Source organism: Eubalaena glacialis, chromosome 9, assembly GCF_028564815.1.
Source record: "Eubalaena glacialis isolate mEubGla1 chromosome 9, mEubGla1.1.hap2.+ XY, whole genome shotgun sequence".
In the NCBI taxonomy this organism is placed as follows: domain Eukaryota; kingdom Metazoa; phylum Chordata; class Mammalia; order Artiodactyla; family Balaenidae; genus Eubalaena; species Eubalaena glacialis.
This window is the reverse complement of record NC_083724.1, coordinates 73231292-73303380: the sequence shown is the minus strand read 5'-3', so window position 1 is coordinate 73303380 and position 72089 is coordinate 73231292. Positions and strand designations below refer to the sequence as shown.

At 36.9% G+C, this 72089-nt stretch overlaps 1 pseudogene; it reads left to right on the top strand.

Annotated features, from left to right (window-relative positions):
- Nucleotides 1–47176: 47176 nt before the first annotated feature.
- Nucleotides 47177–47482, top strand: LOC133097224 (ribosomal protein eL42-like; annotated as a pseudogene).
- Nucleotides 47483–72089: the final 24607 nt, after the last annotated feature.

Sequence of the window (72089 nt, the reverse complement as noted above, 5' to 3'; positions counted from 1 at the left end):
ACATTGTTCAGTGGGAATTAACATTACCAAATTTTTACTTTCTAAATATCACTCTTTGGAAAGTAGATGAGGAGTAGGCAAGACTAGTGTCAAGAAGTTCAGTTAATAAGCTCTTACAAGAACCCATATAATAGGAGAGGGTGGTCTGGACCAAGGCAGGAGCAATGAGGTGAGAGACAAGGATCTGGATTCTCAAGATACTAATTTGCAGAATCAATGAAATTTGGTAATTGACTAGAAGTGGAGAGATCGAGGTGATGCTCAGAGTCAGTGTGAACAGCTCGCGAGATGGTGTTGCTTTTCACTAATCTAGGAGTAAGGGATCAAAAAGAGAATTGTAAGTAAAGAAGTCAGAGGAATGTCAAACTTGACACCAAGAGGCGTTAATCCTTAGTGATAGTTATGTAAAATGAACTGAATAGTCCTGTGCGAGTTTCTCCCTTTACAGTCACATATTCATTAAACACATTCAATAAAGGTTTATTGAATGAATGATTGAATTCCAGAATGGATGTGAGGGAATAAACAAATGAATAAGTACATGAGTAAATGAAGTAGTAAATGGATGAGAGAAAATTCATGGAGGGAGGAAGGCAATGGGCATGAAAAGATTTTTTTCCTCATCAGCAGGGTGGTAAATCTTACACTCAAAATGGAGTCAGTCTTGCAATTTCAGGAAGTCTAATACTCAAGATGCTCAGTGCAGAGCAAAGATAAAATCCACAAGAGAAACAGTACTGAGGCCTGATGAAGCTCCATCTAAGAATGCAAACAGAGGTTTGCATACTTTATAGGTATTCATTTTTCCCAAGGAGATGAACAGTTATAAATAATGGTATCCTTGTTAATGCTTTCAAAGAAGCCCAGTTTAGACTTCAGATTCTGTCATAATGAGTGTTGACTTCTATCTTACTACATCCTTGGATGTGTACATGCTTATTTAATGATCATTTTAGTATGATTTGTAAAAGACAAATAAGGTAGCAAAATGGTTTCATTTCACCCCTGGAATCAGAACTCTCTGGGAGTTTTAAGATCAAAACTGTGAAAACAAACAGCAAGATCTAATAAAAATTAATTATTGACTTGCTGCATTTTAGCACCTCTCTGGCCACACATATATGCACACACATATAAGTGAGAGTGGAGAAGGGGCGCCAGCTAGTGTATGCTAACTTACCAGATCATCACCTAAATGAGCTCTTCCACCCTTACACGGTGCTTTCAATGCAACTCAGACGAACTCATCTCTCACTCAATTGTAAGCATATTTAATAATTCAGAATGGAGACAGCTCTAGTACTAAAGGATAGGATGCTTTAGCTGATAGCAATATCAATATGTAAGGTAAGAACTCCTTAACCTGTCAGAATAGTGCATAATCTTAGGAGCTCATGACAGAACGTGTGGCTATGAGTCAAAGCAGAACAAACCTGATTATCCTTAGGCTTAAATTATCCTGTTAATTTCTATATAAGATGGAATTTTTATTAATATGGCTAAAATTCCATTCTTGGTTGTTTAAAACTCCCAGAAATAAAAATTTTAGTTCTTAAATTATTAACTATTAGAGAAAACATTCAAAACAGAAGACCCTAGAAAGGATTTACCCTTATTTCATCATGATACATTGTTTAACCTTTACAGAACTTTTCCTCTTCATTTTAAAATCTTCTTATCTTGGGGAACTATTGGAATTGTTAAATGCTTTAGCACATGTAAACATTTAACAAACATGATACTGACCCATATAAAGTGTGCAATAAAGGCTAACATAACTGATTTTTAATCAGGCTGAACTCTATGGAAAACAAGCCAGGAACACTTTTTCCCCCAACTAGTTCCTTCAAACATGCTGGAGTAGATCTCTTTTCTGGTCCTAGACCACACCTTGAGTGATTCCTTCAGCTTTCTGGTCACTTTCATTTACGAGAAAAAAAAATCACACTTTGGCAACTGAGAATTCACTTTCAGATATTACATAGCCTAGTCTAGTCTAAACCAAAACTGCAATTTCATACCCAATTCAGTCTCTCCTCACATCACCCAGGCTTAGAAACCTCTACGGGAAGACAGGCTTTTACGCTTCCTTGTTCTTGGACTTCTTCTTTCCTACTTCTTTTATTTGCCCCTCCTTTTCCTCTGGGGTGCTATTTGGTCCTCTTCCTCCTGCACTATATTAGGACTCAGGAAGGGGTATGGGGGTGGGAAACAAGCATAAAGTGCTGTTGTAATCTGACCATTTGTTCCCTCAATGTGGCAGATGCCCAAGCACCTGCTTTCTTGCAGAACATATTCCCAGCTCTTTCATAGGCCCTGCAGTGACCTTCCTACCATCCAATTTCCTCAAGCAAGCAAAACAATAACCACCTGACCTCTTGCAACACCCCACTGTTCATCTCCTGCTTCCAGCAGATACTCTAGAGCTTCAGACTGCCGGAGATTCCTTGCCCAAGCAGGCTGTCCTCACGGGCACAGTTCCATCAAACTATCTTGAGTCCAGATACCTTTTAAGGTATGAAACTCATGTCTTCTTGTCAAACCAAAACCTGAAGATTCCATCTGCTTCTCACTGCCCTCCTCCCATAACCTGCTGTCACAGACCACTCCACTCACTCTCCCAACTTGAGAATTCTCCAGGCAGGAGCCAAGAAGCAGTCTCTTTAGTCATGTACACTCTCAAACTCTCAGAATGCATGTCAAGCACTTCTAAGAACTGCCTTCCTCACTCTACTCCTGTCTTAGATAAAGCAAGTAGATTAGTCTCTGTAGCTCGGCAAACACCCAGCTAGGGTGTGAGATGCCATTTTCCCAGCTTGCAACCTCCTCCAAAAACCGTAAGAGATTTTCTTGGAGCCTCCTTCACTTGATTTGAAGGTAAAGGAGAAGAGAAAAACAAAAATACTTCACCCCTAAAGCTATTACTCCCGACTCTTACAAATTTTTTCTTCATTTTCTCTGTTTTGACTATATAGGTTGAACAGTGAGTGAGAGAAGAATTTAAATGATCTTCTTAAATCCTAGAGGTGGTTTCTCATCCATAGCATTATTAACACTCTGGATAAGATCTTTTTTTTTTGTTTGAGGAGGCAGAGCTGTACAGTGTAGGATGTTTAACAGTGCCCCTGCTCCCTACTCACTAGATGCCAGAAGCTTCCCTTCCTCTTGAGGTATGACAATCAAATATGTCTCTAAACATTGCCAAATAGTCTTTGGGGGCAAAATCACCCCAGCTGAGATACATTGTCCTAGAGGTAAGGTAACCAGTTGCAGCTGGGTGTTCTCTTTAGCATGTGGAGATATTTTTGTTTGCTTTGGGGTTTGACCTGAAACTTTGAGACAACAGAAAAAATTCATATAGTTATACTAGTTCCCCACCCCCTACCTCCATTAATTTAGTGAACATTCACTCTTTATTCACTAAATAAATCTTCATGTTCTGCTAGGTACCAGACGGTGTCACAGGCATTAAACGAGACAAGACTCTACATCTGGGACCTTACAGGTTGGTGATACTAGAAGCACCACAGAACATTCAGCAGATGGACAATATGATCGAAGTGGTGACCAAAGGAGACTACCTGGGCATCATTGTGTATGATGAAAACAGAGGGAAATTTGAAGCCTGGAAAGCCAGTTAGGAGGCAGTTGCCATAATAAAACAAACAAACAAAAGAATTTTAAAGGGAGTAATAATCTGGGTATGACCGCGTAATAAAGAGCAAAGAATAAAACAGAATGAAGTTGAAAAAAACATTGATGGAATTTTGTAAGTGGTTGGATAGATGGAAGTAAGAGAAGAAAGAGATAAATATCTTCTTTGGTTTCTTTCATGGGGATTATCACAGATTTCCTTGCAGATATGGGATTGTTGGGATAAAAAAAGCAAAAAAATGTTAGGCAGATGATTGTGGGGAAAAACAAGAGTTTTCATTGGGTTTTTGGATATTCATATGTGGTAATTTTGATTTGAGGTTGGATTATTCAAGGCTATTCTGTATACAGAAATTCAAGGTGAGGATCTCCCTAGAAGAGATACACTGGTCTTCACCTCATTTTTCTCTGAAAACCTTAAGATAAACATAAGTGAACTGGTTGATCTTTCAACGATGTTTTGAGAAAAATAGCTCATTACCAACTCAGATTCACAAACTAGCATCCAGACCATCCAACAATAAAACCCAATCTTTAAACCACCTCTGATGACTTTACCTAAGCAGAGTCAGCCTATCCTTCACAGATAGGAGACATAACTCTTCATAGGCCCGTAAGATGACAGATATTTTAGAAACAAAGACTAATTAGAAATGTAAGAAGTTTTTCTTTTAAATAATATGGCAAATGGACAGCACTTGTTAAAACAACAAGGTTCCAAATATAGTGTAAAAATGTAACTCAAGTAGCCATAGGATTGCTTAGCTAAAAAATATTTAAAAATTAAAAATTTAATGGAAATAGAATTCAACCTATTTCTTCTTCCTGCCATTTCTCCATTTGTTCAATTGCATTTTCTCAAATTTTAGATCAGGAAGGTTAAATTGAAGAAACTTTTGCTCTTTGGAAATGAACCTATTACCTCATTATCCCCTCACCTTTCTGCCAGTCATTCTACAGCTCCCATGATGGTTCCTTCATTTTTTCTCTCTCTCTTGCTTCTGTAGAGAAGTCTAAGAACATTTTTAGGAGTTCTATAGTCTTGGGTTCAAATCTCAAATACACCTTTATAAAGTTATTCTACAAACTCAGGCAAGTCCTTCTCTAAGATTTCATTTCTTTAAAGTCAAGAGAACATTTTCCTTACATGGTTTTATGTTAATTAAATGAATTAAAGATATATATCACAAGTATAGAATTCATTGTAGTTGTTTTTTCCCCTCCCCTTCCCCTTCTGCTAAGTGATTTAGTAACAGGAGATATGAAAGGCATGATATGCCTATTTTGTATTTGCTATTATATATGTTAAAACAATAGTAAAAAATATATTTTTGGGTACTACAATCTGGACAATGTCAAACCTATAAAGCAAAAAATACATAAATACATATAGAAAAGAAATGCAAGAATACATATAATTATTAACAGTGATTATTTTGGATGATAAAAAAATAGATATTTATCCTTTTCACTGTTCTGTTTCCCTGTCTTTGTATAATTAATATTTAATTTCCTAATGAAAAACATAAACTTCATGGAAAAAGAAAAGGAACTTTCTATAGTAAAAGAAATTCCAGTGTTCTCATTAATGAAAACAAAGTTTACTGCATTAACTAGTAACTCAGAGAAATACTCCTCACACTAAATAAGATAATGTTCTTTCATAATCCTCTACACTATGAGTGGACCAAGCCCCAGTGGTATCGATGGAATATACACCCTCAGTCTCTGTCTATGGCACTGACTTTGGGCTTCTTTTTAAAAAATGAAAATATTTTCCAAATCATAATAATAGCATTAATCTAATCAGATTTTAGTAAATCAATTATCCTTATACAGATGAATACCAAATAGTATGATCATTACTGTGGCTTAGACATGTCTTTTTTTCTAGCACAAGTACAGAACAAATCTCAATAGTCAGGAATATATATTCACAATGCTCCAGCTCAGTTTTGTCTTTATCCTGACTTCTGAAGAGTTACTCAAAGAGTCTAAGTACTGCAGCAATGGAAGTCTAATCCACATACCACCTTACAGTTTTAATTCAGAATCACATGGACCCTACTTAAACTATTGCCTCTCTCCCCTGCTACCCCAGCAGTGACCTTCAAAGGGAAAATGAAGACTTCAAGAACTTTCTTACTATATTGCAATCAGTCATTTGCTCATCTATTTTCTTATCAGAATGCATTCTTCTTTAAGACAAGGGAGGTGTTTCAGACAAGGGAGATGTTTCAAACTCATCCATCAGCAGACAGGCTGCCTGAAGTCGTACTAAGCCCACAGACACCCCAAAACACACCACCTGATGCGGCCCTGCCCATCAGAGGGAAAAGATCTAGCTCCACCTACCAGAACACAGGAACCAGTCCCTCCCACCAGGAAGCCTACACAAGCCACTGGACCAACTTCACCCACTGGGGGCAGATACCAGAAGCAAGAGGAACTATGACCCTGCAGCCTGCGGAAAGGAGACCTCAAATACAGTAAGTTACACAAAATGAGAAGACAGAGAAATATTGGGTGGGCCAAAAGGTTCTTTCAGTTTTTTCCATAAGATGGCTCTAGTAGCACTTAGTTGTCGTTAACTTCATTTGAAACAATTTTGTTAGATTGTATGTGACAGCTGTCGTATCAGCGTGCATTTAAAAAAAGACATCAAAATTGGTGAATTTTTGTGTAGCTATTTTAATATTGAATATGAAAAATAGCAACATTTTCAGCATATTATGCTTTATTATTTCAAGAAAGGTAAAAACTCAACTGAAATGCACAAAAAGATTTGTGCAGCGTATGGAGAAGGTGCTGTGACTGATTGAACGTGTCAAAAGTGGTTTGCAAAGTTTTCTGCTGGAGATTTCTCGCTGGATGATGCTCCATGGTTGGGAAGACCAGTTGAAGTTGATAGCAATCAAATCGAAACAATAATTGAGAACAATCAACTTTATAACACACGGGAGATAGCCGGCATACTCAAAATATCCAACCAGGCATTGAATATCATTTCCACCAGCCTGGTTGTGTGAATTGCTTCGATGTTTGGGTTCCACATAAATTAAGGGAAAAAAACCCACTTGACCATATTTCTACATGAGATTCTCTACTAAAACATAATGAAAATGTCCCGTTTTTAAAACAAATTGTGATGGACAAAGAAAAGTGGATACTGTACAACAATGTGGAATGGAAGAGATCCTGGGGCAAGAGAAATGAACTACCACCAACCACACCAAAGGCCTGTCTTCATCCAAAGAAGGTGATGTTGTGTATATGGTGGGATTGGAAGGGAGTCCTCTGTTATGAGCTCCTTCCAGAAAACCAAATGATTAATTCCAACAAGTTGTCCTCCCAGTTAGACCAAATGAAAGTGGCACTTGACGAAAAGTGCCCAGAATTAGCATAATCTTCCATCAGGATACTGCAAGACCTCATGTTTCTTTGATGACCAGGCAAAAGCTGTTACAGCTTGGATGAGAAGTTCTGATTCGTCTGCCATATTCACCAGACATTGCACTTTCGGATTTCCATTTATTTTGGTCTTTACAAAATTCTCTTAATGGAAGAAATTTCAATTCCATGGAAGAATGTAAAAGGCACTTGGAACAGTTCTTTGCTCAAAAAGATAAAAAGTTTTGGGAAGATGGAATTATGAAGTTGCCTGAAAAATGGTAGAAGACAGTGGAACAAAAGAGTGAATATGTTGTTCAGTAAAGTTCTTGGTGAAGATGAAAAATGTGTCTCTATTTTTACTTAAAAAACCAAAGGTGCTTTTTGGCCCACCTAATATATTGCAGTTGAAGTAGCAAGGTAAAAACCCACAGGACCAAATAAATGAAGAGGAATTATGCAATCTATCTGAAAAATAATTCAGAGTAATGATAGTAAAGATGATCCAAAATCTCAGAAATAGAATGGAGAAAATACAAGAAACCTTTAACAAGAACCTAGAAGAACAAAAGAAGAGGGACTTCCCTGGTGGTCCAGTGGTTAAGACTTCGCCTTCCAATGCAGGGGGTCCGGGTTTGATCCCTGGTCAGGGAGCTAAGATCCCACATGCCTTGTGGCCAAAAAACCAAAACATAAAACAGAAGCAGTATTGTCACAAATTCAATAAAGACTTTAAAAATGGTCCACATCAAAAAAAATAATAAAGAACAAATAAACAGTGATGAACAACACAATAACTGAAATTAAAAATGCACTAGAAAGAATCAATAGCAGAATAACTGAGGCAGAAGAATGGATACGTGAGCTGGAAGATAAAATGGTGGAAATAACTGCCAGGGAGCAGAATAAAGAAAAAAGAATGAAAAGAATTGAGGACAGTCTCAGAGACATCTGGACAACATTAAATGCACCAACATTCGAATTATAGGGGTCCCAGAAGAAGAAGAGAAAGAGAAAGGGTCTGAAAATATTTGAAGTGATTATAGTCGAAAACTTCCCTAACATGGGAAAGGAAATAGTCAAGTCCAGGAAGCACAGAGAGTCCCATACAGGATAAACCCAGGGGAAATATGCCGAGGCACATATTAATCAAACTATCAAAAATTAAACAGAAAAATATTAAAAGCAGCAAGGGAAAAGCAACACATAACATAAAAGGGAATCCCCATAATGTTATCAGCTGATCTTTCAGCAGAAACTCTACAGGCCAGAAGGGAGGGGCAGGATATACTTAAAGTGATGAAAGGGAAAAACCTACAACCAAGATTACTCTACCCAGCAAGGATCTCATTCAGATTTGATGGAGAAATCAAAAGCTTTACAGTCAAGCAAAAGCTAAGAAAATTTGGCACCACCAGACCAGCTTTGCAAAAAATGCTAAAGGAACTTCTCTAGGCAGGAACCACAAGAGAAGAAAAAGACCTACAAAAACAAACCCAAAACAATTAAGAAAATGGTTATAGGAACATACATGTTGATAATTACCTTAAATGTAAATGGATTAAATGCTCCAACCAAAAGAGACAGACTGGATGAATGGATACAAAAACAAGACCTGTATATACGTTGTCTACAAGAGATCCACTTCAGACCTAGGGACACATACAGACTGAAAGTGAGGGGAGGGAAAAAGATATTACATGTGAATGGAAATCAAAAGAAAGCTGGAGTAGCAATACTCATATTAGACAAAATAGATTTTAAAATAAAAACTGTCACAAGAGACAAGAAAGGACACTACATAAAGCAGCAGAATACACTTTCTTCTCAAGAGCACACAGAACATTCTCCAGGATAGATCACATCTTGGGTCACAAATCAAGCCTCAGTAAATTTAAGAAAACTGAAATCATACCAAGCATCTTTTCTGACCACAACACTATGAGATTAGAAATCAATTACAGGAAAAAAACTGTAAAAAAAACACAAACACATGGAGGCTAAACAATATGCTACTAAATAACAAAGAGATCACTGAAGAAATCAAAGAGGAAATAAAAAGTACCTAGAAACAAATGACAACAAAAACATGACGACCCGAAACCTATGGGATGCAGCAAAAGCAGTTCTAATAGGGAAGTTTATAGCAATACAATCCTACCTCAAGAAAAAAGAAAAATCTCAAATAAACAACCTAAACTTACACCTAAAGCAACCAGAGAAAGAAGAACAAACAAAATCCAAAATTTGCAGAAGGAGAGAATTCATAAAGATCAGCACAGAAATAAATGAAATAGAAATGAAAAAAAAATAACAAAGATCAATAAAACTAAAAGCTGGTTCTTTGAGAAGATAAACAAAATTGACAAACCTTTAGCCAGACTCATCAAGAAAAAAAGGGAGAGGAATCAATAAAATTAGAAATGAAAAAGGGGAAATTACAACTGACACTGAAGAAATACAAAGGATCATAAGAGACTACTAAAATCAACTCTATGCCAATAAAATGGACAACCTGGAAGAAATGGACAAATTCTTAGAGAGGTACAACCTTCCAAGACTGAACCAGGAAGAAATAGAAAATATGAACAGACCAATCACAAGTACTGAAATTAAAACTGTGATTAAAAATCTTCCAACAAACAAAAGTCCAGGACCGGGTGGCTTCACAGGTGAATTTTATCAAACATTTAGAGAAGAGCTAACACCTATCATCCTCAAACTCCTCCAAAAAGTTGCAGAGGGAGGAATACTCGCAAACTCATTCTACGAGGCCACCATCACCCTAATACCAAAACCAAACAAAGATATCACAAAAAAAGAAAATTACAGGTCAATATCACTGATGAACATGGATGCAAAAATCGTCAACAAAATACTGGCAAACAGAATCCAGGAACACATTATAAGGATCATTCACCATGATCAAGTGGGATTTATCCCAGGGATGCAAGGATTCTTCAATATACACAAATCAACAATGTGATACACCATATTAACTGAAGAATAAAAACCATATGATCATATCAATAGATGCGGAAAAAGCTTTTGACAAAATTCAACACTGATTTATGATAAAAACTCTCCAGAAAGTGGGCATGGGGGAAACTACCTCAACATAATAAAGGCCATATATGAGAAACCCACAGCAAACATTATTCTCAGTGGTGAAAAACTGAAAGCATTTCCTCTAAAATCAGGAACAAGGCAAGGGTGCCCACTATCACCACTATTATTCAACATAGTTTTGGAAGTCCTAGCCACGGCAATCAGAGAAGAAAAAGAAATAAAAGGAATCCAAATTGGAAAAGAAGAAGTAAAACTGTCACTGTTTGCAGATGACATGATACTATACATAGAAAATCCTAAAGATTCCACCAGAAAACTACTAGAGCTCATCAATGAATTTAGTAAAGTCGTAGGATACAAAATTAATACACAGAAATCTCTTGCATTCCTGTACACTAACAGTGAAAGATCAGAAAGGGAAATTAAGAAAACACTCCTATTTACCATTGCAACAAAAAGAATAAAATATCTAGGAATAAACCTACCTAAGGAGACAAAAGACCTGTATGCAGAAAACTATAAGACCCTGATGAAAGAAATTAAAGATGATACAAACAGATGGAGAGATATACCATGTTCTTGGACTGGAAGAATCAACACTGTGAAAATGACTCTACTACCCAAAGCAATCTACAGATTCAATGCAATCCCTATCAAACTACCACTGGCATTTTTCACAGAACTAGAACAAAAAATTTCACAATTTGTATGGAAACACAAAAGACCCCGAATAGCCAAAGCAATCTTGAGAAAGAAAAATGGAGCTGGAGGAATCAGGCTCCCTGACCTCAGACTATACTACAAAGCTACAGTAATCAAGACAGTATGGTACTGGCACAAAAACAGAAATATAGATCAATGGAACAGGATAGAAAGCCCAGAGATAAACCCACGCACATATGGTCACCTAATCTTTGATAAAGCAGGCAAGAATATACAATGGAGAAAAGACAGCCACTTCAATAAGTGGTGCTGGGAAAACTGGACAACTACATGCAAAAGAATGAAATTAGAACACTCCCTAACACCATACACAAAAATAAACTCAAAATGGATTAAAGACCTAAAGGTAAGGCCAGATGCTATAAAACTCTTAGAGGAAAACATAGTAAGAACACTCTATGACATAAATCACAGCAAGATCCTTTTTGACCCACCTCCTAGAGAAATGGAAATAAAAACAAAAATAAACAAATGGGACCTAATGAAACTTAAAAGCTTTTGCACAGCAAAGGAAACCATAGACAAGACGAAAAGACAACCCTCAGAATGGGAGAAAATATTTGCAAATGAAGCAACTGACAAAAGATTAATCTCCAAAACTTGCAAGCAGCTCATGCAGCTCAATATTAAAAGAACAAACAACCCAATCCAAAAATGGGCAGAAGACCTAAATAGACATTTCTCCAAAGAAGATATACAGATTGCCAACAGACACATGAAAGAATGCTCAACATCATTAATCATTAGAGAAATGCAAATCAAAACTACAATGAGATATCATCTCACACCAGTCAGAATGGCTATCATCAAAAAATCTACAAACAATAAATGCTGGAGAGGGTGTGGAGAAAAGGGAACCCTCCTGCACTGTTGGTGGGAATGTAAATTGATCCAGCCACTGTGGAGAACAGTATGGACGTTCCTTTAAAAACTAAAAACAGAACTACCATACAACCCAGCAATCCCACTACTGGGCATATACCCTTAGAAAACCATAATTCAAAAAGAGTCATGTACCAAAATGTTCACTGCAGCTCTATTTACAATAGCCAGGACATGGAAGCTACCTAAGTGTCCATCAACAGATGAATGGATAAAGAAGATGTGGCACATATATACAATGGAATATTACTCAGCCATAAAAAGGAACGAAACTGAGTTATTTGTAGTGAGGTGGATGGACCTAGAGTCTGTCATACAGAGTGAAGTAAGTCAGAAAGAGAAAAGCAAATACTGTATGCTAACACATATATATGGAATCTAAAAAAAAAAAAAAAAAGAAAAAAAAGAAAAAAAAATGGTCATGAAGAACCTAGGGGCAAGACGGGAATAAAGATGCAGACCTACTAGAGAATGGACTTGAGGATATGGGGAGGGGGAAGGGTAAGCTGGGACAAAGTGAGAGAGTGGCATGGACATATATACACTACCAAACGTAAAATAGATAGCTAGTGGGAAGCAGCCACATAGCACAGGGAGATCAGCTCGGTGCTTTGTGACCACCTAGAGGGGTGGGATAGGGAGGGTGGGAGGGAGGCAGATGCAAGAGGGAAGAGATATGGGGACATATGTATATGTATAACTGATTCAGTTTGTTATAAAGTAGAAACTAACACACCATTGTAAAGCAGTTATACTCCATTAAGATGTTAAAAAAAAAAAAAAAAGCACCAACAAACCAACCAACCAAAAAAACAGAAGTGAAAAAAAAAAAAAACAACCTTAGGGAAGCAAGGATTGTTTACCCCTTTTAGAGAAAGACTTTTTAAATTAAAAAAAAAACCCAAAAAATGAAATGTAAAAAATTTATATGAGGGGCTTCCCTGGTGGTGCAGTGGTTGGGAATCTGCCTGCCAATGCAGGGGACGCGGGTTCGAGCCCTGGTCCGGGAAGATCCCACATGCCGCGGAGCAACTAAGCCCATGCGCCACAACTACTGAGCCTGTGCTCTGGACCCTGCGTGCCACAACTGCTGAAGCCCGCACGCCTAGAGCCCATGCTCCGCAACAGGTGAAGCCACCGTAATGAGAAGCCCATGCACCGCGGCGAAGAGCGGTCCCCGCTCGCCGCAGCTAGAAAAAAATAAAGCCCGTGCGCAGCAACGAAGACCCAGCACATCCAAAAATAAATAAATTAATTAATTAAAAAAAAATTTATATGAGTTCCCTAGAAATGCAGTATACCTACCTGAGTATGATTAGAAATCGAGATATTATTTCAAAATTAAGATATGTGTTGAAAAGTAAATTAAGTATATTTACCTTCCATGACTAAAATTGTAGAAAATAAAAGAATTTACTTACTCAAATAGGAAAAAAAAAAAATTAAAACAAGATTTGTTTTTTTAATCTGAGCAGACATCAGTGGCCACACACCATCACAAACTATAGGGGAAGAGCATGACCACAGCATTAGTACAGGCAAGTCGCTAAACAAAAACCAAACACACAGCAATAACAACAATCCTGGGAGGACTCAGATACAAAGTTGCTAGAAAATACTACCTAAAATGTCCAGCTTTCAGACAAAAAAAAAAAAATTGTTAAGACATGCAGAGAAATAGGGAATGTGACCATACACAGGGGATAAAGTAGTCAATAGAAACTGTCTCTGAGAGAGTACAGATGTTGGACTAAGAAAACAAAGATGTCAGAGGAGCTATGACTAAATATGGTCCAGATACTAAAGCAAGCCACATGCAAAGAATTAAAGGAAAGTATGACAACCGTTATATAATAAATAGAGAATATCAATAGAGATATAAATTATTAAAAAGACTCAAGGTACACCGTATGTTTTACATTGATTCAGACCTTCCTCAATTTCTTTTATTAGTGTCTTATAGTTTTCCACATACAGACCCTGTACATATTTTGTTAGACTTATACCTAACTTCTTTATTTTTGCAAATTATTATAAAGGTCATTTTTTAGAGTCTCAAATTCCACATGGTAATTGATGGTATATGTAGGTTCACAGTTGACTTTCGTGCATTGACCTTGTAACCTGTGACCTTGCTAAACTCATTAGTTTCAGAAGTTTTTGATAGATTCTTTGGGATTTCCTATATCCAAATAATATTATCTAAACATTTTTACTTTCATCTTTATAGTTTTGCTGAATATAGAATTCTCGGTTTACTTTTTCTTTCTTTCAGCACTGACTACATTTTGAACTTCATTTCTGGTGAGAAGTTAGCTGTTAATCATATTGTTCTGTATGAGTTGTTTTTCTCTTGTTGTTTTCAAGATGTTCTTTGTTGTCTTTGGTTTTAAACAGTATGACTAAGACATTTCTAAGTGTGTCTATCCTACCTCAAGTTTGTTGACCTTCTTAGAAGTCTAAGTTGATGTTTTCTTCAAATTTGGGAAGTTTTAAGCTAGTATTTTCTTTAAATAATTTTTTCCCATTTTCTCTTTATCCTCTCCTGGGAGTCCTTTATGCATATATTCACAGTTTCTCACAGGTCTCTGAAGCTCTTTTTCTTTTCTTTATTTTTTTCCCTTCTGTTCAATTTTGTTTTTCTTCAGGTTTGCTTTTTTCTTCTACCATCTCAAATCTGCTGTTGAGCCCCCTAGTAAATTTTTTATTTCAGTTTTATTTTTTATCTCCAAAATTTCCACTTGGTTCTTTTGAATAATTTATCTCTATTGATAATTAATTTACTACATTAAAAGAATGACAAAAATATATAAAACATTTCAATAGATACACAAAAAATATTTGAAAAAATTCAATATCTATGCTATATAAAAACTCTAAACAAACTAGGAATATAAAGGATTTTCCTCAAACTGTTAAAGCATCTGTTAAAAATCTATAGTTAATATTATATTTAATGTGAAAGATGGAATGTTTTCTTCTAAAATTGTAAACAAGTTCACTTTCATCATTCTATTCAACATTATACTGGAGGTCCTAGCCAATGTAATAAGGCAATATAAATAAATTTAATAAATCCATATTAGAAAAGAAAATCCCCTTTACTTGTAAGCAATATGACCTTGTATATAGAAAATACTAAGGGAAAAAAAACCACATTAGCGTACAAGAGTTCAGCAAGATCAAAGGAGACAAGATAAATACAGAAACATCAATTGACTGTTTATGTATTGGCAATGAAGCACCAACATATTTAGAATAGGATAACAACATGTATACCAAAGACTACAAGACATTGCTGAGAGAAATGAAAGGAGATATAAATAAACATTCCATGTTCATGTTCAATATTGTTAAGACGGCAACTCTCCTCAAATTGATCTATAGATTCAAAGTAATTTCTATTGAAACACCATCAGGCTTCTTTTCAGAAATTGACAATCTGTATTTAGAACTTATGTTGAAATGCAAAGGACTGAAAATAGCCAAAACCATTTTGAAAAACAACAACAAAGTTGGAGGACTTATACTTCCAATTTCAAAAGTTACTATAATCATACAGTAATCAAAATAGTGTGGCACTGGCAAAAGAAAAGATTTAATAAATCAAAGGAAAACATTTGGGAATCCAGAAGTAATTTCTTACATTTATGGTTAGTTGATCTTTAACAAATGTGCCCAGGCAAATTCAATGGGGGAAAAATAGTCTTTTTAATAAATAGTGCTGAAACAACTGAATATCCACATATAAAAAGATGAATTTAGACCCTTACCTCATACCAAACACAAAATTAACTTAAAATGGATATCATACCTAAATGTAAAAGCTGAAATTTTACATTTTTATAAGAATGTGTAGGAAAGATATCCTCATGACCTTGGGTTAGACAAAGAGTTCTGAGATCCAAGACGCAGAGCATGATATATAAAGGAAAAAAATGATAAACTGGACATGATAAAATTAAAGCTTTTGTGCTATTAAGAAAATGAAAAAATTGCCACAGACTGGGATAAAATATTTGCAAATAATACATTTTATAAACACCTTGTGTCTGTGATGCATAAAAATTACAATAATAAAACGATAAACCCAGTGAAAAAATGGGAAAAAATGTTGAATAGACATTATACCAAAAAATATATGAATAACTAATAAACTCTTACCACTTTTATAAGCTTGAACACCACACCCCTCAAGGATCTCTTCCTCTTCAAACTCGTATATTTGTTTGCCGTATCTTTCATTAGCACTTACTATCTATCATGTATTGTTAGCTGTTCTTACATATGCATGCCCTGACTACCAGTCTGGTACACAGATTTGGAATGGTCACTAAACAGTATGTTATAAATCTTTGAGGGAGCCAAGTCTGGTACAGTACATTGCAGAGGGTAGCTATTAAATACTGATGTTTAGGGAATCAGAAGACTGCAGAAGACCTTTAAAACAGATTCTTCCATGGAAGATCAAATGTGAAAACTTAACTCATACCTACTTTTTTCTTTTCCTATCTATGAAGAGGAAGTTTTCAGAGCTTCCTTTGCCAGTTCTTCTTAGTGTTAACAACTCTCACTATCGATCAGTATTATACACAGTTGGTCTAGTACTTTTAAGTTTTATTCCAGTTGATGTATGTTCCTTTTTTAAAATAGAAGTTTAATTTGGTCACTCGACCAAGGTTAACAATCAACTTCAAATTCTATTCTACCATGCTGAACCAGCTGAGACTACCTTCATTAAATTCACAGAGCCTTGAGAAATACTAGACAAGAGCTAGATATTCTTTAAGTCTAATATCTCAAAGATAATATGACATCCTAGGAATTCTACTGGTATGCCTAGGTATGTGGTCTATCAAATTAACAATTATTTTTTAATCAAACAGTAAAAGACACTGCCTCCCTGAACTGAGTACAAATATAAAATAAACCACTAATCATTAATTATGCTTTGCATTATATACCAATTATTTGTGAAGAAGCCTGAGAGTGTTATAAATATAACCCCATTAGTTTTCCCAAATTTTCCGTAAGCTTGAGAGGTAGTCATTATTATCTCTATATTTAACACATTGCTATACTAATAAAAACTAGGCTCTTTTACATTTTACAAAACACATTTACATTTATCATTCTACTTGTCCTTTTGTGAAATAGATACTACTATCATCTTCTCTTTTCAAATGAGAAAACTGAGGTTTAATCACTTCCCAAGATCTTTGTAATCATTAATATTGACAAAAGCTAATCTTTACTTCTGAGGAAGTGCCCCTGATACAAAGGATCATCCTAATATAAAAAAGAGTTGAAGTACCTGGTTTGGTATTAAGAAATGGGACAGTAAGGGGCAGAAAGGGAAACTTTAGGGACCAAGGCTAAGTGCTTTTATCAACTGCAATTCAGTCAAGGTCCAAAACTTGTTTTGCTATTGCTGTCTTTGCTCCTGGGCCTTCCCATCAAAATTTGAACCTATATGCTTAATCCTTGACAGAACATTCTAGAATAAAGTATGAGCAAAATAGCTATGTTGCCTGAAATAGTCACTGACTATAGGGCCCATATAGCAAGGTTTACAGCCTTCAAGCTTCCTAAAACTGTCTTCCTCTAAGTAGCTAGAACAATCTTCATATTTGCCACTCATAAGTCAAAAGGCTTCTGTCATATATGCTCTGCCTCCTAGCCAATATGAACAGATGCTACAGAATGCTACTGGAGCAAGCAACTAGGGTTGAACTTGCTACTAGTAACTAGTGAATCTGTCAGTATGAGTTAGCTCCCTCTTCATGTTGCTGACTTTTACACTAAGAACCCTGGCATTGCTGTTGCGTTATAACACAGTGCTACTTTGGGGGTTTTAATATTTATAGTGGAGTCTTAGTAGTTTAGGCAAATGTTAATTATTATATCTTGAACAAAAAGCAAAAAATTGAAGAAAACAATCTGATAGCATGATATCGTTTGGCCAAAATAGCTTCTGGTTGTGCAATTCCACAGGAACCATTGTCCAAGGAAGAAACAGGAAGACAGTAGAGACAGTATGTAAACAGCTCTGCTACTACATAACTTGTGAGGTTGGTCAAGCCACAATTTATTAATCTGTACAACAGGAATACTATTGTTGTCTATTGATAAAATATCCAATAAAGTATTTTGTATATATAAGCTCACCAAAAAATTGATTGCAGTGATTAGAGGCAAAGGTCTGTGGTTAAGCTTCAGCTGTGCCACTTAACTCATCATACCGTGGGCTTTATGAATCTCAATTTTCTCAAATGAAAAGTGAAGCTAGTCATGTCTACATGCCTCAGTTATCTGATTATGTTTTTATTTAGAGAAGCAACTGAGACAATGCTGCCAAAAGAACTATACTGATAATAATAAAAATTTTAACTATGGAATTTTAAGAATTTGTTAATCTCTTGGTATCTGATGGAATCTCTCACACCCAACCAAAACATTTACTCCCTGTTCTACCACCATCCTCTCAGTGCCATTCCTGTTACCATCATTCTAGAGAGGAGGTGTCCTGTTCCCTTTAAATCAAGGACAGAAGTCCTAAGAAGTCCACCTATATTACAAAATCAGCATGGAGGAACAGGGAAGCAATGATAGCACGTATATTAGAGGATTTACTTTGAATTATTTCCACACACTGTACTGCATCCTTAACAATTCATCAGGTGACCACCATGCCTTTATCTATACTCTTATGTACTTTTGGCATTTGCCACATATACCAGATGTTGAAGCATAATCGATTTGTAAATGGGTGAATATATTTTATGGGATTTTGTTAAGTACTGTCCAAATACATGCTAGCATTACTATCTATAATAACTTCATCAAAATGTTTATAACATGTTTTTCAGGTCACATTTACAATCAAGGTCGGGGGACTTTCATTTGTTCTTTCATTCACTAAAAATTATTTTTAAAGTGCGTATTGTGTTATGTATTTAGTTAATCTCTAAATACTCATTGATAAATAAAACAAGCATGGTTCCTGTTCTTCTAAATTTAATAGTCTAGTGGGATAAAGATAATGAAGAAATGAAGCAAGTTAGTGTATGCATTGGTCAGGAAGGGTCAGATTATGCTATGTTAATGAGTAACCCCCAAATCTCAATGACTTGACACCAGCAAAGCTTTTTCCCTTGCTCATGCAGTTTTCTCTGTGCAAGTCTATAGGAAGGGTCTGTGCACCTTTGTCACTCAGGGACTCAGGCTGACAGAGGCTTTATCTTATCATGTGCTTCCTACAATCTCCACAGCAGTGGGAAATGAGTGTGGCAAATCCCACAGAGGTCTTAAAGTTTCTGTTCATGCGTGGCTCACGTCTCTCCTGCTTATGTTTCACTTTGCAAAGCAAGTCGCATACACATACTTAAATTCAAAGAGTAAAGTAGTGCAACCCCACAATATGCTCAGATGGAAGAAAGTAAAAAATATTCAGTGAATAGCTGTTATGATTTCCACAATATAAAATTTCAAATGAAGAGGGTCTAGAGAAAGAGACTACAGCAGTAGGATAGGAAGAAAAACCCCTTATACATGGGCCATCTGAACATTCTTCTGAGACTTGAATAGATAAGAATTCAGCCCAATAACGAGCAGAAGAAAGAATTCATGTAAGAATTAACCTGGGTAAAAATTCTGAGGTTGGCAAGAGCTAGACAATTACAAGGAACAGAAAAAGGTTTGGTATAACTGACGCATGATGGGTGAGGAAGGGACTAGAAAAAGGGGCTGGGATGATATCTTTTATGGCCTCATATGCCACAGTTACGAGTGTCAAATCAAGGAGGGCTTTAAGCCAGGGAGCAGCAGCATCTGATTTATGACTGCCATGTGGAATGTAATGCTGAAGGTCAAGAGTAGAAATTATAATGGTACAGCATTATTAAAAGTGGGAGGAGCCCACAGCAATTGTGGCCCGCCCACACAAGGTAACCATATATAGCTTCCACAGGGGATTACCCCTGGAGCACCTGGTTCTGGTGATCAGGGGGAATTGCAACACTGGGTCTCACAGGACACCTTCTACATAAGGCCATTTCTTCATGAACAGGAGATGTAACTGATATACCTAGTACATAGAAAAAAACCAGTTAGCCAAAACGAAGAGACAAAGGAATACCTTCCAAACAAAAGAACAAGACAAAACCTCAGATAAAGAGAGATACGGATGATTTACTGCATATCTAAAATGATAGTTAAGTGATACACAAAATTTAAAAATGTAAAATATGATGTCAGAAACATAAAATATGGAGTGGGTGATGTAAAAATGCAGTTTTTTTAGAACTCATACATAAGTGACCATCTACTTAAAATAGAGTGCTATATACATAGGTTGTTATATATGAACCTTTGGGTAACCACAAACCAAAAACCTACGATGGATACATGAAAAAATGAAGAGGAAAGAATACAAATGTACCACTAAAGAAAGTTTTCAAATCACAGGAGAAGAGAACAAGAGAAGAAAGGAACAAGAATATAAGAAAAACCAGAAAACAATTCACAAAATGGCAATAAGTACATACCTAACAAAAATTGCTTTAAATGTGAATGGACTAAATGTGCCAATCAAAAGACATTGTGGCTGAATGGATAAAAAAGGCAAGATCCACATATATGCTACTTATGAGAGACCCACTTTAGTTTTAAAGACACACACAGACTGAAAATGAAGCAGTGAAAAGATATTCCATATTAATGGAAACAAAAAGAAAGCTGGGGTAGCAGTACTTCTATCAGACTAAATAGACTAAAACAGACTAAATAGACTAAAACAAAGACTGTAACAAGAAACAAAGAAGGGCATTGCATAATGATAAAGGGGGATCAATGCAACAAATATCAATAACAAATATGCATAAATATCTATGCACCCAACAAAGGAACACCTAAATGCATAAAGTAAATACTAACAGGTATAAAAGGAGAAATTAACACTAACACATTAATAGTAGGGGACTTTAACACCCACCTGCACCAATGGATAGCTCATCCAGCAAAAATCAATAAGGAAACATTGGCCTTAAAAGACACATTACAATGTTGTGTTAGTTTCTGCTGTACAATGAAGTGAATCAGCTATATGTATACCTATATCCCCTCCCTCTTGGACCTCCCTCCCCCCCCCCAATCCCACCCATCTAGGTCATCACAGAGCACTGAGCTGGGCTCCCTGTGCTATACAGCAGGTTCCCACTAGCTATCCATTTTACACATGGTAGTGTGTTTATGTCAAACCTAATCTCCCAATTCGTCCCACCCTTCCCTTTCCCCCTGTGTCCACATGTCCATTCTCTATGTCTATGTCTCTATATCTGCCCTACAAATAGGTTCATCTGTACCATTTTTCTAGATTCCACATATATGCATTAATATACAATATTTGTTTTTCTCTTTTTGGCTTATTTCACTTTGTATGACAGACTCTAGGTCCATCCCATCTTTACAAATGACCCAATTTCGTTCCTTTTTTTAAAAGCATGTTTTTTGTTTTTTGTTTTTTTAAACTTTGGGTTTATTTATTTATTTCGGGCTGTGTTGGGTCTTCCTTTCTGTGCGAGGGCTTTCTCTAGTTGTGGCAAGTGGGGGCCACTCTTCATCACGGTGCGCGGGCCTCTCATTATCGCGGCCTCTCTTGTTGCGGAGCACAGGCTCCAGACACGCAGGCTCAGTAATTGTGGCTCACGGGCCTAGCCGCTCCGTGGGATGTGGGATCTTCCCAGACCAGGGCTCGAACCCGTGTCCCCTGCATTGACAGGCAGATTCTCAACCACTGCGCCACCAGGGAAGCCCCGTTCCTTTTTATAGCTGAATAATATTCCACTGTATATATGTACAACATCTTCTTTATCCATTCATCTACTGTTCGACATTTAAGTTATTTCCATGTCCTGGCTATTGTAAATAATGTTGCAATGAACCCTGGGGTACATGTGTCCTGAATTATGGTTTTCTTAGGGTATATGCCTAGTAGTGGGATTGCTGGGTCATACGGTAGTTTTATTTTTAATTTTTTAAAGAACAACCATACTGTTCTCCATAGTGGCTGTATCAGTTTACATTCCCACCAACAGTGCAAGAGGGTTCCCTTTTCTCCACGCCCTCTTCAGCATTTGTTGTTTGTAGATTTTCTGATGATGCCCATTCTAACCGGTGTGAGGTGATACCTCATTGTGGTTTTGATTTGCACTTTTCTAATAATTAGTGATGTTGAGCATCTTTTCATGTGTCTCTTGGCCATCTGTATGTTTTTTTTTTGGTGAAATGTCTATTTGGGTCTTCTGCCCATTTTTGGATTGGGTTGTTTGTTTTTTTAATATTGAGCTCCATGAACTGTTTGTATATTTTGGAGATTAATGCTTTGTCTGTTGCATCATTTGCAAATATTTTCTCCCATTCTGAGGGTTGTCTTTTTGTCTTGTTTATGATTTCCTTTGCTGTGCAAAAGCTTTTAAGTTTAATTAGGTCCCATTTATTTATTTTCATTTTTATTTTCATTACTCTAGGAGGTGGGTCAAGAATGATCTTGCTGTGGTTTATGTCAAAGAGTGTTCTTCCTATGTTTTCCTCTAAACGTTTTATAGTGTCAGGTCTTACATTTAGGTCTTTAATCCATGTGGAGCTTATTTTTGTGTATGGTGTTAGGGAGTGTTCTAATTTCATTCTTTTACATGTAGCTGTCCAGTTTTCCCAGCACCACTTATTGAAGAGGCTGTCTCTTCTCCATTGTATGTTCTTGCCTCCTTTGTCATAAATTAGGTGACCGTATGTGCGTGGGTTTATCTCTGGGCTTTCTATCTTGTACCATTGATCTATATGCAAAAATCCTCAACAAAATACTAGCAAACAGAATCAACAACACATTAAAAGGATCATACACCATGATCAAGTGGGATTTATCCCAGGAATGCAAGGATTCTTCAATATATGCAAATCAATCAATGTGATACACCATATTAACAAATTAAGTAATAAAAACCATATGATCGTCTCAATAGATGCAGAAAAAGCTTTTGACAAAATTCAACACCGATTTATGATAAAAACTCTCCAGAAAATGGGCATAGAGTGAGCCTACCTCAATATAATAAAGGCCATATATGACAAACCCACAGCAAACTTCATACTCAATGGTGAAAAACTGAAAGCATTTCCACAAGATCAGGAAAAAGACAAGGATGTCCACTCTCACCACTCTTATTCAACATAGTTTTGGAAGTCCTAGCTATGACAACAGAGAAGAAGAAGGAATAAAAGGAATCCAAATTGGAAAAGAAGTAAAACTGTCACGGTTTGCAGCTGACATGACACTATACATAGAAAATCCTAAAGATGACACCAGAAAACTACTAGAACTAATCAATGAATTTGGTAAGGTTGCAGGATACAAAATTAATGCACAGAAATCTCTGGCATTCCTATACACTAACAATGAAAAATCAGAAAGAGAAATTAAGGAATAAAGCCCATTTACCATTGCAACAAAAAGAATAAAATACCTAGGAATAAACCTACCTAAGGAGGCAAAAGACTTGTACTCAGAAAACTATAAAACACTGATGAAATAAATCAAAGATGACATAAACAGATGGAGAGATATACCATGTTCTTGGATTGGAAGAATCAATATTGTGAAAATGGCTATACTACTCAAAGCAATCTACAGATTCAATGCAATCCCTATCAAACTACCAATGGCATTCTTCACAGAATTAGAACAAAAAATTTTACAATTTGTATGGAAACAGTAAATACCCTGAATAGCCAAAGCAATCTTGAGAAAGAAAAATGGAGCTGGAGGAATCAGGCTACCCAACTTCAAACTATACTACAAAGCTACAGTAATCAAGACAGTATGGTATTGGTACACACTCTTTTTAATTGCGCTTGGAATATTCTCCAGGACAGGTCACATGCTGGACCACAAATAATTCTCAATAAATTTAAGAAGATTTAAATCATATCAAGTATCTTTTCTGAACTAAATGGAATAAAATGACAAAATTCAACATTCACTTATGATAAAATTTCTCAGAATGTGTATGGAGGAAACGTACCTCAACATAATAAAGGCTATATATGACAAACCCAGTGAAAAGCTGAAAGCTTTTCCTCTAAGATGAGGAACAAGACAAGGATGTCCACTCTCACTACTTTTATTCAACATAGTATTGCGAGTCCTAGCCAGAGCAATCAGACAAGAAAAAAATAAAAATAAAATAAAAGGCATCCAATTTGGAAAGAAGTAAAGCTGTCACTGTTTTCAGATAACATGATACTATATATAGAGAATCCTAAATATGTCATCAAAAAACTACTAGAATTAAGAAATGAATTCAGTAAAGTTGCAGAATACAAAATCAATACATAGAAATATGTTGCATCTCTATACACTAATAACAAATTGTCATAAAGAGAAATTAAGAAAATAATCCCATTCACAATTGCATCAAAAAGAATAAAACACTTAGGAATAAATTTAACCAAGGTGGTGAATGACTTGTTCTCTGAAAACTATAAGGCACTGATGAAAGAAACTGAACATAATGCTGTTGGAGAACGGAGGAAATGAAAAGTGCCCACTGAACTTAGTCACCTTGACACTAAAAAACAGTTAACCTAGAGGATGGCGGTAGGTACTTTGAAATAGTATGTGCATTTCTAAGTCAAGATTTATGAATGGATAACTACTCTTGTGGGCACCAGGAACACATCAGTGAAGGTTTTAATCATTGTATGGGGACTAACAGAGCATAGAGGCCGCCTGGTCCTAATGATTATTAAACAATATCTATTAACTACAAAGCCCTTGATGACAGAGTGGTAATTTACTGCACAGTACAGTCCTGGGTAGGGTCAGCAGAAGGACAGGAGAAACTGTAAGGACCCAAGATGGTGTCCATTATGCTAACAGCCATACATAACACAAATAAATGCAAAGTTATATGGTGCTCATGGATTGGAAGAATTAATGTTGTTACAGTTTCCATAAGCAATCTACATATTCCATACAATCTGTATCAAAACACAAATGACATTTTTCACAAAACTGGGACAAAAAATCCTAAAATTTGTATGGAACCACTAAAGACCACAAATAGCCAAAGCAATCTTGAGAAAGAACAAAGCTGGAGGTATCATATTTCCTGATTTCAAACTATACTACAAAGCTATAGTATCAAAACTGTATGGTACTTGCACAAAAATAGACATATAGATCAGTGGAACAGAATAGAGAGCCCAGAAATAAACTCATGTTTACAGGATCAATTGCTTTACAACAAAGGAGCCAAGAATATACAGTGGGGAAAAGCTGGTCTCTTCAATAAATGGTGTTGGGAAAAGTGAACAGCTACATGCAAAATAATGAAACTGGACTACTTTCTTACACCATACACAAAACAAAGCTCTAAGTGGATTGAAGACTGAAATGTAAGACCTGACACCATAAAACTCCTAGAAGAAAACACAGGCAGTATGCTCTTTGCCATCAGTCTTAATAATATTTTTTTGGACATGTCTCCTCAGGCAAGGGCAACAAAGGCAAAAATAAACAAATGGGACTACATCAAACTAGAAATCTTTTGCACAGTGAAGGAAACCATCAACAAAATGATAAGGTAACCTACTCAATGGGAAAAGATATTTGCAAATAATATATATGATAAGGGGTTAATATCCAAAATATATAAAGAACTCACACAACTCAATATCCAAAAACAAATCAGATTAAAAAATGAGCAGAGGACCTGAATAGACATTTTTCCAAGGAAGACATACAGATGGCCAACAGACACATGAAAAGATGCTCAACATCACTAATCATGAGGGAAATGCAAACCAAAACCACATTGAGATATCACCTCATACCCATCAGAATGGGTATTATAAAAAAGACAACAAATAACAAGTGTTAGCAAGGTGGTGGGGAAAAGGAAATCCTTGTGCACTGTGGGTGGGAACGTAAATTGGTGCTGACACTATGGAAAGCTTCCTCAAAAAATTAAAAATAGAATTACTATACAAATTAGCAATTCTAATTCTGGATATTAAAAAAAAGAAAATACTAATTTGAAAAGATATATGCATGCTTATGTTCATCGCAGCATTGTTCATAATAACCAAGATATGGAAGCAACCTAAGTGTCCATCTATGAATAAATGGATAAAGAAAGTGTGATACACATACACACAACCATACACACACACACACAATGGAATATTACCAGCCATAAAAAGAATGAAATCTTGCCATTTGCAACAACATGGATGGACCTAGAGGGTATTATGCTAAGTGAAATAAGATAGAGAAAGACAAATACCATACAATTTTATTCATATGTGGAATCTAAAAAACAAAAATCCCAAAACAAAACAGAAGGAGACTCAGATACAGAAAACAAAGTGGTGGTTTGCCAGAGGGAATAGGGGTGGGGAGTTGGGCATAATAGGTGTAGGGAATTAAGAAGCACAAACTTCCAGTTATAAAATAAATAAGTCACGGGGATATAATGTACTGCATGGGGAATAGAGTCAATACTATTTTAATAACTTTTTATGGTGACAGATGGTTACTAGACTTACCATGATGATCAATTCATAATGTATATAAACGTCAAATCAGTATGTTGTACAGGTGAAACTAATATAATGTATATAAACCATACCTTAATTTTAAAAATGTTTTTAGTTAAAAAGAATAAAAGTGGAAGGAAATCCACCAGCAGTAGAGAAAGAAAAGATAAAATTTCCAGATAATTTTTGGTAGTAGAAACAATTGGACATTCAGATCGAGTAGCTATGTGAGTTAAGGAAAGGATGACTCGAGAATGACTCCTAAGTTTCTCATCTGAGTTATTGTGTGGGAGGTGGTCTCATTTACAAAGCCAGGAAAGGGAAAGGAGGGTTTTGTTTGATTACTGTTTTGTTTGTTCATTTTTTCATTCACTGGTTGGTTAGTGAGGGTGGCTGCATGACAGTTTAAGAGTTTGATTTAAAAATTAATTTTAAGAAAGCTGTGAGACGTTCAAATGCAGATCAAGCAGAAAGTTGCATATTCAAGTCTGGAGTCCAAGGGAGACATCCTGGCTGGTTGTATACATTTGGGAGTTGTCAGCATCTATGGGGTAATTAAGGCCAAGGAAACAGATATCTCACAAAGAGAGTGAATTTAAGAAAGAGAGAGGGGGCTCAGAGCAGAGTCCAGGAGAGCTCAAATATTTACAGGTCAGTAGAGGAAGCATAGGCAGAAGAGTCTGAGGAGACAAAACAATGTCCTATCGTAGAATCCAAGGGCAGTGTGTGCTTCGTTATGGAAGGGATGATAAATTATTTCAAGAGCTCTGGGAAAGTCAAATCAGATGAGGACAGAAACAGTAGCATTGGGTTTATTCATTCATTTGTCTATTCAGTTGAGGACAATATTTCTAGCTTTGTCTCATTACTTCATTTGATCAATATTTATTTTGTGCTTACTATAGACCAAAAACTGTTCTACTTTCTCAGAATATGATGGCAAGTAAGACAGCCATGGTTTCTGCCTCCAAGAAGCTCACATTCTGTTAGCACATACAAACAATAAACAAGGTGAATAAATTAGATAATTAACTAGATAGTAAACTAGCAAGTGCAATGAAGAAAGACAAATATTATAGAGTATTATCAGGCCAGCTGATTTAGGTCAAGGAATAGACAAGGAACATCAAAATGTATTGTGACATGTAATTATAAACAAAGTTTGTTTCTCCTTGAGTTGGCTGATAGTAAATGTGATTTGGTTCAAAACTCCAAAAACAATGGGAGCAGAGACAATAGTAGGAGATTCATTTATTAACTGGAAGTAACTCTTTTAATGATCTTAGCATTGGTGCTAGCTCTGTGAGGAAAAGAAAGCAGGGTGTTAGAATGCAGTTCAAAGCATATATTTCATATCCATGAGATATTTCCACTATCTCACAAGAACTCTGAGATTTCAGATTGATGTTAACATGTTTTCTATCAAATATTTCCGAAGAGAAGCAAATATATATTCTGTGTCATCTACGGTTGTGCTCCATATATCGATAATTAAGACATGTGACAACTGTCTATATGTATGTGTTCCAAGAAGGCAGTCTGCCAGACAATGCAAGGAAGAAAACGTCATTTGTTCTATACTCTGACCATACCCCTCCTCCCAAATTGGCTATTTCCCTCCCTGTTCCAGAGAAGACCATTCAGTTCACTGAAGAACCTGGAGATCCAGGGGGAGGGAGATGTGACAGTGAAGTCGCCTGCACTTTCTCCTTTGGTAGAACAAGTTTGCAAAACTCTTCCCATGACCACCAGGTGTGAGAAAGTTTTCTAGGAATCTCAAGTTATGCAAGGGCTTTTCTTCCAGGACAATTCTAGTCTTCCCGGATCCATCTGAACTATAGCAGAGTGTAGGGCAGCAGAGTTATTTTAGAAACTCTATCCTAGACCACTACCTGATAGCAGCTGGGGTTTGAATTCAAATCTGTACCAATTAAAATTATTTTCCCAATTTTGTTCAAAATTGGGCAATATAAACTTCTCTGCCATTTAGTCTCAAGAAATGTCAGGTCTTTAATTTTCTTCATCTACTAAACAGCACTAACTCATAGTAAACTTTACTCCCTATCACTTTAGATGATATTTACGTTCCTAGAGTAGATAAGCCATTTTAGTGTTCATCTGATCTGTTAGCATTGCCGATAAGGTGAAATACAAACTATACAGTTGCTGCCAAGATACTAAGAAATACCTATTCCTTATGGGCAAGAATTGAACATTAGATGGTGCCTCGAGCTCATAAGGAGAACATGAATAGGGACTTGCTAGGATAAATATGTTCGAATGAAAGTCAAAGTCGTTGACTCCTCTTGTCTCTTGTAAATATTTTCCTTCATACCACACCCTCTCAAGTAACCACATTGCCTGGAGGCTGAAATATTTATGTAAGACTAATTTAAGAAGTGATTTCTATGACCTATACATGTTTTCTATCCAACAGACATAGTTTTCAAATACTCTTAGGTTATCCAGTTGCCTGTTTCCCATGAGGTATGTTGGCTTCACAAATACAGTAGATTTTCTCAAGTTCCTGAAAACCAAATTGGTCTTTTTCTTTATTAAGTTACCCCAGAAATTCAAAGGAATGTGAACAATGAATTGAAATCCTAAGTACTAGACACCAAATTTTTTCCATTTCACCTAAGCCCACATCTGCATGTCCCTGTGGGGGAAATATGATAGGAGTGAAGTCTGCCATCACGCTTCCTTTTTTCCTCTGGCTTTCAACCAGTTCCTTTGAATATATGCTGTCATCCTATCACAGCTCTGAGAAAACCATAGCCTAGAATTATTTTATAATCTCATTCCTGTAAAATCTAAGTCACCAAGTGGTGAATGCCATCAATTCACCACGTACCAGTAGAAGAGGGAGAGAAAACCACTACTAAAAATTAGAGCTTATTTCTATTTGCTTTATAACCCACTAGTGACCTATAGTGTGAACTTCAAGCAGGGTGAGAAGGGTACCATACCAAGCAAGGCAGAACACTTAGGAGTACCTTAGAATTTAAACAAGTCATCTACCTTGCCCCGTGCATGACTGTCTCTGAGATGGGAACCAGACCAACAAGCTAAATGTTTCTTATTAAATCTTCATCTATGTCATCTCAAAATTATCTATTTGTATTGATCAATATTCTACAGGGCAGTAATGATGAAATTATAAACAATTTGATCAATATTTGCAATTATCTAACCTCGTGTATAAGTACATATGATAAACAAGGAGTGAGAGGACCCCACTGCCCTAAAATCTCTTCTCCGCACTGCCTAACTATGTCTCATTCTCGCTTCTCAGGCGTGAAATTCTACCAAATCAAGATTCATTTTGGTTAACAAGCCCATTTTGAAAGGTAAATAACTCTAACAGAATTAGTTTAACAATTAAGTCCTTTATGGAGAGTGCACTTGCTGCCTTAAATTACTTCCCTCCTAAACTCCAGTTGAGATATCCCCAGAGTAATGAGTACTTTAATAGCAAGAGGCTTAGAAAACAGAAGAGCAGTTTTGGTATATGAGGAGAAAGGCTTTAGGTAAAGACATGCTTAGGTCGAACTTAAAAATCAAGGGTTACAGCAGCCAGAGGCGTGAGGAAGTAAAGACAGGAGTAAAGAAAAAGAAGTAGGAAGGCCCTCAAAACAAAGGATAAATACTTCAAAAATGTGTCCTGGACTCGACATACTCCCAGTTTTCAGTGTAATATTGCCTCTTGACTATTCAGATATGAGATGATAACAGTATAACGGTCTACACCAAATGGTAAAAGTTAAAATCAGCCTTCATCTCCTCACATAGAAACAGATAGATCGTCTCAAAATTCATCAATTATGTGATTTAAAAAATTGCCATATAACTTTATATTCTAAATTTTGATAACAGCCAAGAGGAATAAAAACTTTGATATTTTCCAATAGCCTTACTGATTTAAAAGAAAAAGAAAACCAAAAGGCCTATCAGTTTACGCAGTTGGGTTGTCAGATGTGAGAGTCATATATGGGGCATTGCCTTAATTCGCTGTCTCATGCTTGCATTTCTCAGACCATTATGCTAGTAAGCCAAGGCCAGAAATGAACACATTTTCTCTCAAACACAAACCATCTTTCCTTGAATATTCTAGAGGCTAACAGGCCTCCAGAGAAACTGTATACCGAGTACAGGGGAGGCTTAAGAAAACCGGTTTTCACCAGACTCAAGAGTCAAATGAAGGCATTTTATCTCTATTACTTACTCTGCAGCTCAAATACATTTTGCCAAGAGATTATTTATAGTTGTGGACACGAAATAGATGATCTGTGAACTGCCTGTGGCGAGAGTCACTTTAAGAATCACAGACCTCGCTGGAGGGAGCCGCGTGGGACTCTGTGGGCTGAGAGAGGCCTCCAGGGATTTCCGTTTTCATACCAGCTCTGCCCTCACAGCCACAGTGGCCCTGGGCAGTCTGTTACCCTGTTGCAGCTGTACTTTCCTCCCTAGTTTGCGAGTTAATCAGCAGCCCTTGGGAGGAAAAACTAATTTAAATGATTTGAAAACAAAAGGTCTTCCAGAGTACGGTTGATACTAAATAGCCAGGCTTTAAGCCCTTGATTGCACAAGTAAATCAGTTCCCAACCCCTTATCCTACTCTATCAGCAGCCATCATCTGGCAGTTTTTACAAAATGCTCACATCTGCCGTCAGACCAAGTTTTCCCAGCCCTGTACAGTTGTAAAATCTGAGGATTTAAAAATTACCACCTGAGTCCATATCACAAGCCCATCAAAGAGGTAAAGTCTAGAATTAACAGCTTTTTTAGGGCCTACTGACAGTGGCCACTTCGTAGCTTCCTTGAACAATAGACCCAGAGCCAACAAGAGCCAGACCCAGTGGTTGACTGGGAATCCCTACTCACACCAAGTGAGATCCGAAAACACTTGTAAAGCTGATGTTTCAAGGCTGAGGCATGAATATACCTGTTCATGTCCTAGGAGAGCCCTGGAAACATCTTTGAAAGCCGATATATCCTTTATCATATCTGCCCAATATAGCCGACTCAACCTTCAACTCACTACTTTGACCTACATTCTTAACTATGCCAGTCATTCCATCTACCTTCACAGGTCCTCAACTTTGGTGCTGGGACAATTGCTATTTCTGCTATCTCTCTGTTTTCAAAGTGTATCACTGAGAAAGGAGCACGCTGAGTAAAAACCACGTTAGCTATTAGCGCCCCCCTAGTTTATCCCACTGAGATCTAGATCCTTGATTTCAGTCATCAGTCAAGTTTGCTCAATTCAAATACTTATATCAATACCAGAGGTGACTGTTGTTTTTGTGTGTGTGTGCTGTTATTGTCTGTAACTAAGACTTCATGAAAATGATGAAAGAATTTGTTAAAAATATTACTTACATGGAATGAACACTATATGCAATTTATTGCCTAGCTAACTTGAGCATACTCATGCAATTATTACGGTGGGAGGTCTGGAATATACATTCAGCTCCTGTCTAATAAAGGTTCATGAAAACCCTTTGACAGAGTGTTAAAAAGTAATCTTAGTTCTAATCCAGCATGGTTTCCTCTCCTTGCAACATTCAGGCTCTGCTAAACCTCTTTTGTGGGCCCCATGCTGTGTTTATTCATACTGGTTTGGACTGAAAAAACATTTTATCATGATACTTATTCATAGTCTCTTTATGATGCCTGCTTACAGTTAAATTTAAGTACTAGCTTTAATAATTGTATCTCTAGGAAGCCCTTACTTCCCTCAACATTCTCTGAAGAATTATCTGCCACTAATTTGTCCTCATATTGTTTCCTTGATGCTGTAGTTCATCTCCTGCATCTGAGTGCCCCATGTGGTCGGTGTTTGGCATGAGTTCTGCATGTTGCTGGATGGGAACCATGACCATTTCTGATCCCTTTCATGGACAAGATAGATTCTGGAAAGGGGTTACAAACAAAAGATATACTCACCCACTTTGTGTAAATAAGGGCATGATGATTTCATCTCTATACCACCATTAATATCCATTCTGATTCTCCTTCTGGCTCGCTCCAACAATAAAAGCAATTCTCCAGCTTCTCTCTGGAAGGAGCTTGGCCACCCATCTAGCACCCCAGCTTTTGTGGCTTACATCCAAAGGATAGGCCCTCGAGTCACCTAGCTGTGATAGCCAACAGGGCTCAGCATTCTCAAGTCCCATAGGACCATATTAAACAAAAATGTAGTTTTCAAATGGGGGCACACAGCACCTCACGCAGCTATCTCCCCTTGCCTCAGTACAGAGGGATATCCACACTAGGTAACATCACTTGTAAATTTTCTGTGAACTTCAGACTTGGGTTTATTAGACTGTTGGTCTAGCATTATTAGACTATTGGTCTAGGATGTATTAGACTGTTGAACTAGGATGTTTAGCCTTTGACTTTCCAGTTCCTGCCCAAGTTTGTTTTTTCCTTGAGGTAGTTAATGCATAAGCTACTAGAAATTAAGGACTTTTAGAAAGAGTCTAGATTGTTCACAATTTAAAGCAGCTTTTACCAAATCTTCACAGATGCTATCCTATTTAAGGTTTCTGTAAGTATGTCTTTCTTTCTGACCCATGCTCTTATACCATCTCCTCCTCTTCCTTTAACCCCTGAGCTTCCCGTTTGCTCTCCCGCAAAAAAAGACTTTTCCCCTACATCTATCTCTTTGGCTTCAGGTCAAAATCACTGACATCACAGCTGCCTACCAACATAAGCCCATGTTACCCTCAGCTCTAAGCAATTCTAGCATCCCTAATGCTTGCCCCTAGAGACTTGATTCATTATTCTTGCTTCAGGTAAAAATTTCTCCAGTTATAACTTCCTTATATTCCTCAAGCTGAACTTAGCTCCAGCCTTAGGGATCTCCTACCTCTCCCCTCTCTCTAGTTTGTACTAAACTCATTAAAAATATCTTAGATTTCCTATCTTTCCTTCTAACATTTGCCTGAACTAGAAAGGAAAGTAGTCTGTACAGTGCCCAGAAAGAGAACACAAAGGGGAACATTTATGAACATGTCCTTCGCTTCATTCATGGGTGAGCATACCCTTAAGAACCAGCAAGCCTAGTTGGTGTTTTCAGTCCATTTGTGAACCGGAAGATATCATGACCTTAAGACTCCAGATATTTGCATTATACCACTTATTCTGGTTGCTCCTATCACCAAGTCTTCTGAGTATAGGTTGCCTTCCTACGTAGCTTTTTGACACTGAGCACGTCAGCTGACACAAGGATACCAATTTGCTTGAAAGCTAAATTTCTCATTATAAATTTATGCATTAATCTGGTTTGTTCATCACTCTTGTATGAGTCTGGTTAGTGCAGCTCATCTGGAAGAGATCACTTCCGAAAAATATAAATATTCGAGTTTCTGGATATGAATTTTTTTGGTCCCAATCTCAGACTTTTAAGGACCTAAAGGTATATAGTAATCAGGGTTAAATGCTCAGTTCAGCTATATTCTTGGGAGTTCCTTAACTCATAACTGGGTACTTAGGTGGTCTTATTCTCAACTTCAATTACCACAAAATTACACACACACACAATTTTTCTCTAATTTCTTAGGCTCTTGTGAATGAAATTGTCTTTGAGTTTATCCATTTTTAATTCTTTGTCTATGACTAGTATTGGCATCCTGAAAATTAAGTCCTAAATCATTTTACTTTGCCAGTAGTTTGGTAAATTTGCAAAAGTCTTGGTTTCTTCACAAAGTTTAACATGTCTCCCAAATTTTAAGCCAAGAACTCTTCTGAGGAGCCCATTACCATTTTTATTAAGAAGAAATCAATGCAATGTTTCCTGCTAGGAAGCACAATATATATATATTTTTAGAATAAGAGAAAAATTACTTTTATTATTTTATTTTCTTATTACAATAGCAAAGCATGCATATCATAGAAACACTACAAAATAATATGAACCAGTAAAAGGAAATAAAGCCCATCCAGAAATAACTACTGTTAATGTCTTAGTGACCATCCTCTCAAAGTTCTCCTCCATCCCTGACACATATACACACACACACACGTATCAAAAAAGGAAATGACCTGTTCACTTAGTACTCTACTGCGATGGGGCTGTCTTGTTCTCATTGTACTTGCCGTGCCTCACACAGAGTGACACTCTGTAAGTGCCCAATAAATATGTGATGAGCGAATGACCAATCCTAAGGTCTTTTCTAGCTCTGAACCCATTTGATCTTTGTCATTCTTTTACTCTGTGAATCTTCCATGTGTCCTCAATTTACCCTGTACTGGTTTTTTAAAAATTAGGAGACTTCAGTTTTTAGAACAGTTTTTGATTTACACAAAAATTGGGCAGATAGTACAGAGAGCCCCATACGCAGTCCCTCCCCACCAGCACAGTTTCCCTATTATTAACATCTTGCATTAGTGTGGAACATTTGGTACTGTCAGTTTTTGTTTTTTTAACCATTCTAATAGATGTAGTAGCTCACTGTTGTTTTAATTCACAATTCCCTAATGATATATGATGTCAGCTTTTCATGTACTTATTTAAAGTCTGTATTTTTATTTAGTGAGGGGTGTGTTCAGATATTTTGTCTATTTTTTAACTGGGTTGTTCATTTCTTATTGTTGAGTTTTATGTGTTCTTTGTATATCCAGTGATAATTTCACTGGATACAGAATTCTAGGTTGATGGCTTTTCCTTCAATACTTTAAATATTTCACTCCATTTTCTTCTTGCTTGCATGTATTCTGAAGAGAAGTCCAATGTAATTTTTATCTTTGATCTTCTACAGATCAGGATTCTTTAAAAATTTTTTTTCTCTTTGTCTTTGTCTTTCTGTAGTTTGATATAGATTTTTTGGGTATTTATTCTCCTTGGTATTCTCTGAGCTTCTCTGGATCTGTGGTTTGGTGTCTGTCATTAATTTTGAGAATTTCTCAGCCATTATTACTTCAAATATATCTTCTGTTCCTTTTTCTCTTTCTTCTTCTTCCAGTATTTCCACTTCACATTTGTTCTACCTTTTGTATTCGTTCCACAGTTCCTTGATATTCTGTTCCATTTAAAAAAATCATTCTCTTTGCATTTCTTTTTTTTTTTTTTTCTTTTTCTTTTTTTTTAAACATCTTTATTGAAGTATAATTGCTTTACAATGGTGTGCTAGCTTCTGCTTTACAACAAAGTGAATCAGTTACACATATACATATGTTGCCATATCTCTTCCCTCTTGCATCTCCCTCCCTCCCACCCTCCCTATCCCACCCCTCTAGGTGGTCACAAAGCACCGAGCTGATCTCCCTGTGCTATGCGGCTGCTTCCCACTAGTTATCTATTTTACATTTGGTAGTGTATATATGTCCATGACACTCTCTCACCCTGTCACATCTCACCCCTCCCCCTCCCCATATCCTCAAGTCCATTCTCTAGTAGGTCTGTGTCTTTATTCCCATCTTGCCACTAGGTTCTTCATGACCTCTTTTTTTTTTTTTTCCCTTAGATTCCATATATATGTGTTAGCATACTGTATTTGTTTTTCTCTTTCTGACTTACTTCACTCTGTATGACAGACTCTAACTCCATCCACCTCATTACAAACACCTCCATTTCATTTCTTTTTATGGCTGAGTAATATTCCATTGTATATATGTGCCACATCTTCTTTATCCATTCATCCGATGATGGACACCTAGGTTGCTTCCATGTCCTGGCTATTGTAAACAGAGCTGCAATGAATATTTTGGTACATGACTCTTTCTGAATTATGGTTTTCTCAGGGTATATGCCCAGTAGTGGGATTGCTGGGTCATATGGTAGTTCTATTTTTAGTTTTTTAAGGAACCTCCATACTGTTCTCCATAGTGGCTGTATCAATTTACATTCCCACCAACAGTGCAAGAGTGTTCCCTTTTCTCCACACCCTCTCCAGCATTTATTGTTTCTAGATTTTTTGATGATGGCCATTCTGACCGGTGTGAGATGATACCTCATTGTAGTTTTGATTTGCATTTCTCTAATGATTAATGATGTTGAGCATTCTTTCATGTGTCTGTTGGCAATCTGTATCTCTTCTTTGGAGAAATGTCTATTTAGGTCTTCTGCCCATTTTTGGATTGGGTTGTTTGTTTTTTTTGTTATTGAGCTGCATGAGCTGCTTGTAAATCTTGGAGATTAATCCTTTGTCCGTTGCTTCATTTGCAAATATTTTCTCCCATTCTGAGGGTTGTCTTTTGGTCTTGTTTATGGTTTCCTTTGCTGTGCAAAAGCTTTTAAGTTTCATTAGGTCCCATTTGTTTATTTGTGTTTTTATTTCCATTTCTCTAGGACCTGGGTCAAAAAGGATCTTGCTGTGACTTATGTCATACAGTGTTCTGCCTATGTTTTCCTCTAAGAGTTTGATAGTGTCTGGCCTTACACTTAGGTCTTTAATCCATTTTGAGTTTATTTTTGTGTATGGTGTTAGGGAGTGTTCTAATTTCATACTTTTACATGTACCTGTCCAATTTTCCCAGCACCACTTATTGAAGAGGCTGTCTTTTCTCCACTGTATATGCTTGCCTCCTTTATCAAAGATAAGGTGACCATATGTGCGTGGGCTTATCTCTGGGCTTTCTATCCTGTTCCATTGATCTATATTTCTGTTTTTGTGCCAGTACCAAACTGTCTTGATTACTGTAGCTTTGTAATATAGTCTGAAGTCAGGGAGCCTGATTCCTCCAGCTCCATTTTTCGTTCTCAAGATTGCTTTGGCTATTCGGGGTCTTTTGTGTTTCCATACAAATTGTGAAATTTTTTGTTCTAGTTCTGTGAAAAATGCCAGTGGTAGTTTGATAGGGATTGCATTGAATCTGTAGATTGCTTTGGGTAGCAGAGTCATTTTCACAATGTTTATTCTTCCAATCCAAGAACATGGTATATCTCTCCATCTATTTGTATCATCTTTAATTTCTTTCATCAGTGTCCTATAATTTTCTGCATACAGGTCTTTTGTCTCCTTAGGTAGGTTTATTCCTAGGTATTTTATTCTTTTTGTTGCAATGGTAAACGGGAGTGTTTTCTTAATTTCACTTTCAGATTTTTCATCATTAGTATACAGGAATGCAAGAGATTTCTGTGCATTAATTTTGTATCCTGCTACTTTACCAAATTCATTGATGAGCTCTAGTAGTTTTCTGGTAGCATCTTTTGGATTCTCTATGTATAGTATCATGTCATCTGCAAACAGTGACAGCTTTACTTCTTCTTTTCCGATTTGGATTCCTTTTATTTCTTTTTCGTCTCTGATTGCTGTGGCTAACACTTCCAAAACTATGTTGAATAATAGTGGTGAGAGTGGGCAACCTTGTCTTGTTCCTGATCTTAGTGGAAATGGTTTCAGTTTTTCACCATTGAGGACAATGTTGGGTTTGTCATATACGGCCTTTATTATGTTGAGGAAAGTTCCCTCTATGCCTACTTTCTGCAGGACTTTTATCATAAATGGGTGTTGAATTTTGTCGAAAGCTTTCTCTGCATCTATTGAGATGATCATATGGTTTTTCTCCTTCAATTTGTTAATATGATGTATCACGTTGATTGATTTGCGTATATTGAAGAATCCTTGCATTCCTGGAATAAACCCCACTTGATCATGGTGTATGATCCTTTTAATGTGCTGTTGGATTCTGTTTGCTAGTATTTTGTTGAGGATTTTTGCATCTATGTTCATCAGTGATATTGGCCTGTAGTTTTCTTTCTTTGTGACATCTTTGCCTGGTTTTGGTATCAGGGTGATGGTGGCCTCGTAGAATGAGTTGGGGAGTGTTCCTCCCTCTGCAATATTTTGGAAGAGTTTGAGAAGGATAGGTGTTAGCTCTTCTCTAAATGTTTGATAGAATTCGCCTGTGAAGCCATCTGGTCCTGGGCTTTTGTGTGTTGGAAGATTTTTAATCACAGTTTCAATTTCAGTGCTTGTGATTGGTCTGTTCATATTTTCTATTTCTTCCTGGTTCAGTCTCGGCAGGTTGTGCATTTCTAAGAATCTGTCCATTTCTTCCAGGTTGTCCATTTTATTAGCATAGAGTTGCTTGTAGTAATCTCTTATGATCGTTTGTATTTCTGCAGTGTCAGTGGTTACTTCTCCTTTTTCATTTCTAATTCTATTAATTTGAGTCTTCTCCTTTTTTCTCTTGATGAGTCTGGCTAATGGTTTATCAATTTTGTTTATCTTCTCAAAGAACCAGCTTTTAGTTTCATTGATTTTTGCTATTGTTTCCTTCATTTCTCTTTCATTTATTTCTGATCTGATCTTTATGATTTCTTTCCTTCTGCTAGCTTTGGGGTTTTTTTGTTCTTCTTTCTCTAATTGCTTTAGGTGCAAGGTTAGGTTGTTTATTCGAGATGTTTCCTGTTTCTTGATGTAGGCTTGTATTGCTATAAACTTCCCTCTTAGAACTGCTTTTGCTGCATCCCATAGGTTTTGGATCGTCGTGTCTCCATTGTCATTTGTTTCTAGGTATTTTTTGATTTCCCCTTTGATTTCTTCAGTGATCACTTCGTTATTAAGTAGTGTATTGTGTAGCCTCCATGTGTTTGTATTTTTTACAGATCTTTTCCTGTAATTGATATCTAGTCTCATAGCGTTGTGGTCGGAAAAGATACTTGATACGATTTCAATTTTTTTAAATTTACCAAGGCTTGATTTGTGACCCAAGATATGATCTATCCTGGAGAATGTTCCATGAGCACTTGAGAAAAATGTGTATTCTGTTGTTTTTGGGTGGAATGTCCTATAAATATCAATTAAGTCCATCTTGTTTAATGTATCATTTAAAGCTTGTGTTTCCTTATTTATTTTCATTTTGGATGATCTGTCCATTGGTGAAAGTGGGGTGTTAAAGTCCCCTACTATGATTGTGTTACTGTCGATTTCCCCTTTTATGGCTGTTAGTATTTGCCTTATGTATTGAGGTGCTCCTATGTTGGGTGCATAAATATTTACAATTGTTATACCTTCCTCTTGGATCGATCCCTTGATCATTATATAGTGTCCGTCTTTGTCTCTTGTAATTGTCTTTATTTTAAAGTCTATTTTGTCTGATATGAGAATTGCTACTCCAGCTTTCTTTTGATTTCCATTTGCATGGAATATCTTTTTCCATCCCCTCACTTTCAGTCTGTATGTGTCTCTAGGTCTGAAGTGGGTCTCTTGTAGACAGCATATATATGGGTCTTGTTTTTGTATCCATTCAGCCAGTCTGTGTCTTTTGGTGGGAGCATTTAATCCATTTACATTTAAGGTAATTATCGATATGTATGTTCCTATTCCCATTTTCTTAAATGTTTTGGGTTTGTTATTGTAGGTGTTTTCCTTCTCTTGTGTTTCTTGCCTAGAGAAGTTCCTTTAGCATTTGTTGTAAAGCTGGTTTGGTGGTGCTGAACTCTCTCAGCTTTTGCTTGTCTGTAAAGGTTTTAATTTCTCCATCAAATTCTTTGCATTTCTTTTTGGAGATGACATATCTTCAAGCTCACTGATTCCTTTTAGAGTTTCCATTGCTCTGTTTACATTACCCATCCATTCTTGTATGTTGTTTCATTTTCCTTGAGAGCACTTAATGTATTAATCATAGTTGTTTTAAACTCCCTATCTGATAATTCCAAAAGCTATGTTATGCCTGAGTCTCTTATGCTTCCTTTGTCTCTTCAGACTATGTTTTTCCTTGCTTTCTAGCATGTCATTTCCTTTTTTGCTGAAAGCTCGACATGATATATTGGGTAAAGAAATTGAGATAATTAGGCTTTTAGCATGAGCTGTGCTATGTTTAATATCTTCTGCAGCTGTAGGTGCCAGAGGCTTCATTTCTTCTGGTTTCCTTATTTTTTTCCTTCTCATGTTGTTTTTATGTCTCCCTAAACACTTCTTAAACAGAATCTGTGTCTTGCAGCTCTCAGTTGTATGTCACTGTAATTGTAGTGGAGCCCTGCTGGTCTAGTGATTGGATGTGGGCGGGGGGAGGTGTTTTATAATTTTATGATTAAATGTCAGTTTTTTAGTGGGTCTGAGTCCCTGGGCTGTGGCCTTCAGAAATGTTCCTCAGCCTTCTCCCTCCCCTTATATGAGACAAGAAGACTAGAGGGGGTTAGAGTTGGCTGATTTCCCTTTTCTTAGGTCAATTTCTTTTAATTAATTAATTAATTTAACATCTTTATTGGAGTATAATTGCTTTACAATGCTGTTAGTTTCTGCTGTATAACAAAGTGAAACAGCTATACATATACATATATCCCCATATCTCCTCCCTCTTGCGTCTCCCTCCCACCCTCCCTATCCCACCCCTCTAGGTGTTCACAAAGCACTGAGCTGATCTCCCTGTGCTATGTGGCTGATTCCCACTGGCTATCTATTTTACATTTCGTAGTGTATATATGTCCATGCCACTCTCTCACTTTGTCCCAGCTTACCCTTCCCCCTCCCTGTGTCCTCAAGTCCATTCTCTACGTCTGCGTCTTTATTCCCATCCTCCCCCTAGGTTCTTCAGAACCTTTTTTTTTTTTTTTTTTTTTTAGATTCCATATATATGTGTTAGCATACAGTATTTGTTTTTCTCTTTCTGACTTACTTCACTCTGTATGACAGGCTCTAGGTCCATCCACCTCACTACAAATAACTCAATTTTGTTTCTCTTTATGGCTGAGTAATATTACATTGTATATATGTGCCACATCTTCTTTATCCATTCATCTGTCAATGGACACTTAGGTTGGGAAGCATAATATATTTCTAATTATCTCTTCTTTTTAAAAAAATCTCCTGTCTTTCCTGATGATTGTTTAAAAACTATCTTTCTTCAAGGCATCACCAATTAAGTTAGATTGACCTACCTCAGCAAGCATCCTTACACTGGGCTTTTCTTTCTTAGCTGTGGATTTTTCTCTGATCCTACTTCATTTATTGATCTCTTTGTACATAGAGTCTTTTGGTAACCTTTCATCCATCAACATTCTATCTACCCCTTTGCTGTCTTTGAGAAATGGTCAAAATTGGGCATTGTTGTGCTTGTGTAACTCATGTTTTACTATCCCAGCCTTGGCTTTAAATACTTCCTTTTCCTACTTCCTCTCTGTTCTCATCATACTAGTTTACCCTATGTAGTAGAAGGCAGATGTAAGGTCTGAATTATGAACTTACATTTAGAGAGAAATAGCTACAGATATTGCACTATGCCGGATGCATTTTCTCCATGGACACATATACCCCTCCCTCCACAAAACACACACACACAATGAAAGGTGAAAAGTGTTAGAGGAGTCCTGAAGGTAGCCCCACCCACATTCAGCTTTTAAGAAGACTTTTTTTTTTTTTTTTACCTCATTTATGTAAGCTACATTAAAGTTTTCTCAAGTTGTCCCTCAATAAACTTCTAACACATTCTCCATAATGCAGCCAGAGTGATCTTAGCTAAAACACGACATTGCAATATGATGATGATTCAAATCCTTTTTGACTCCCCTTTCTATACAAAGTGAAACTCTGAGACAAGCAGACAGCTGTTCCACATCTGGCCTTTTTCTGGGCCCCTTCTTTTCACTGGAGCTGCTTCTCCCAGAGCCTGCTTGCTCCATATATTCAATGTGAAACAAGCTGCTAGTGTTTCCAAACGGCCCTGCATCCTTATGAATGTTGTTCCCTCCGAGGACAGTTCCCTTTTCCCCTGTATCACCCTGAAAGCTTATTGATTTTCACAGTATATTTTGTGTTCTTTCCTCTGCCTAATACTGTCCTGAATCTACAGCCACAGTAGTCCTTGCTTTGTGCCCCCAATCTACTTTATAGAGACTTATCAGGACCCCTATAACTCTTTATTATGTTCATTTGCTTAAATTATATGTTTCTCTTTTTAAGTCTCTATCCAAGTTCCTTGAAGGCTCCATAGATGCATGTAAATTATATTTTACCCAGAATGTATGACAGAATATCATCAGATATAGACATATTGCTCCAGGAAATTATATTTGATAATATTGTCCTATAAGGCAACTATCATTCCACCAGTCCACACGCATGAATTCAGAACTTGTTTTTGAGCAATGTAGAATTTTCCCATCCTTTAATAATCTTTGTTCAATTCCCTCAGTGATCAAAAACCTTGATTAGTAAGGTAATTAGTAAGGATTATGATGTGGTCAAGGAGCAAAGAGCTTCCAAGTGGTACAGGTGACACACAATCCAATAATCAACCCTGTGTTCTCACCAGTGAAGCAGGGTGATGCAGCACAGTCAACACACTAACAGGTATCACTCATGCACACACACGGGTGCACACACACATGCACACTCTCTCTTTCTCTCTCTCTAAGCACTGGGTGCAGATTTGTCAATAAGCTGACATCAAAGTGCAAAGGGTTTAGTGCAAAGTGAAAAGGCATAATATTTATCAAAGTTGGATTCCTAAATTTAGCTAAAACTCTCTCAACTAACAAAGGGTTATTTGCCTGGTAAACCCCAAGTTAAAAAAAAATTTTTTTTTTTTTTTTAACAGTCTGACCCTCTGACCATCTAGATACAAAGAGGATACAGAATAATGTATTGCTTTTTCTAATTTCCTTCAAGTATTCAGAAGTCATGGAAATTTTTCCCCAAATTATTTTTTGCACTACCCAACTTTCAGTTAAATTCAAGCTTGACTATAACCTTTTTAAAACCTGTTCTTATTTTCTTTGTAATTAAAGGAATAATATGATCTTGAGGAGTAAAGACAATGTTGTTTCTACCTTTGACTTCCACAGAATTAGTAGTGTCCTTGTATATTATATCACATTCAATATATATATACATAAGACATCTCATTACCACCTTCTGTTCCATAGACATAGACGAGAAGTTGCATAGATATGCATGCCTCTAAGTGTAATATAGATATACACTCTGATAAAAACTCAACTGGGACAGAACTCGAAAAGAGGACAAAATAAGCTAAATTACAACACATTTTCTTCTTTACTATCCCAAATGTCTTTTTAAATATCAATTCTATGAGTACTAGTCTAGTTTATTCCATATAGATCATATCCCTTATGGGTTTATTATTTAGGTTTTCTTTGTATTCATGGCATTTTATCCCAAAGTGGAGTTTTGTCAGAATATTTTCTTCTTTTCTTACTAAAAATTATCTCAGGCTCAAATTAATAACTAGATTGCAAAAATTATTTTCCTAACTATTTAAATTATTTGAAGGCCTTCAATATAAATTAACTGAGTAAATAAAATGAGCTATTACCATATAATAAAGAAAATTTTTGTCAATCCCCACATGGAATATGCATGACCACTAGAAACTGATACCTGTGAAAGAATCCCCTGATCCCATTAAATATAAGTATGTAAATAAATTTTATCATGAAAAAGAGTCAGTTGTAAAAACAGGGGAATTTCTCCAGGCATTTCAAAGAAGGAACTTAATACAGGGAGTTAGTGCTTACAGACCTGATAGAAAGGTTGCGGGGGGGGGGGGGGAAAGACAAAGGAAAAGACTGCTGGGTTTTAGGAAATTAGGATACTGTAGACGGTTAAGGAAATTGCCACTAATGAACTCAGCTGACTGTCGCACTGAAGCAGAGATCTGCCATGTGCCCACTGTTGCCTGCTAATAAAAGTGACCTCTTTCCCCACTTCTAAATATCACGCAAATGTCTCATTGGCAGAATCTAACCTAGAGCCCTATTAGCCAGGGCTTATGGCTATTAATAGCCAAAGGGCCAGAAACAAACGCATAAGCTTTCTCCTGAGCAAGTCTGGAAAGTGTTACTTGATAAAAATACCATCTTTTGTTTGTTTTTTAATGTACAGATGTGGTGGCCATTTTTTTTAATGGATGCAAATTCTTTGACACCTCTCCCATCTGGAGGTGTATTCTATGTCCTCTCCCTCCCCTAGAATCGTGGGGTCCTTAGGGCTGCTCTGAAGATAAAGTACGGGAGAAGTGAATTCATGAGACTTGTGGGGTTGGGCTATAAGACCAGAGAACTTCTGCTTGGCTCTCTTGGAATGCTTGGTCTCAACACTATCCAACTCAGAACACAGCCACAATGCTGAGAGGGGCTCTACAGACAGTCCCAGATGAGCCCAGCTTTGAGTCACCCCAGCCCAGACATCGGATATGTGAGGAACAGAGCCTCCAGATATTTGTCCCACACTGTTCCACTCACCCCCAGCAATGTGAAGCTTGATATATATCATAGAACATCAACAAGCCATCCCTGCAGTGTCTTGTCTGAATGTCTGACCCACCAAATTTATAAGCATTACAAAACAGTGGTTTTACACTACTAAGTTTGGGATGGTTTATTACTCAGTAATAATTCCTTGAACAACTCGTGAAAACATGTGAGAGAAGAAAAAATAATGAAGTGGATGCAGAACTCATCTTGAGTATGCAAATTTGAAAGTTGTTAACAGGTAGCCTAACAGGTAAGGTTTATGCACAAAGCTATACAATTAGGCTTACAATCATCTGTTATAAATCTGTAGCATTTGTCTTCCTCCATTTTATTTCTTCTCCAGTTATACAATCTTAAGTCTGGGCCCTCACATCTCAGAGGGAACAGGTCTGGTAGGTCTGGGTCTTCTTTACCCACTCCCATATCATCACCCAAATTACACAGATATAGTGTAATTTGGGTCTTTATTAACAAGTTATAATTTTCAAAGATACTGCACAATCTTGCCATATTAATGAACTCTCATCCACACAGTCCCAGAGGAAAAGAAGGAACAAAAATTCCAATTACCGAATCCATTTGCTAAGAAAACCGAGTTCCCTGTAAGTGGAGCCTATCATATTTTTCTAAACTTTTCCCTTGAGTTTGGCGATTCAGTTATACAACATTCTTATTGCTAAGTTTCTCTTCTGTTGCTTCCTCTCACTTTTGGTCCAGATGTTCTCTTTGATTTTTATTTCTTTGTTCCTTTTGCTGTGCTATTTAGAGTGGTGGTTTTTATAAACTTTTATGTGACATTGTATGTTATCAAGCACCTCAGGGATTGGATCTATTCATTTCTCCATTCTGTACTCATTACCACCTCTTTCTCTACATGTTTTAGTGTTCCGTGTGTATGAAACTGTAGCTCGGTCCTATGGCAAGTGAATGTACTGACAACATAGGTCCTTGTACAAGGTACTTCCTCTCTGATGGAGATAGAAACAGAATATACAAATAGCATGAAAAAATGTGTACGCGAGAAACACAAGTAAAGGAAAACGAATCTGCTGTACTTATGACACAGTAAGAATAGTTTTATAGTTTGACCAGGCTCAGCTACAGGACGTAGTGGGAACTCTGCGGCTTCAATGATTGGCCCAAAAAGTACTGAGCTTGAGCTCCCTCTACTTTCTCTCCACTTGACTGAGCAACTAATGCATGCCAGGTAGTATGCTAGTCAGTCTGCATTTTTATTTACCTGACTCAGTGCTTAGCTTGCCACTTACAATATTGGCTAATTAACTAAAAGATCAAGCCAAGACAACAAATTTGAGGGTTTGTCCAAGGCAAGGGAAGACAGTTGGCTCAAAGGCGACAAACTGTGGAGTGGCAGTGCTACAGTTGTAAGTGATTGGTCCATTAAAAGCAGAATCCTGGTCAAGTCTTTCATATGCTGGCTACCTACTCTGTAATCAAACTGTGCTAAGTCTCTGCCTATAAAGAGTATAGGTATCACAGGAGAAGTATATATAAGATTCAGTGGAGGTAAAAAGAACAAAAAAATCTAACCCCAGAGGGAAGGTAAATAAGTAAGGCAGGGGTACAAGGTATCCAATGACCCAAGCAGCTGGATTATAGTTTAGAATAGAGCTACATTCCTCAAAAGTAAACTAGCCAATCTAAAACCCAAACAGATACTGATACAAAACACAATGGATGAATAGCAAAAACATTATGTTTAATAAAATAAGAAAGACATAAATGAGTATATGTCCTAGGACTCCATTAGAAGAAGTTCAAGAACAGGCAAAACTAATCTATGGTGAAAGAAATCATAACAGTAGTTGCTTCTGCAGAGTACTGGCTGGAGAGAAGCACAAAGGAATTTTCTAGGGTGATGAAATATTCTATATCTTGTTTGAGTGTTAGTTACAAGACAGGATACATTTGTCAAAATTCATTAAATTGTGAACTCAAGATCGTCTCAGTCTCTTAGTCTGCTTTATGCTTGGCTTCTCAGCCTCTCAGCCTTGGGCACTTATACATCAAACTCCTTGAAGATAAGGACAACAGCAAATATTTGGTTCATTTCAATGCATTTCCCTGCTCTCCAGTAACTGGGGCCCTCAATTCCTGAAGGACATGAAAGCTCAGCAATACCAGTAAACAATTCATTTTGTATATTATTTTTTTTAACATCTTTATTGGAGTGTAATTGCTTTACAATGGTTTGTTAGTTTCTGCTGTATAACTAAGTGAATCAGCTATACATATACCTATATCCCCATATCTCCTTCCTCTTGCGTCTCCATATATTATTATCATTTTTACTCTACTGTTTTTGTCTTATCGAGAGACAAGCCAGTCTATTCCATCCAGAAGTAAAGGTCTAAAATAGATTTTAATAAAACAGTGTTGTGCCGACTGAGGAGCCATATGGAAAAAGATAAAACTGAGTCTGTTCTTCACACTGTACACCTGTATGAATATTAAGTGGATCAGAATAAGAAACTACATAGGAGGAAAAAACATGAATGCATTCCTTTATAAGGCAAGGGTAGATAAAATTTTCCTCTGATTCAAAATCTAGAGGAACGACTTGACAAATTTAACTACATCAAAATTAAAAACTAAAAAATTTGCATAATGAAACACTATATACAGAGTGAAAAAGTAGATGAGCTTTCTTTCCATGATGATAGTGCCCCAACCAACATGGTAAATGTTCCTAAAACTTGCTGGACTTTCTGTAAGACATATGACAAGCACCAACCCCACAAAGTGGCACCGTACACAAAAAGGTAAGGATTTTCTATATGCCCAGGGAAGGAGGATTTATGACAGGAAGCCGAATTATTATGGTAGGCAGACTAAGCCAGTTTTCCAGAAAAAGGCTAAAACTATAAAGAATATTGTGCTCAGGCTTGAATGTGTTGAGCCCAACTGCAGATCTAAGAGAGATGTAAGCATTTTGAACTGGGAGGAGATAAGAAAATAGAGGGCCTAGTGATCCAATTCTAAGTTTCAACCTCTTGTTTTACTATGAAGACAATAAAATCTTGAGGTTATGTTCACTTCAAAAAAAAAAAAAAAAGAAAGATTAATGATAAACTTAGAAAAATGTTTGCAACTTAGAGTTTTGATATCCTTATTATTTCAAGCACTCCTCATAATTGAGAAGAAAATGATCAAGTTCTTAATACAAAAATTGACAAGAGATATGAAGAGAACACAGAAAAGGAAATTAAAATGCATCGGGGTGTGTGTGTGTGTGTGTGTGTGTGAAACTAATGCTAACTTCTCATTCCTAACTAGGGAAATGGAGATTTTTAACTATATTCTGTAGACTTAATTTTAGTACTACTATTAGTTTTTCTATTTTTAAACCATTATAGGTACTTGGATAAGTTGAATAAGTAATTGTTCTAATGTTGGTGAGAATAAGGATTTTCAGTTTGAGAGACAAAAGTCCTAGAAATAAAAACCCTACATCTCAAAATTGAATTAGAAATATTAATGTAAAATTAGTTCATCTCTTTTGTTTTAAAAAAGACCTGGAAGCAGTGGAAAGTGAGGTGCAATGAGCAACCCTAGAACCCAGATTGTGATCTCTAATTCCCATTCCCCACAAGAAGGAAGGAGGAAGTTCTTTGGGAAAAGATTGAAACCAAGTCCACCATAGCTCCTACCCTCTTGACCAAGTAGATGAGTGGCAATTTTTCTATATAGAATACTTATAGCTAACAAACACATGAGGAATGTTAGAATTAGAAACTCGCCATTTTGCAAGGTCTAATGAAAAAACATTTTCAAACAATGGTCATGAATGCACAGTAAAACTATTAAGAGAAAAGTTGAAGTGACCAAGAAGCATTCAGCATTACCAAACATTAGAATACTGGACATTTTATATGTCTCTAGCTGTGAATTTGAGGTACACAGTACCATTTATGAGGTTTAGGGAAAAAATTTAATGTGAACCAGTCATGCCTTTATATCTAAGTTCATTCTGCCATAATGTGGATCATGCAGGAGCAAGTAAAATTGTGCCACTGTAAGTAAATCCAGTCGTAAAAGACAACTGGTCCAATTTTTTCAACAAGTCAATGGCATGTGAGAAAAAAGGGAAAGAGAGACTATTCTAGACTAATAGTTAAGGAGATGCTTAAGAGCCATAACAACCATATGCAATGAGTAAATCTTTGAGAAAAAATAACTAAAAACATATTTTTTATACCACTGAAGAAATTTTAACATGGACTAGGCATTCTAAGTTATTAGGGAATTATTGGGGTTTTTTTAGGTGTAATAATAGTATTATGGTTATGTGACAAAATATCTGTTTTAAGAATATATACAGAAGTGGATTAAAATGACAAAATGCATTTACTGTCGGTGTTAAATACTATATATATTTCACTACATCATTTGCAGAAATTAAGTTTTTTACATGTTTTAAATTATGTGTTAATGACCAATGTAAGTACAAGTCTTTTCATAACATTTATTTATACTGCCTCAATTCCTAGCTAATCTTGAGGTGGGGTAGTTCGTATTTCCGAATAATTCACAGGAGGCAGAAAAGAGATTTATAACTAACTCTTGTTAGAGTGTGAGGCATTATCATTTTTTATATCATATTCCCATTAAATAATTCATCTCTAGTAACTCTGACTTTTATCCACGAGTCACTGTGTAATAGAAAAACCTTTTTCCATCTAAGAAAAGGGGCAGTGAAGTATGCTATTTTTAAAACAAGAAAAAATTGACAGTTTTCAGTGGATGGAATCAGAACTCAGGATTAATGGAACAGTCCCCAAGGATGGTCAAATGTGATTCTCTGCAGATGGCTGCACAGGATGACACTTCATAAAACATCATTTCTCTGCTAAGCTGCACAGCGTCTCTGGTGCTTCAAACATATTGTTTATCTCATCAAGAGGAGCAGGTTCTAAAGGTAAGAACTGAACAAGTGCCATTGTGCAGGAAATGGAGCAGATGGCCCATCTATGATGGTCTGCCTTTACTTGATGAGAGGCTCATCCAATCCCAAACAGACCAGTTGCCAATTAAAAGAAGTCTTGGCTGAGGGAATCTGTACTTTCCTGTGACAGATAATCGGCTTATCTATTTTCTCAGACTCTGCCCACTATCCATTTCCATCACTGCCCTCTCCAGAAATGAAGAAGCCCCTTATGACCAGTTCTGTGAAATATTTCATTGATACTTACTAATGAATGTCTGGATTTTACCCAAACTTCTTAGCCCAGTTCTAGGCTACATTTTGTTTTCACACCCCGTCTAGCCTGACCACTAACAAAGAAATGTGTCTGTGTTTTGTAAAAGAACTTCAAAGACATGGATTAAACATGAGATTTGTTTTGACTTCCTTCTACCACAGAAATGAGCTTTACTAACTGTTCTTTCTAAACACATTTTAGGATTGTAACATTTTGGAAGAATAGAATTTATTTAAATTTTCACAAAAATGGGTGTAAAAAGATATTATGATTAGCAGGCATATTTTAACTTTCAAAGTTTAGGATCCTTAGCTCCAGTGTTATTTAAGGAAAACAATATGAGTCTGAAGACCATCAAGATTAAATGTCTAGTGCCAAGAACCAGGAGTCTACCTTGAGGGAGGAGAAGGGAGTTTTCTGTTTATAAGAGGATCCTTTGACCAGGTCAGTCAGCTCATGATAGTTAGTAGACAGCCTGAGTAACATGGATCAAGGTAAGAGCTACATAGCAAAGTAATGGGCCAAAAACTTGCCACATCTGAAGAAAACCTGAAAGAAACAGTAAACCAGAAGAAGAGGGCAGTGGTTTGGATACAAAAGAGTAGGGAACAAATAATGTATGCATGCAGAATTAGATCAGCTCTGGAAAGAATTTGGCTCTGTGTTTTTTTAAAACTTTGGTATGCTTTTTTTCTCAAAGTTGGGGCATTTTCCTACCACACCCCATATCTGTTAGATAATAAACCCTCTGGAAGCAGACTCCATATCTATGTTGTTCGCCACTCTTTCTCTAATGCCTACCACAGTGCTTGATATCTAGCAGGTGCTCAAAACATTCCAATTCCTTCAATAAAGGAATACCTAGCACAGTGTAGAAACTGAGTAATTCATCTCTAAAATAATAAGTGAATGTTGACTAATACCCTGGGCATGACTAATCTGGAACACTATTTTTTGTTCTTTTTTGTGTTGAATTCAGGAGAAATAGGAGGGCTTCCTCTCTAGTATTCAGAACATGGAGCCTGGGATTAATTCTTCTGTAACCCAGGCATTGAAACCATTTCAACTTATAGCTGAGTGCTTGAATTGCTAGAAATTTTAGGGGAATCAAAAGTTTTTTCTTATAAAGAAACTTAAAATATTCTGATCCTGCATATAAATTTTTTTTTTTTTGACTTTTTTGACTTATTAAGAAATAGGTCTTTAACTTCTTTTTCCTGTATTTCATAACAGCTTTCAAAAAGATCTCCCTGCCTCCAGGCTTGCTTCCCTGCACTTCATCTTCCACATGCCTCCAGCATAACCTTGATAAAACTCAGATTTTATCAGGTCACTAACTCTTATGTTCCAAAATCCCTCCATGGTTCATAATTCATGCCTTAGCGTGGCAGCAAATGCCCTTCATCTTCTATTTTCAGCCCCATCCAGGTCAGGCCTCTTTACCCACAGATCCCATCCATGTGCCACGCTCCTGCCATACTACACGTTTCATCAACCTTGAACTCTTCCATAACTTTTCCCTTGTTCTTTCTTCTGTCTTATATGATTCTTTCTTCATTTTCATCCTGGCAGTATCCAACTCCTCTGTCAAAATCTAGTTTAAATGCCACCTTCTCTGTGAAGCTTTTCTTGACTCATGCAGATAGAATTAATCACACTTTCTGTGTTCCCATACCTTAATGTAGAGTGAACAGATGGAAGCAAGAGCTTGGGATCCAGAAAGATCTCATTTCCAATCCTGGTTCCTCTGCTCACTCTGACCTTGGACAGAACACTTAAGGACTCTGAACCTCCTATTTCTCTTTTATAAAGTGGGTATAATCATATCAACATGTCAGAGTTGCTGTAAAGATTGACTGTGATTATGGATACAAAACTCTTAGCATAGGTCTTGGCTACATAGTTAAAACACAAAGGAAGGTACTTACATTGCTTTTATCACCTTATTAGTATTTCCTCATTCATCACAATCTGATTGGTATTATAGATAACTGCATACCTGCCTAATCATTGATACAATGGTTTCCTGGGCTTGGCTGGGAAAATGTACCACTATATCAGAACTGTTGATTCATGTGTATGAAATCATTTGTGTTAAATTAACAGCATAAATATATATGCTGTTATAAATTGTCCTCTCCATAGCTTTGCACATAATAGTCCCCGAAAAAGCAGCAGGACAGGAACTACCCCTTTTTGCCTCCTTTTCACCCCAAAGTATGAAATTAACATGACTTTGTAAAGGTTTTAGAAAATAATATATAAATCTACCTCTAACCTATATTTCTAACAACATAGCCGCTATAGGTAACTTGGGCTGAAATTGCATTGAGACTCCTGAATGATTCAGCTGACTCAGTTCAATTGCTACTTAAGTATGTGCTATGTCCAGGTCATTGGGAAAGCAGTGCAGAACAGAACACAAAAAGCTTTCTTTCTAGTTCAATTAAAGTAAACAGTGTCATGTGCCCTGTTGAAATAACAATAGCATCAAATGCACCTAAGATATCTAAACGGGATACATCTGTGTCACGCAATTGTGTAAGTCTCACCAGATCATATCTGTGCCTCTGGTCCCCAGGAGAAGCACTCCTACTCTAACATCAGTGTAATCCTTCCAGCTGTGTCACTACCCAGCCAAAACTCTTCTGTGGTTTCACATTTCTGACCTGCAGCACATAGTCCAAACTTTCAGCATGGCACAAAAAGCCTTGGAGAAGTGTGACCACAGCTATTTTCCTTGCCTTGCCTCCCTTACCTTAGTTATAACTCCTATGTTCCAGCCATGGGAAAATTGTCTCCTTGGACTTTCAGTTTCAACTCCAACAGAGCAAAGAGCTTAGAAGTTATCATTCCTGTCCTTATAACAATTAAAACCTGGAAAAACTGAAAATTACTTTTCTTGGGACCATTAGAGAGAACTGAGGTTGCAGGGGAAACTATAATACTGAAAGCTGAAGAAATAGGCTCATCCAGAGACACACAGCCAAGATCTTCTTACCTGGATCAGAAACCCACTGGAGCCATAAATTGGTAGTAATACTTAAATGGTATTTTGATGAACTGCTGGAGGCTGTGGGTGGAATAGCTGGAGAGTGAGAAACTCCTGAAGGCTGCAGTCTTAGGGGTTAGAGGACACACTTTCATGGGCTTTACTACCTGGAAACTCACCAGGTTCTCATGGTGAAGATCTGAGAAAGATCCCATCATGGCTCTGGCAGGGGGAGGGAAAGAGTAATTACTGTGAAATATGGCTAGAGATTTCTCCATAATAAAGATCTACACTCCAGGTGAAAAGCCTTCTAGAACACTTTTCCTGCTGGGGAAGCGCATGCCTCTCACTCCAGTCACTTCTAGCCTTCTGGTCTCACCTAAGAATATGAAAACATAGTGAACAGGGGACCAGGCCTCAAAAAAATAGATTGAGAATGCTGCAGCCAAGAAAAAAGAGTTGAAAGTGGGGTATTGGAGGAAAGCTACACCAACGGAAAAACACTTGTGAAAGTCACAGCCCCAAGACACAGGCTGTGCAAAACAGATTTAGTCAAAAGCTTATAGAATGCTCCCCCTTCCCCATAAAATACCACAAGACAAACAGGGCTCCAGTATAATAACAGTGGATTGCAGCTGAATGAGCAGCAAGACACAAACTCTGTAAGGTGGAGTACTTACGGAAGCCCAAAGTCAAACAGGGAGACACAAATGCAGACACTAGAGGAATCTGAAGACTTTAGCACCTAAAGCTAGAGCAAATATTAAACACAACCAAACTCCTAACCAGCTTACATAAATTCTCAAACCAAATACCTATTTACCTCAGTTCCATTACCTATTATTTATGTTTTAACCTAAAACACATCTAACTTTCATCAGCAACAAAATAATTATAAGATATATGAGAGAAAAAACAGTTGTAAGAGGTAAAGCAATCATCAGAACAAGAACTAGATATAGCATGGATTTGGGGACTATCAGAAAGGGAATTTAAAATAACTATGATTCATATGTTAAGGATTTTAATGACAACACACAAGAACACATGGGTAATGTAAGCAAAAAGATGTATAATCCAAGAAAGAATCAAAAGGAAATTCTAGAAATCACAAAAAGTAGAACAGAAATGAAGAAAGTATTTGATGGATTTATCAATAAACTTGGCACAGCTGAGGAATGAACTAGTGATTTTGCAGATAGGTCAAAAGAAATTATGAACTCAAGTGCAGAGAGAACAAAGAATTTAAAAAACAGAATGGAATATGTAGAAACTGTGAGACAATTTCAAAAGGTGAATGAACACATAATTGAACGCAATTGAATTTTCCAAGTACCTTCAAAACTGATGACAGATACCAAACCACAGGTCCAGGAAGCTCAACAAGCACAAAGTAAAATAATTATAAACCACCTACCCCCATACACATGCACACACACACACACACACACACCCCTAGGCATATCACATTAAAACTGCAGAAGACCGAATACAATAGGAAAATCTTAAAGATATCAGAGGGGAAAAAGTAATAACTCATGAATAGACGGGCAAGTATAAGAATGACAGTGGACTTCTCATTGGAAATCATATAATAAAGAAGAGACTGGAGTGAAATATTTGAAGTATTGAAAGAGAAAACCTCCAACCTAGAATTCTACATTAAGTGAAATCATTCTTTATAAGGGAAGAAGAAATACGGAATTTCCCAGACAAGCAAAAACTGAGGGAATTCATCATCAGACTTACCCTGAAATCCAAAAAAGAGATTTTCATGCAGAAAGTAGATGATACAGGTCAGAAACTTGGATCTCCCTAAAGACAAGAAGAGAGAGAAAAAATAATTTTGCTTTTCTTATTCTTTAAAAAAAACCCTTATCTTTTAAATCAATTAACACCTATCCCTCTGAAACTTTCAAAAGATTTGCAGAGGAAGGAATACTCCCAAACTCAATCTACGAGGCCACTATCACCCTGATACCAAAACCAGGCAAAGATACCATACACACAAAAAGGAAAATTACAGGCCAATATCACTGATGAACATAGGCATAAAAATCCGCAACAAAATACTAGCAATCTGAATTCAAAAATACATTAAAAGGATCATACACCATGATCATACACTTGATCTCACTATCCCAGGGATGCAAGGATTTTTCAATATCTGCAAATCAATCAGTGTGATACACCACGTCAACGAATTGAATAGAAACCATATGATCATCTCAATAAAGGCAGAAAAAGCTTTTGACAAAATTCAACACCCATTTATGATAAAAACTCTCTAGAAAGTAGGCATAGAAGGAACATACCTCAACATAATAAAAGCCATATATGACAAACCTACAGCTAACATTATACTCAATGGTGAAAAGCTGAAAACATTTCCTCTAAGATCAGGAATAAGACAAGGATGTTCACTTTCGCAACTTTTGTTCAACATAGTTTTGGAAGCCCTAGCCACGGCAATCAGAGAAGAAGAAGAAATAAAAAGAATCCAAATTGGAAAAGAAGTAAAACTGTCACATTTGCAGTATGATACTATACATAGAAAACCTTAAAAATGCTACCAGAAAACTACTAGAGCTCATTAATGAATTTGGCAAAATGACAAGATAATTAATACACAGAAATCTATTGCATTTCTATATACTAACAATGATAGATAAGAAAGAGAAATTAAAGAAACAATCCCATTTACCATCGCATCAAAAAGAATAAAATACCTAGGTATAAACCTACTTAAGGAGACAAAAGACCTGTACTCTGAAAACTATAAGATGCTGATGAAAACATTGAAGATGACACAAAGATGGAAAGATATATCATGTTCTTGGATTGCAGGAGTAAATACTGTCAAAATGACTATCCTACCCAAGGCAATCTACAGATTCAATGCAATCCCTATCAAATTATCAATGGCATTTTTTCACAGAACTAGAACAAAAAAATTTTAGAATTTGTATGGAGATACAGTAGACCCCAGATAGCTAAAGCAATCCTGAGAAAAAAAATGGAGCTGGAGGAATCAGGATCCCTGACTTCAGACTATATTACAAATCAACAGTAATCAAAACAATATGATACTGGCACAAAAACAGAAATATAGATCAATGGAACAGGATAGAAAGCCCAGAGATAAACCCACGCACCTGTGGTCAATGAATCTACAACAAAGGAGGCAAGACTATACAATGAAGGAAAGACAGTCTCTTCAATAAGTGGTGCTGGGAAAACTGGACAGCTACATGTAAAAGAATGAAATTAGAACACTCCTTAACACTATACACAAAAATAAACTCCAAATGGATTAAAGACCTAAATGTAAGACTGGACACTCTAAAACTCTTAGAGGAAAACATAGGCAGAACACTCTCTGACATAAATCACAGCAATACATTTTTTGATCCATCTCCCAGAGTAATGGAAATAAAAACAAAAATAAACAAATGTGACCTAATTAAACTCAAAAGCTTTTGCACAGCAAAGGAAACTATAAACAAAATGAAAAGACAACCAACAGAATGGGAGAAAACATTTGCAAACGATGTGACTGACAAAGGATTAGTCTCCAAAATTTACAAACAGCTCATGCGGTTCAATACCATAAAAACAAACAACCCAATCAAATATGGGCAGAAGACCTAAATAGACATTTCGCCAAAGACGACGTACAGATGGCCAAGAGGCACAGGAAAAGATGTTCAACATCACTAAATATTAGAGAAATGCGAATAAAAACTACAATGAGATTTCACCTCACACCAGTCAGAATGGTCATCAACAAAGTCTATAAACAGTAAATGCTGGAGAGGGTGGGGAGAAAAGGGAACTCTCCTACACTGTTGGTGGGAATGTAAATTGGTATAGCCACTATGGAGAACAGTATGGCGGTTCCTTAAAAAACTAAAAATAGAGCTACCATATGATCCAGTAATCCCACTCCTAGGCATATGTCCAGAGAAAAACTTGGTTCAAATGTATACATGCACCCCAATGTTCATTGCAGTGCTGTTTACAATAGCCAAGACATGGAATCAACCTAAATGTCCATCAACAGATGAACGGATAAAGAAGATGTGGTACATGTATCCAATGGAATATTACTCAGCCTTTAAAAAGAATGAAATAATGCCATTTGAAGCAAAATGGATGGACCTAGAGATTATCATGCTAAGTGAAGTAAGTCAGACAGAGAAAGACAAATATCATATGATATTGCTTACATGCAGAATCTAAAAAAAATGATACAAATGAAATTATTTACAAAGCAGAAACAGACTCACAGACTTAGAGAATAAGCTTGTGGTTACTGGGGAGAAGGCTGGGGTGGGGATTGATTGGGAGTTTGGGATTGACATGTACACACTGCTATATTTAAAATAGATAACCAACAAGGACCTACTGTATAGCACAGGGAACTCTGCTCAATATTCTGTAATAACTTTAATGGGAAAAGAATTTGAAAAAGAATAGATACATGTAAATGTATAACTGAATCACTTTGCTGTACACCTGAAACTAACACAACATTGTTAATCAACTATACTCCAGTATAAAAAAATTTAAAAAAAGATGACAGTTTTAAGTCATAAGAGTAACAATTTATTGGATGATCGTACCATGTGGCTAAGTGAAATAAATGAAAACAGTATCACAAAGGATATAAGGGAGGAAACGGCAATACTCTGTTATAAAATACCTACACAACTTGTGAATCAGTATAGTTTTGAAGGTGGAGTTAGATTGTTAAAAAGTGTATATATAAACTGTAGGTCAATAAACAATTTGAAAAGAAGTATAATTGTAATGCTGAGAGGAGATTACTGAACATTTTATATGATTCCATTTTAAGACTAGAGAAAACAGAAAAAAAGGAGGGAAAAACAAACAAGTGACAATAGACAACAGATACAAACACAGTAGATGTTAACACAATTATATCAATAATTACTTTAAATGTGAATGGTCTAAATACACCTATTAAACACCTACATTGTCAAATTGGATAAACAACACAAGACCTAACCATATATTGTCTATTTGAAAACCACATTAAATATAAAGAGACACAAGTTAAAAGTAAAGAGATTGAGAAAAACATACCATGCTAACACTAATCCAAGATAGCAGAAGTAGCCATACTGATTTCTGACAAATCTATATTCAGTAAAAGGAAGATTATCAGGGATAAAGAGAGGCATTACATAATGATAAACTGATCAATTCTCTAAGAATACATAACAATCCTAAACATGTACCTAACAAGAAAGCAGTAAAACATATGAGGCAAAAATTAATAGAACAAAAAGGAAAAATAGATATATCTACTACTAGATTTATAGATTTCAACACACTTCTGTTAGTAATAGATCAACTGGCAGAATAGGAGTAAGGATATAGCTGAGCTTAACATCACTGGGCCATAAAACACCTAACAAAAATAGAACAGAAACTATACAAACTATGTTTTCAAACCGCAGTGGAATTAAACTAGAAATTAGTAAGAGAAATATAGCTGGAAAATCCCAGTCATTTAAAAACAACAGACTTCTAAATAACACATGGGTCAATGAATGCTCAAGAGAAATTTTTATATATTTGAACTAGATGAAAATTAAAACACAATTTATCAAAATGTGTGGGATATAGCAAAAGAGGTAATTAGAGAAAAAATTATAGTGTTAAAATCACATATTAGAAGATAACAAAGGTACAAAATCAATAACCTAATCTTCCTCCTTAGGAAACTAGAATAATTTAAGCATAAAGCATGGAGAAAAAAATAATAAAAATTAGAGCATAAATCACTAAAATTTAAGACAGGCAAATGATAGACAAATATCAATAAAACCAAAAACTGGTTCTTTGAAAATTTCAATAAAATTGGTAACAAAGAATAAAGAAGACACAAATTAACAATATCAGAAAGAAAAGAGTGTTCATATCATGTATATTAAAAGGATAACAAAGGAATACTATGAACTCTGTGCCCACAAATTGAATAACTTAGATGAAATGGACCATTTCCTTGAAAGACATAAACTACTAAAATTCACACATGGAGAAGTAACTTGAAAAAACCCTATCTATTAAAGAAATTATATTAATAATTAATAAAATTCCGAAAAGAAAAGTACCAGGCCCAAATGGTTTTACTGGTGAATTCTACAAAACAATTAAGGAAGAAAGAACACTGACTCTCCATAATCTCTTTCAAACAATAAAAGCAGAGGGAAGACTTTGTAACTCATTTTATAAAGGCCAACATAGCCCTAACAACAAAACCAGATAAAAACATTACAAAAAAGAAAACTACAGATAATAACACATAAATTTACATGCAACGTCATCAATAAAATATTAGCAAATTGAATCCAATAATGTTTAAAAAGAATTAAACATGACATCCAAGTAGAATTCATTTCAGGTATGCAAAGATGACTCAACATTCGAAAATCAATCAATGTACTCCATCTATAGCCAAAAGGCTAAAGAAAAAAAAAATCACATGATCATATCAATCTACACCAAAAAAGGATTTGGTAAAATCTAACATTCAATCATGTTTTTTTTTTTTAAGTCAGAAAACTAGGAATAATAGAAGAGAACTTTCTCAGCTTGACAAAGAACAACTAGAAAAACCTACATTCTGTGTCATACTTAATGATGAGAGGCTAGATGCTTCCTCCCTAAGATCAGGAACAAGGCACAGATGTCCTCTTTCACTGTTCTTATTCAATATCTTAATGGAAGTTTTAGCTAATGCAATATAACAAGAAAAACATATGAAAGTTATACATGTTAGAAAGGAAGAAGTGAAACTGTTGTTATTTGGCATGACTGTCTATGTCAAAAATCCCAAAGAATCTACAAGAGAATGTTAGAATGAGCATGTTGTATGGATTAGAGTTTGGCACATCAGTATGAACTCATGCTCAGCTCAGTATTGATAAGGTGGTTACATATAAAAATATTTCTAAATATCTACACTGGTTAATTTATACATGTTTTTTTTCTTTCTCTGTCAGCTGAGAAACCTAGCAGCAATGATATCACTGTAGCAACAAGCGTACCTAGCACCCAGATCCTGATTTCTAATACCATTGTCCAATAAAAGGAACCAGGCATCCTTGGAGAAATGGCTGATGCTAGGACACAAATAGGAAATGTACAAAATATACAAGATGAGCCTGGAGCATTGAGTAGTGTCAGAAAGAAAACATAATGAGAAGAGTAAACCAAAGAGATACAGGAGCCCACTGAAGGAACTCCCAGTGGCAAAGCTGGACCAATTTAAGCAACAAATAAAGGAGCATCGTATTATAATCCAAAGTATAAGATAAATTTCCATGGGTTCACACTGATTTTATATACATATATATGATTGATTAAGTGAGGATAACAGAAAAATCACCCATGCAAAATAGTTTCAAATTATGTAGTTACTTCACTCTCAAGGAGGTGGAGTATAATTCTTCACTCTTTTAGTAGGGCTGTGCATAGTGACTTTCTTCTTAGAAGTACAGTATGAAAAATGGAGAAAAGGAAAAAATACCATAGTGGAGAAACATAACACTGACTAAGCTAGATGATCAAGATTAATATAAAAAATCACAGACATATTGATAATGTCTATCAAAGATAACATCAGACAAATCCCAAATGGGGGATATGCTACAAATTGCCTAACAAGTATTCCTCAAAAACTTTTAAGGTCATCAAAAACAAGGAAACACACGGTCACAGCCAAAAGGAGACTAAAGAGACAAGATTAAATGTGATGTAGTATCCTGGATTGGATCCCAGAACAGAAAAAAGATGTTAGGTAAAAAATATGGATATTAGAATAAAGTATTGACTTTAGTTAATGATTTGTCAATATTATTTCATTAATTGTGACAATTTTATCATACTAAGATATTAATAAGAAAATCTGGGTACAGGGTACACATGAGAACTCTGTGCTATGTTCACAATTTTTGTGTAAATCTAAAATAAAAAGCTTATTTTAAAATACTTTAAAAATTATCTTTATCCTAACATAACATGTCCTTCTCATCTCTCCTTCTCATGATGTTTTCTTGGTCAGACATGAGCCTGCTTCTCCACTTGACAAAAATCTAAGACACTGCTTATTCTATAAAGTAATCTTCAACCTCTCCTCACAGTATTTGTTGTTTTTCCTTCTCTTGATACCATGGCAATTACCTCATTACAACGTAATCGTGCTTATTCCTTCCCACACTAGGCTGGGTTGTCTGTGGTCTCCACCATGTCTTATTATTCTAACATTGTGCTAACAAAGTGCTGAACACAATGGAGGTTAATGTCTGTTGCCTAAATGAAAGACTGTGTTAGTAATACTTTTGAATTTTTAAAGCAAGTTCACATACATTATGTTGTATGTTCATCCCAACCACCTTGTGTGTTGACAGGCCACGATTTTTGCCATTTCAAATGAGTAAATTGAGACTCAGAGAGTGGAAAAGTCTTATCATAGTTTATTCAACATTTAAGTGCTGGAAAAGGCATTTATCTCAGTTCTTATGGCTCTACATCTACTTTCTCCTCCCATGTAGAGATAAGCCGAGGCTCTTCACCTGGCTTTAAATCCTGGTTCTGTCCACTTCTATCTCTTTGATCTTCGGCAAGTCATGAAATCTAGGTGAAATTAAAAACCTTTATACATTTTTAGTGGAACAAATGATAGTGTTTACCTTACAGAGTTTTGTGAGCATTAATGATACATTGCTTGTAAAGTAACTTACTTGGTAAGAGCTCAATAAATTGCAACCACTTATACCATTACTAATACAAGTGAAAAAATAATAAAACTATTTTAGAATCAACGAATCAACCTTGCCAAAATATATATATAAAAAATTAAGGCCACATTTTATTTGCTCTATTTGGGCCAACACATAGGCTCTTATTGTTTTAGTTAACCTCCTTTAAAACACAGGTTCAATGGCAAGGAACCAGAGTTCTATTTGAGATGGCAATTTGGACTGCATGACCTCTAAATTCTTTTCTGTACATATATTCTTCCATAGTCTTTATTTCCTTTGCAATCCCCCAAGTAATGAAGCATACAATATCAGAGGTTCAATAAAGGATGGCTGACTGAGGCTTTCAAACTCCCAACACAATCACTTTCATGTTGCCAATTTTGATTCAGTTTGTGATTTATGGGCATATGGAGTGTTTTGCATTCCAGAGTTTCCTCTTTTTAGTCATGATTTGCAAATGGATATAATAACCCATAAACTGATATCAGCATCAAAACAGCCATCCAACTCGAGTAATAAATGGCCTTTGGAGGGAAAAGATAAAGCCCATTAGGAAGGGCACAAACAACAAGCAAGGGAGTGTGAACAACAGCCTTCATAAAGTCAAGGTTTCTCAGTTCATTCCATACATTCTGTCCATTCTAAGACATTGTGTGTGATGAGTGCCTAATGCAATCGGACTCTTACTCTCCTTTGGCAAGGAAGGCCTGCAACAATAGACTAAACCTCAGCCCTGCCAACCCCAAACAGGCATGCCAGTCTTCCTCATTCCAGATTTGTGGCTTGTCTCCACAAAGTAATAGTGATTTTCTTGTCTGTACCAATTGCAGGCTGCAGATGGGTAGCCTAATGCTGTAATGTCGGACTAAATTCTCCACAGATGAACTGGAAAATTTCCTTACTCATTCAGAAGTCTGCCAGCCAGCTGTCAGGTCTCCAGGACTCCCTTACTTGCCCAGATCACCAGCGAACAGACGGTGTTCACCACAATGATTAGGCTGTGTTTTCAGTTTAAACCCTTTTCTCCTATCTAATGATTTAATCCATTCTTCTTTCTTCAAAGACTCTGGAAAATGATCATTGGAAATTTCCTAACCAGATGGATTCTTCAAGAAGGCAACTGAGAAAAGTAACAAAACTACCTTGGAGTAAGGGATTAAAAAGTGTATCTCTATGAGCTATTCATTGGCCATGACCTCACTCCATGTCCAATCATTCTTCCAAGGTGTCCAGTGAAGGACTCCCTTCTGTGCCAATAGAGACGGGGAATTGGGAAGCAGATGCCAGCTCACTAGCTACTTGACTGTCACCATCAATAAAGAACACAACATAATTTCAGGGGACTCCAAAAGCCAAGACAACATTTAAATAGAACAGGAAATAAGCGACAAATGGGCTACAAAAGAGAAAGGAGGGAAGAATCTATTTCATTTCGCATTTATAAAATTTGAGAACACTGCGCAGTCTAAAAAATCTTTTTTTGCCTTCATATATTTGAATTAATAAAGAGAACTTAGAGATCATCTGTGTGTGGGCTTTTGGGGTGGTTTTTGTTGGTTTTGTTTTGTTGTAGAGTTTATTCTTCCTTTAGCATTCGATCAGGGTACAATCAGTTCACAAACATCTAAGAGTGCCTATTCACAGTGTCTTTCTCTATAGAGCGGGGATTTTGAAAAATACAGAAGTTCTTTCTGAATATGTTTCTCTCAGGGGTCTTCCTTGTCAATCATTAGTCTAAGTGATTCACTTACAGATAACCTTCCCAATGAGCATGCGCTTTGGGGTTAAATAGGTGTAGGTTCAAAAGCTGACTCTGTCATTTACAGTGCACAAAACATTTAGAAATCTATTTAATTTTTCATAGCCTCAATTTCCTCATCTTCCAGAGTTATTGTGAATTCTCTATGCATGCTGTCAAGCCACCTGTCAAAAACTCCCCAATGACTCTGGCTATTTAGAGTTTATCAGGCCTGCTAAACCTGGCCCTGCTTTCCTTTCATTTCCATCTCATGTTACTCTCCTAACACTGCATGCTCAGGGACTCTGACCTACTTTCAGTTCCTTACATCTACCAAGGAGTGTCCCCTATCAAGGCCTTCTCATGTCCTGTTTTCTCCACCTGAATCACCTTACTCCCTGCCCTTATAGCTGGTTCCTTCACATTCTTCAGATTTCATCGCAAGTTTCACTTTCTCAAAGAGGTCTTCTCAGACCACTTTATCAAATAGGTCCTCCTATCATGGTGTTCATTGGTTTTCTTTATAGCTTTTTACAGGTTGCATTCGTACGTTGAGTGGGCCAAAAAGTGCCTTCGGTTTTTTAAGTAAAAGACACATTTTTCATTTTCACCAAGAATTTTATTGAACAACATATTCACCCTTTTGTTCCACTACCTTCTACCATTTTTCAGGCAACTTCATAATTCTATCTTCCCAAAACTTTTTATCTTTTTGAGCAAAGAACTCTTCCAAGTGCCTTTTACAGTCTTCCAGGGAATTGACAATTTTTCCATTATGAGAATTTTGTAAAGACCGAAATAAATGGAAATCTGAAGGTGCAATGTCTGGTGAATATGGCAGATGAATCAGAACTTCTCATCCAAGCTGTAACAGTTTTTGCCTGGTCATCAAAGAAACATGTGGTCTTGCATTATCCTGATGGAAGATTATGCATTTTCTGTTGACTAATTCCAGATGCTTTTCATCGAGTGCCACTTTCAGTTGGTCTAACTGAGAGCAGTCCTTATTGGAATTAATCATTTGGTTTTCCAGAAGGAGCTCATAATAGAGTACTCCCTTCCAATCCCACCATATACACAACATCACCGTCTTCGGATGAAGACCGGCCTTTGGTTTGGTTGGTGGTGGTTCATTTCGCTTGCCCCACGATCTCTTGCATTCCACATTGTCGTACAGTATCCACCTTTCATCGCCCATCACAATTTGTTTCAAAGACGGAATGTTTTCATTACGTTTCAGTAGACAATCACATGCGGAAATATGGTCAAGAGGTTTTTTTCCTTAACTTACGTTGAACCCAAACATCAAAGCGATTAACATAACCAAGCTGGTGCAAATCATTTTCAACGCTTGATTTGGATATTTTGAGTATGTTGGCTCTCTCCTGCGTGGTATAACGTTGATTGTTCTCAATTATTGTTTTGATTTGATTGCTATCAACTTCAACTGGTCTACCCGACCGTGAAGCATCATCCAGTGAGAAATCTCCAGCACGAAACTTCACAAACCACTTTTGACATGTCCAGTCAGTCACAGCACCTTCCCCATACACTGCACAAATCTTTTTGTGCATTTCAGTTGTGTTTTTACCTTTTTTGAAATAATAAAGCATGATATGCTGAAAATGTTGCTTTTTTTTCCATCTTCAATATTAAAATGGCTATACAAAAATTCACCAATTTGGATAAGTCTTTTTTTAAATGCACACTGATATGACAGCTGTCACACACAATCTAACAAAATTGTTTCAAATGAAGTTAAAGACAACTAAGTGCTACTAGATCCATCTTATGGGAAAAAAACAAACATCTTGGCCTACCCAATATTTGTGTTTCTTATTACCTTTCTCCTTCATGGAGGTGGTGGCTATGACTGCCTGGAAGGTTCCCTTCCTCACAACTCCATTTCTTTGATGAATTAGCATCCATCCTTCCTTAGTGACACTACCCAGACTTCCTAGACTAGGTTAAATTCACTCTGTATATATTTCCTTAGTACCCTGTACTTTGCTTCTGGAACTCTCAAAACACTTCTAATTACTTGGCCATTGCCTCTCTTTCCTAATATACCTCAATGAGGACAGGGCCCAAGTTGTTTTGTTCTATGTCCATATTGCTCAAAATAGTGCCTGGTACCTAGAAGATGCTCAATAAATGTTAACTCTTACCTGTCCCCATGTAACTATTAATAATAAATCCCAGGACCATCTTAATTTTCCCCTACAAAAATTGGGGAAATCTTCATGTTGATGCCCCCTTTACATGGGGATGCACAGTCTCTGCATTTTCTCTTTCTTTTCTCCATTACACTCTTCCACTTCAGAACTCTTGTGGGAAAACCTAGAATTACTTATTCAGACACTTTCCCAGGGTATTTGATCCAAAGAATGTATAAAAACAGAATAAAGCATAACGTGTAGAATGTGAGGTGAAAATGCCCACCTGATTTTGCTTTGTTTGGTCTAGGGAGCAAATTATACACATATGCAATTATACACATAAGCAATTATGGGGTAAATGAGACCCAAAGAGTTTGTGGGTAGCTTCTGATGATGTCTTTCCTAATTTTACAGTTCCTTCTTGTCTTCTTTAGCATTTAGATTTTCCTCCTTTCTACCCCCCAAACTCTCCACACTAGCCTAGTTTTCACTTTCTGTATCTTCTAGCAGTGGGTACATTTCCCAAACCCCAGATCCAAGAAGGATACACTGGTTTACACTTCTCTGCTGGAAGTGCTTTGCTCAGAAAAATCCTCACTGGTAAAACTCATAGCTAAGGGGATAGTTGTCACATGATCAATTCTAAAAATCGCTTCCAAAACTTTGTTTTTGAAGCTGGCATCTATGATGACATCTTTTCAGGGAATCCCCAAAGACTTTGAGGACTGGAAAGTTTCATGTTTATTTTTCAAAATGTTTTTAAAAATTAGTACAAACATAACCTGGCCTATTTGGAAGGCCAGTTTTTCTGCTTGCATTGTTGCAATTGATCCAAAACCAGCTATCACATGCATAAGACCACTAAGGGTTCTAGATGTGTCAAAAATAGATGAAGGGGTATGGACATTCACAGACTACTGATAAAATTTTCAATTATTCTTCTGGAGGGCTTCTCATGTTCACAGTCACCCTCATCCTAAAGCTCTGAGCTTTGCAATTAATAAAGTTATATTCTTTTTGATCAACTTATTATAATAATTAATAGGAGTAAGTATTGTCTTTCACATCTACATCTAGAGTTTTCTCAAAGAAATAATTCCCCTATTTAGTTCCAAGCAAAATTAAATTAACCTAAAGTTTGGGAAACTGTATGACAATCAATCACAAATACCATCTAGGGAACAACAGCAATCTTATAATGGAAAAAAGTTAATTATCTAAACATTTGCAGGATTTTAAGATGTGAGGATAATAGACCAAATTTACTGAAATGCAGCTGAGCCTTGAAAAGTTTAAGCTCTCTCAGAAGCATAAAAAATATTTAGATTTTGGAGCTTAATCAAGATTGTGGAGCAAGAGGACATGGAGCTCACCTCCCATGACAAATACATCAAAAATACGTCTCTATGTGGAACAATTCTCACTGAAAACGAACTGGAAATTGGCAGAAGGACTCCTATACAACCAAGGCTGTAAGAAAGACATACATGTAATCAGGGAGGAAGGGAAGAAAAGCAGTTGGAGTCAGGGTCTGTGTCCCTGGGAGGGGACTGAGGAAGAGGGAGAATACAGAGGTGGACTCCCACCCTGGGAAGTGAGTGGTAAGAAGCACAGATTGGGCACCCCAGTCCTGGTGTCCTAAGATGAGCCCACTTGGCTGGCTGGACCACTGGGATTAACAGGAGGGCTGGGCAAAGCCTGGACTCCACCTGTGAGAAGCATGTGCATGTTGGCTTGCCCCCAAGGCAGGGAAGAGAGAGGGTCTGCTCTAGCAGCAATATCCCATCAGACAATATACACTTGAAAACAAAGGCTATAATAAAAATCAAAGAAGGGTATTATAAATGATAAAGGGATCAATAAAAGAAGATGATATTATACTCGTTAACATATATGCACCCAATACAGGAGCACCTAAATATATAAAGCAAATGCTAACAGTCATAAAGGGAGAAATTGACAAAAATACAATAAGTGTAAGGACCTTTAACACCCCTAAACATCAACAGACAAATCAGAAAATCAATAAGGCAACAGTGGTCTTAAATGATGCAATAAACCAGTTGGACTTAATAGATATCTACAGGACATTCCATCTAAAAACAGCAGAATATACATTCTTTTTAAATGCACATGGAACATTCTCCAGGATAGATCACTTGATAGGTCACAAAACAAGTCTCAACAAATTTACACCAGAATGAAACAAGAAATCAATTACAGAAAGAAAAATGGGAAAAGAATGAACATGTGGAGACTAAATAATATGCTACTAAAAAACCAATGGGTCAATGAAAAAATCAAAAAGGAAATCAGAAAATACCTTGAGACAAATGAAAATGAAAACACAACACTCCAAAATCTATGGAGTACAGCAAAAGCATTTCTGAGAGGGAAGTTTATAGTAATACAGGCCTTCCTCAAGAAATAAGAAAAATCTAGACCTCGAGATTATCACACTAAGTGAACTAATTCAGAAAGAGGAAGATAAATACCATATGATATCACTTATGTGTGGAATCTAAAGTATGACACAAACAAACTTATCTACGAAAAAGACTCACAGACATGGAGAACAGACTTGTGGTTGCCAAGGGGAAGGGGGGTGGGAGAGGGATAGATTGAGAGTTTTGGATTAGCAGATGCAAACCATTATATATAGAATGGAAAACAACTGACACCACCGAGATACAAAAAATCATAAGAGAATGATATGAACAAATATGCCAACAAATTGGACAACCTAGAAGAAATGGACAAATTTCTAGAAACATACATCCTGCCAAGACTGAATCAAGAAGAAAGAGACAATCTGAATAGATCCATCACTAGAAGTGAAACTGAATTGGTAATAAAAAGAAAACTCTCAGAGGAGCTTCAAGATGGTGGAAGAGTAAGACGTGGAGATCACCTTCTTCCCTACAAATACATCTACATGTGGAACAACTCCTGCAGAACACCTACTGAACGCTGGCAGAAGACCTCAGACCTCCCAAAAGGCAAGAAACTCCCTACGTACATGGGTAGGGCAAAAGAAAAAAGAAAAAACAGAGACAAAACAATAGGGACGGGACCTGCACCAGTGGGAGGGAGCTGTGAAGGAGGAAAGGTTTCCACACACTAGGAAGCCCCTTCACGGGCGGAGACTGTGGGTGGTGGAGGGGGGGAAGCTTCAGAGCCACGGAGGAGAGCGCAGCAACAGGGGTGCGGAGGGCAAAGTGGAGAGATTCCCGCACAGAGGATCGGTGCCGACCAGCACTCACCAGCCTGAGAGGCTTGTCTGCTCACCCGCCGGGAAGGGTGGGGGCTGGGAGCTGAGACTCAGGCTTCGGAGGTCAGATCCCAGGGAGAGGACTGGGGTTGGGGGCGTGAGCACAGCCTGAAGGGGGCTAGTGTGCCATGGCTAGCCGGGAGGGAGTCTGGGAAAAAGTATGGACCTGCCGAAGAGGCAAGAGACTTTTTCTGGCCTCTTTGTTTCCTGGTGTGTGAGGAGAGGGGATTAAGAGCGCTGCTTAAAGGAGCTCCAGAGATGGGCGTGAGCCGCAGCTATGAGCACGGACCCCAGAAACGGGCATGAGATGCTAAGGCTGCTGCTGCAGCCACCAAGAAGCCTGTGTGCAAGCACAGGTCACTATCCACACTGCCCCTCCCAGGAGCCTGTGCAGCCCACCACTGCCAGGGTCCCGTGATCCAGGGACAACTTCCCCGGGAGAACACACAGCACGCCTCAGGCTGCTGCAAAGTCACGATGGCCTCTGCCGCCACAGGCTCGCCCCGCATCCGTACCCCTCCCTCCCCCCGCCCTGAGTGAGCCAGAGCCCCCGAATCAGCTGCTCCTTTAACCCCGTCCTGTCTGAGCCAAGAACAGATGCCCTCAGGCGACCTATACGCAGAGGCGGGTCAAAATCCAAAGCTGAACCCTGGGAGCTGTGTGAACAAAGAAGAGAAAGGTAAATTTCTCCCAGCAGCCTCAGAAGCAGCGGATTAAATCTCCACAATCAACTTGATGTTCCCTGCATCTGTGGAATACCTGAATAGACTACGAATCATCCCAAATTGAGGAGGTGGATTTTGGGAGCAACGATATATATATATATTTCCCTTTTTCTCTTTTTGGGAGTATGCACGTGTATGCTTCCGTGTGCGATTTTGTCTGTATAGCTTTGCTTTTACCATTTGTCCTAGGGTTCTGTCTGCCCGTTTGTTTTTTTAAATTACTTAAAAATTTTTTTTCTTAATAATTGTTTTTTATTTTAATAACTTTATTTTATTTTACTTTACTTTATTTTATCTTCTTCTTTCTTTCCTCCTTTCCTCCTTCCCTCCTTCCTTCCTTCCTTTCTTTCTTTCTTTTCTCCCTTTTATTCTGAGCCATGTGGATGACAGGCTCTTGGTGCTCAAGCCAGGCATCAGGCCTGTGCTTCTGAGGTGGGAGAGCCAAGTTCAGGACACTGGTCCACAAGAGACCTCCCAGCTCCACGTAATATCAAACAGCGAAAATCTCCCAGAGATCTCCTTCTCAATGCTAAGACCCAGCTCCACTCAATGACCAGCAAACTACAGTGCTGGACACCCTATGCCAAACAACTAGCAAGACAGGAACACAACCCCATCCATTAGCAGAGAGGCTGCCTAAAATCATAATAAGGCCACAGACACCCCAAAACACACCACCAGACGTGGACCTGCCCATCAGAAAGACAAGATCCAGCCTCATCCACCAGAACACAGGCACTAGTCCTCTCCACCCGGAAGCCTACACAACCCACTGAACCAACCTTAGCCACTGAGGACAGACACCAAAAACAACGGGAACTACGAACCTGCAGCCTGCGAAAAGGAGACCCCAAACACAGTAAGTTAAGCAAAATGAGAAGACAGAGAAACACACAGCAGATGAAGGAGCAAGGTAAAAACCCACCAGACCTAACAAATGAAGAGGAAATAGGCAGTCTACTTGAAAAAGAATTCAGAATAATGATGGTAAAGATGATCCAAAATCTTGGAAATAGAATGGAGAAAAATACAAGAAACATTTAACAAGGACCTAGAAGAACTAAAGAGCAAACAAACAATGAAGAACAACACAATAAATGAAATTAAAAATTCTCTAGAAGGAATCAATAGCAGAATAACTGAGGCAGAAGAAAGGATAAGTGACCTGGAAGATAAAATAGTGGAAATAACAACTTCAGAGCAGAATAAAGAAAAAAGAATGCAAAGAATTGAGGACAGTCTCAGAGACCTCTGGGACAATATTAAATGCACCAACATTCGAATTATAGTGGTCCCAGAAGAGGAAGAATAAAAGAAAGGGACTGAGAAAATATTTGAAGAGATTATAGTTGAAAACTTCCCTAATATGGGAAAGGAAATAGTTAATCAAGTCCAGGAAGCACAGAGAGTCCCATACAGGATAAATCCAAGGAGAAACACGCCAAGACACATATTAATCAAACTATCAAAAATTAAATACAAAGAAAAAATATTAAAAGCAGCAAGGGAAAAACAACAAATAACATACAAGGAATCCCCATAAGGTTAACAGCTGATCTTTCAGCAGAAACTCTGCAAGCCAGAAGGGAGTGGCAGGACATATTTAAAGTGATGAAGGAGAAAAACCTACAGCCAAGATTACTCTACCCAGAAAGGATCTCATTCAGATTTGATGGAGAAATTAAAACCTTTACAGACAAGAAAAAGCTAAGAGAATTCAGCACCACCAAACCAGCTTTACAACAAATGCTAAAGGAACTTCTCCAGGCAGGAAACACAAGAGAAGGAAAAGACCTACAATAACAAACCCAAAACAATTAAGAAAATGGTAATAGGAACATACATATTGATAATTACCTTAAATGTAAATGGATTAAATGCTCCAACCAAAAGACATAGATTGGCTGAATGGATACAAAAACAAGAGCCATATATATGCTGTCTACAAGAGATCCACTTCAGACGTAGGGACACATACGGACTGAAAGTGAGGGGATGGAAAAAGATATTCCATGCAAATGGAAATCAAAAGAAAGCTGGAGTAGCAATTATCATATAAAACAAAATAGACTTTAAAACAAAGACTATTACAAGAGACAAAGAAGGACACTACATAATGATCAAGGGATCAATCCAAGAAGACGATACAACAATTGTAAGTATTTTTGCACCCAACATACGAGCACCTCAATGCATAAGGCAAATACTAACAGCCATAAATCATAGTAGGGGACTTTAACACCCCACTTTCACCAATGGACAGATCATCCAAAATGAAAATAAATAAGGAAACACAAGCTTTAAATGATACATTAAACAAGATGGACTTCATTGATATTTATAGGACATTCCACCGAAAAACAACAGAATACACATTTTTCTCAAGTGCTCATGGAACATTCTCCAGGATAGATCATATCTTGGGTCACAAATCAAGCCTTGGTAAATTTAAGAAAATTGAAATCATATCAAGTATCTTTTCCGATCACAACGCTATGAGACTAGATATCAATTACAGGAAAAGATCTGTAAAAAATACAAACACATGGAGGCTACACAATACACTACTTAATAACGAAGTGATCACTGAAGAAATCAAAGGGTAAATCAAAAAATACCTAGGAACAAATGACAATGGAGACACGACGACCCAAAACCTATGGGATGCAGCAAAAGCAGTGCTAAGAGTGAAGTTTATAGAAATACAA